General features: G+C 38.4%; 5 protein-coding genes across 6 annotated transcripts; 1 reads left to right on the top strand and 4 right to left on the bottom strand.

The window, feature by feature from the left end:
* Window positions 1-14,026: 14,026 nt before the first annotated feature.
* Window positions 14,027-18,966, bottom strand: LOC131289190 (vesicle-fusing ATPase 1-like). The gene is made up of 8 exons (XM_058318399.1): window positions 18,914-18,966; window positions 18,128-18,216; window positions 17,832-18,056; window positions 16,427-17,078; window positions 15,839-16,363; window positions 15,398-15,688; window positions 15,124-15,308; window positions 14,027-15,051 (listed from the first exon to the last, which is right to left on the bottom strand). Exons 1-8 carry the CDS (start codon window positions 18,920-18,922, stop codon window positions 14,754-14,756), a joined length of 2,274 nt encoding a protein of 757 aa, XP_058174382.1. The 5' UTR covers window positions 18,923-18,966; the 3' UTR covers window positions 14,027-14,753.
* Window positions 18,967-25,478: 6,512 nt separating this feature from the next.
* Window positions 25,479-28,812, bottom strand: LOC131285089 (aminopeptidase N-like). Its single transcript, XM_058313948.1, has 5 exons — window positions 28,223-28,812; window positions 27,860-28,154; window positions 27,437-27,788; window positions 26,116-27,364; window positions 25,479-26,049 (listed from the first exon to the last, which is right to left on the bottom strand). Exons 1-5 carry the CDS (start codon window positions 28,810-28,812, stop codon window positions 25,479-25,481), a joined length of 3,057 nt encoding a protein of 1,018 aa, XP_058169931.1.
* Window positions 28,813-42,332: 13,520 nt separating this feature from the next.
* Window positions 42,333-45,736, bottom strand: LOC131287570 (uncharacterized). 2 transcript variants are annotated; one of them, XM_058316630.1, is made up of 6 exons: window positions 45,503-45,736; window positions 45,231-45,431; window positions 44,515-44,733; window positions 43,550-43,741; window positions 43,159-43,353; window positions 42,333-43,072 (listed from the first exon to the last, which is right to left on the bottom strand). In XM_058316630.1, the coding sequence occupies exons 1-6, from the start codon at window positions 45,602-45,604 to the stop codon at window positions 42,707-42,709; spliced, it is 1,275 nt and encodes a 424-aa protein (XP_058172613.1). In that variant the 5' UTR covers window positions 45,605-45,736; the 3' UTR covers window positions 42,333-42,706. The 2 variants fall into 2 exon arrangements, with proteins under 2 accessions (XP_058172613.1, XP_058172614.1); XM_058316631.1 differs by lacking the exon at window positions 43,550-43,741 and having other exon boundaries at window positions 42,333-42,772; window positions 42,836-43,072.
* A 4,952-nt stretch (window positions 45,737-50,688) lies between these two features.
* Window positions 50,689-54,481, top strand: LOC131285088 (muscarinic acetylcholine receptor gar-2). Its single transcript, XM_058313947.1, has 4 exons — window positions 50,689-50,795; window positions 51,344-51,897; window positions 51,969-53,887; window positions 53,990-54,481. The coding sequence occupies exons 1-4, from the start codon at window positions 50,689-50,691 to the stop codon at window positions 54,479-54,481; spliced, it is 3,072 nt and encodes a 1,023-aa protein (XP_058169930.1).
* Window positions 54,482-58,404: 3,923 nt separating this feature from the next.
* Window positions 58,405-60,398, bottom strand: LOC131289547 (palmitoyl-protein thioesterase 1). The gene is made up of 5 exons (XM_058318829.1): window positions 60,250-60,398; window positions 60,033-60,178; window positions 59,201-59,289; window positions 58,646-59,081; window positions 58,405-58,581 (listed from the first exon to the last, which is right to left on the bottom strand). The coding sequence occupies exons 1-5, from the start codon at window positions 60,341-60,343 to the stop codon at window positions 58,459-58,461; spliced, it is 888 nt and encodes a 295-aa protein (XP_058174812.1). The 5' UTR covers window positions 60,344-60,398; the 3' UTR covers window positions 58,405-58,458.
* Between the last annotated feature and the right edge of the window lie 11,691 nt (window positions 60,399-72,089).

Here is a 72,089-nt window from a genome sequence, read left to right as displayed (position 1 = left end):
ATGTATGCATGTTTTTTGTGTTCGCGCGTACGCCGCACGTTTTTTTCATGCATTTGTTTTGTTTATGTTCCGTTCTACCATTCGATACAACGAGCAGTCGGAAAGAAATCTATAAGAAGTTTTAAAAATGCATAATAAATAAATTCCAAAACATACCGTTACGGTTTAGCGTAGCTAAACACAATCCGAAGACATAATGTTAACCAGAAAAGGATCTTTTCAACTCAGGTCATAACTCCTAAATCGCTTTACAACTGATGGAGTTATGAACGATCAAAGATCAATGATTTTGAAAGCATTTGCAACATTGCCATATGGTTTTTACAAAACAACAACTGGTAAAAAGATGTCTCTTTGGACAAAGATGGTACCTGCGAGCAGATACCACGTGTTTGACACGTTGTTTGAAAAAATCGGTCACAGTTCAACATCAATGAAAACAACAAGCGCATACGCCGTACTGTAAAACATAAGCATTTGTAACAAGAGCAAAGTTCAACAAAAACACGATCGAGTCATTTAAAATATCTATAAGTTAGCATGAAAGTAATGTTGATGAATTTAAAATCCCGACGACCGCGTTGAATTTTTAATCCAACCACGCACTTTCTCGTTTTCAATCAGCAAACAAACAAATCACAACTTTTCCATTGCACCAGGCTTAAGTAGTGTCAGGCTCAAAGCACCTTCTGTGAATGCGCAATCAAACTATGTGCATTTCCTGTGCTTAAAGGAAAGGTACGGTATAACGGTATTATTTTTCCGGCCTCGCGTAGATTCTACATCAGATACAGTCTGCTGCAAGTAAAATCGGACACTCGAAAAATGAGAAGGTCTGCTGTCTTTCCGCAAGCCTACAGCATTCCCGGAACCGAATATTGACCTTCAACGTATACAATTCTTTTCGTTAACTCTTTCACTACGTAAGAAAAATGAAAACGAAATCAAAATCGATTGTTTTACTGAGATTCGGCGCAAAATGTGCGCGAAGACCCGAAAAGCGGACACGCAAGTAAAATCGGACAGCTAGGTTTCTTTGCCGTTTGGCGCACTGCAAATGACTTTAGGTTGTTCTAGTACCACAAATATGAGTTGGCCACTATTGTTCTTTGTAGTTGCAAGGTAGACAACACAATGAAGAAACAAAAATACTCAAATTTTATACAGAAGCAACAAACTTAAACTTGTTAGTATCAGATGGGATTATGGCCCAGATTATGATCAGTAAGTTGATCCAAACATGAAGGGAAACTACTTACGAGGAAACCAGAATAGGATTGGATAATCTTGTGAAATGAAAGTTTGTTAATTTCATTACTGAAGCCCTGAGTTTAACGAGATCAATGAAGCATAACCCAGTAACCCACTTGGAAACGTGGGAAGAAGAGTTCTTAAAGTAAGAAAACAATGGTTAAATGAAGAAAATTCATCATATATATTAACACAGTCAAAGGTATTAACCATTAGCTTTCATATCAGTTAAAAAAATCTTGAAGTTTGGACATGATTGATCAATCATATGGTATCGTAGCTCCGTCGAAGTTCCTGGGAAGCTGCATGTCATACACGGCATCATGAACAAGGTGTATTACATCAATATTTTCAAAATTAAGTTAAAACCTAGCACCTAATAACTAACATTTGAAGTAATATTTTGTATTCTATCAAGATTATAATCCAAAACACACATTGCTGGATACTAGATTATGGGTATTATTCAACTGCCCAAACTGCTCACTACCGTCATCCAATAACAATACACTTGTGGGTAACAAAGCACTTGTAGGAACTTATGGTGGTGGTTGTACGACTACAAACCAATTTAAAACTTCTTGTGATAATTGAAAGACGTAAACTAAAGAGTTTATGTAAAGAAAATTACAAAAATAAGTTGGAAGCACGCCAAAACGGCTACAAGTTTTTTTAGCTACAAGTGAAAACTTGAGAAAATGCTGAATTTGAAACACCTGTTTTGATTATTTGCATTGCATAAAGTGATTTATGTTAGAAACTTATGATAAAAAATCATTTTTAGTTAAATTTTAACTAAAACATTACAAATAATCCACAGTGAAATAGTAACAATCTTTGTTTGCATTCTCGTCAGATTATCGTTATTTTTTATGGGTTTTTTGTATGATAATTTGGGTACCTATAAATCAAGTGCAAAGAACAATAGTGGCCAACTAATAAATGTGCAGGTACAACGACATGCGACCACTTGAAGTGCACCAAACGGCAAAGAAACCTAGCTGTCCGATTTTACTTGCGTGTCCGCTTTTCGGGTCTTCGCGGATATTTTGAGCCGTATCTCAGTAAAACAATCGATTTTGATTTCGTTTTCAATTTACTTACATAGTGAAAGAGTTAATGAATAGAACTGTATACGTTGAAGGTCAATATTCGGTTCCGGGAATGCTGTAGGCTTGCGGAAAGACAGCAGACCGTCTTATTTTTCAAGCGTCCGATTTTACTTGCAGCAGACTGTATTGCAATATGTTTTGCAACAGTGTCACCAACACTGAATAATTGAATGCATGCCAACGTTTTGTCCAAAGACTTCATGTTTTCAATAATCCACTCGATCGATTTTCATAATACAATCGCATCAATATTACAATAAGGCCATGTAATATCGAAACCCAAGCATTTGTGTTCCTAGGAAACTTACAAAGTAACGATAATTTGTCCGGTAGTGATCTTTTTTCTATCGGCGCGTGCTGTTGCTACAGCAATACAAGCGTATGTTTTGCAACAGCATTACCCACGCCGAGTAAACAAATGCAATTGAACAATAATATTTTCGAATATATTTTTATAAATGAAATTGCATTAGCTTGACGAAATCTTTTCTCTTTAAGATTGGCATCACCTGCTTGAAGCCATCATAATACAGGAAAAAATAATAATATAGATATGTTGCAAATTGCTAACGTTTGGCGAGGAAACCGTGTGAGTGAAAAGTCATGTTGGGATCAAAACTAGCGTAAACGCTCTGATTTCCTCAAATGACAAGCTAGGCTGAAAAATCCGATCCGAAGCCGATTTCTGCATTAAACACATGGCAACATGGGGGTGCTGGGTGGCAGGAAAAAAGGAAATACTGTGAAATATCTTGTAAATACCGTTATCATTGCCCGATCTATCCGGTCTGTTAAATTTTGGAAGCTAAGTATGAATAAAAGTTCCTTCTGGAAAAATCATAGCTTTGAAAATCGTTATCTTCCATTGCATCATATCCCCTGGTACATGGTATTCTCGTTTTCCTTTTTTTCATAATAAACAGAACTTGTTACATTATAACCACCTTTGCATCGTTTTGCATCAATTTTACTCCAACAACACTAGAAGATTCCGAGTGGATGATTTTAATTTTTATAGTGTGTGTTTGCCTTCACATCACAGTGGTGTGACCGACCGAGTGGTAAAACGAGTGTTGTATTTTGTTTTGAATGGTTTGTGACAATTTTTGCAAGGGCACCTATTTATACATTTGGGTTGTATTTACGGGCAGAAGGATGGTTTGAGGGGATCTTCGTGGAACTTTAAAAGTTGCGTTTTAAAAAGGACTTGAAGTTTGTCCAAGACCGCAAGCCGCTATCTACCACCGTTTGGGCGCAAGTGCCAAAAAACATGTTCCCATTGAATACTACAAAAGTCATTGACATCAGTACACAATGAGATGACGCGCATTCGATTTCTTGAACAAAAATTTTTTGGTCAAAAAATATTTATATTTTTCGAATAAAAAATGACGACCATCAATTCAATACGTCCCTGATTGCCCCTTGACTACATCACTGACCGAGCGTCTCCATAGCCAAGATAATTTATCTTGCTTGTTTTTTTAAATTTCGTCCGTTTGTTGTGCGAACCTCATGTCCCAAACTCGTGGATATATATTGGGTACACAACGTGTTGGATTTCAGGTTGGCGATAGCCAACCTTGTTTCCAGTATTTCTTTCAGATTCAATCATGCCATTTCAATGGTTCGAGACGTCAACAGCGCTACATACACGACGACGATGCAAGAGCGAACGAGACGGAACCACATGTGCGGCAAGAGCCAACACCCCGAATACACGTCCATTCCGCAGGAGCATCAACTGCCGACTGACCGACCCGACTCCGACCGCTGCGTGTGGGCGTACGCGCACACACCAGCGGAACGAAAGAGAAGAGTTAGGCAAGGCAATAACCGATATGGGGAATGCGTGGGAACTTTTTTTTGCCGTTTTGTGCGTGCCTTTTGCATACCGACCCAATTACCCGGGACAAAACCCGGGTTTCTCAGCTCCTATAAGTATGCAACACGGTGTAATCGGTATCGCGGATCGAATGAATTTAGTCGTTTTTACTGGAAGACCGTGCAGAGAACCAGGGACCCTGGTAACACAAAATGAACTTTTCTCCATACAAATTGGAAGCCGGTTGTCTGTACGGTTCTCTGCACGGTCTTCCAGTAAAAACGACTAAATTCATTCGATCCGCGATACCGATTACACCGTGTTGCATACTTATAGGTGCTGAGAAACCCGGGTTTTGTCCCGGGTAATTGGGTCGGTATGCAAAAGGCACGCACAAAACGGCAAAAAAAAGTTCCCACGCATTCCCCATATCGGTTATTGCCTTGCCTAACTCTTCTCTTTCGTTCCGCTGGTGTGTGCGCGTACGCCCACACGCAGCGGTCGGAGTCGGGTCGGTCAGTCGGCAGTTGATGCTCCTGCGGAATGGACGTGTACTCGCGGGGTGTTGGCTCTTGCCGCACATGTGGTTCCGTCTCGTTCGCTCTTGCATCGTCGTCGTGTATGTAGCGCTGTTGACGTCTCGAACCATTGAAATGGCATGATTGAATCTGAAAGAAATACTGGAAACAAGGTTGGCTATCGCCAACCTGAAATCCAACACGTTGTGTACCCAATATATATCCACGAGTTTGGGACATGAGGTTCGCACAACAAACGGACGAAATTTAAAAAAAACAAGCAAGATAAATTATCTTGGCTATGGAGACGCTCGGTCAGTGATGTAGTCAAGGGGCAATCAGGGACGTATTGAATTGATGGTCGTCATTTTTTATTCGAAAAATATAAATATTTTTTGACCTAAAAATTTTTGTTCAAGAAATCGAATGCGCGTCATCTCATTGTGTACTGATGTCAATGACTTTTGTAGTATTCAATGGGAACATGTTTTTTGGCACTTGCGCCCAAACGGTGGTAGATAGCGGCTTGCGGTCTTGGACAAACTTCAAGTCCTTTTTAAAACGCAACTTTTAAAGTTCCACGAAGATCCCCTCAAACCATCCTTCTGCCCGTAAATACAACCCAAATGTATAAATAGGTGCCCTTGCAAAAATTGTCACAAACCATTCAAAACAAAATACAACACTCGTTTTACCACTCGGTCGGTCACACCACTGTGATGTGAAGGCAAACACACACTATAAAAATTAAAATCATCCACTCGGAATCTTCTAGTGTTGTTGGAGTAAAATTGATGCAAAACGATGCAAAGGTGGTTATAATGTAACAAGTTCTGTTTATTATGAAAAAAAGGAAAACGAGAATACCATGTACCAGGGGATATGATGCAATGGAAGATAACGATTTTCAAAGCTATGATTTTTCCAGAAGGAACTTTTATTCATACTTAGCTTCCAAAATTTAACAGACCGGATAGATCGGGCAATGATAACGGTATTTACAAGATATTTCACAGTATTTCCTTTTTTCCTGCCACCCAGCACCCCCATGTTGCCATGTGTTTAATGCAGAAATCGGCTTCGGATCGGATTTTTCAGCCTAGCTTGTCATTTGAGGAAATCAGAGCGTTTACGCTAGTTTTGATCCCAACATGACTTTTCACTCACACGGTTTCCTCGCCAAACGTTAGCAATTTGCAACATATCTATATTATTATTTTTTCCTGTATTATGATGGCTTCAAGCAGGTGATGCCAATCTTAAAGAGAAAAGATTTCGTCAAGCTAATGCAATTTCATTTATAAAAATATATTCGAAAATATTATTGTTCAATTGCATTTGTTTACTCGGCGTGGGTAATGCTGTTGCAAAACATACGCTTGTATTGCTGTAGCAACAGCACGCGCCGATAGAAAAAAGATCACTACCGGACAAATTATCGTTACTTTGTAAGTTTCCTAGGAACACAAATGCTTGGGTTTCGATATTACATGGCCTTATTGTAATATTGATGCGATTGTATTATGAAAATCGATCGAGTGGGTTATTGAAAACATGAAGTCTTTGGACAAAACGTTGGCATGCATTCAATTATTCAGTGTTGGTGACACTGTTGCAAAACATATTGCAATATCTGATGTAGAATCTACGCGAGGCCGGAAAAATAATACCGTTATACCGTACCTTTCCTTTAAGCACAGGAAATGCACATAGTTTGATTGCGCATTCACATAAGGTGCTTTGAGCCTGACACTACTTAAGCCTGGTGCAATGGAAAAGTTGTGATTTGTTTGTTTGCTGATTGAAAACGAGAAAGTGCGTGGTTGGATTAAAAATTCAACGCGGTCGTCGGGATTTTAAATTCATCAACATTACTTTCATGCTAACTTATAGATATTTTAAATGACTCGATCGTGTTTTTGTTGAACTTTGCTCTTGTTACAAATGCTTATGTTTTACAGTACGGCGTATGCGCTTGTTGTTTTCATTGATGTTGAACTGTGACCGATTTTTTCAAACAACGTGTTAAACGCATAGTTTCTGCTCGCAGGTACCATCTTTGTCCAAAGAGACATCTTTTTACCAGTTGTTGTTTTGTAAAAACCATATGGCAATGTTGCAAATGCTTTCAAAATCATTGATCTTTGATCGTTCATAACTCCATCAGTTGTAAAGCGATTTAGGAGTTATGACCTGAGTTGAAAAGATCCTTTTCTGGTTAACATTATGTCTTCGGATTGTGTTTAGCTACGCTAAACCGTAACGGTATGTTTTGGAATTTATTTATTATGCATTTTTAAAACTTCTTATAGATTTCTTTCCGACTGCTCGTTGTATCGAATGGTAGAACGGAACATAAACAAAACAAATGCATGAAAAAAACGTGCGGCGTACGCGCGAACACAAAAAACATGCATACATGTTACGTTCTCCATTCTTCGCTCTCATATACAATTCGAATCGGTGATACCGTTTCCCATACGATTTCTATGCAGAGTCCCTACAGGTATGCAATTTTTAACGAGCGCTCGGTACAAAATCGAATCGGTTACTTCGTTTCCCAACCGGAAATTTCGAACGCCGGCGGTGCGAGTGCAACGGCAAATTTGACTGGTGTATGCGTCACTTTCTGACCCACGGCGGAGGCGTGACCGGTTCGCGATCGAAACGGTTCTTGCTGGTGGGGAATTCTTGCTGGTGGGGTACCGTTCACTAGCTATTCATTTATAATTAATTAATTAACTAGTTATAGTTAACTATCTTCACAGATTTGGAAACAACTTGGAATATTCAATATATTGCTACATGTATCTCTATTTTAATCTCGTTTTTGAGCTAACTGTCTTTCATACCTGATCTAAAACTGGTAATTACATTATTTGATCTAACAATGGAAAAAAGTAATATATATTTCATTTCTTTGCTTAAATTAAAAAAAAACCAATGAGTCGTTACCTTTTTTCAATGAATGTTTAACTTCAAAAAGATAAATTAAAATAACTAGAGAATTTGAAGCATGCGACGAGGTAATCGAACAAGCGGCTGGTAAAAAAAGACATGACCCCGGTAAACAGATCATTCTGTGTGCGGTGGGCGAGATAAAAGGAGATGGCTAAGGATGTTACTCTGGGGATCTTCCGACACTGCAAAGTACGGCACAGAGGAGGAAATTTACCATAGTGGAATAAAGTGGATGAACCTGTCTTTGGAATGTTCAACATTTGTGTCACATAATCTTCTCATCATCATTAGTAAAAAAAAACTGCCACCATACGAAAAGCATGGAATAAAAGGCACTGATTTTGCACACTATTGTGATTTTTAAAAAATGTGCGCGTAATTTTTTTTTTTGCGCGCAGAATAACAATTTTCATCACATCCTTGTTGAAGCGAACACTTTGCACGCACTATTTAATTGAAAAAGGTGTTGATGAATAAATAGAGATGTTGACACTTCACTGTGCTACCACAAATGCACAGCACAATAAATTGTGTGTGGTACCACAGTACGGCACACCAAAAAGTGTTACAGGAACAAAGGGCGCAAAAACATGCAACACAATTACCATGAATTTTTTTCAAAATTTATAAAATTTCAATTTAGATTAAATTAAACATTTTCAACAAGGAACCAAATTAAAATTGAACTTTAATTTTTCTTAATTATATTCCATTGGAAAGTTTTCATTTCCAGTTTTCAGCTTTATTTCATGACAAACCATCAATAACTTACCAACCGAATCATTTTTCTCGAATATAATTTTCTATTAACCAAATTGACAAGTAATTTAAATTTTGACTTTTTTATTAAATATTATTTTAGTACACTGAAATTGACAATCGTGCTGTTTGCTAATTCATTTCCAACGTCCTCAAACTGTTTTGAGAATTTTCCTCTTGTTTAACAAATAACAAACAAACATATCTTTACAATGATCTCTTAATTTACGTTAAGGGGTCAATCATACATTTTCTTCCAAAAACCACTGTACCTTTTATGCATTGAAGCACAATTAAGATAATTTGAATCATTCACGCATTTTCATATTTTTCATTTAATTTTATCCAAAAGTAAATTCACAAACTAATTCGGAAACAGCTGCTCAGTTAGCGTACCCTATGATCCGCCTTTGGGTGAGTCATAAAACCACTGTACCTTTTATGCATTGAAGCACAATTAAGATAATTTGAATCATTCACGCATTTTCATATTTTTCATTTAATTTTATCCAAAAGTAAATTCACAAACTAATTCGGAAACAGCTGCTCAGTTAGCGTACCCTATGATCCGCCTTTGGGTGAGTCATAAAACCATGTTGGTTCGGAGACATGTACGAGCAAACGTACAGAAGGGTGGAGGAGTGGAGAATGGATTTGGAGGTGGCACAAAGGAGGGAGTTGTCTCTATCATCAATGAAGAATTAAAAGTATCCCTTCGTTTCGATTGTTACAACCCTGGCCGATTTCCACATTTTCTTTGCAAAGACGGCGAGATAAGAGATGCGCCAGGTTAGCAACGAGAGAAGCCCCGCATCCACATATGAATAACGGAATATAAAGGAATCATACCAGGTCCAAAGGAACCATATTGCATGCATGCACACCAAAAATTGCATTATTTTTTATTTTAAGTTTTATAAAATAAATGATAAAAAATTACTAAAGTAGTTTATCCGATTTTTGAGTTTGGTCGACGACTAGATCATAAAAATTTTTACGACTTGTCGTAACGAGCGCGCAAAAAAAGAACTCAAGAGAAAATAGCTACGAACGTTAGGTAGAGCTCACAAAAATTCTAGTATTTTATGCGTTTTTTTTCCAAACTGCGTGATTTTGACCTTACACGCACTATTTATAAATTCAGTCCAGTGTGGGTGGACTACCTAAGCAATAATTGATCTTTACGATCCCAGTAAGCAGCCAGGTAATCACAGAAGATCCCTTTTTTGGTGTTTACATTATTGATCATGTCGATCGGTATTTTCTGGACCGAATTGGCAGGAGGTGTTAGGAACGAAAAGTGTTTCTAACAACATTAAAATATACCTGAATCCATAGCTCATTTTTCAATAACAATAATGGACACATAGTCCGAACCTTATTTGGCATAGCAGTAAGAAAGCACTTGCTTGCAGAAAATTCGCAAAACGTGCCGCACTTTTACATACCGAACTATTTGTAAATACAAACACTTGTACGGAATTATTTTCTTATTTAATCTATCCTGCTTTTGCATATTTTTCATTAGTTTTCCATTCAAAACATCATCAACGTTTTATCAACACAAAGTAGGAGGCGCATGGTTTAGTAAAACCGTTATGTTCAAACCAATTAGTTTTTTTAAACTGAACCGATCTGGCCGGTTGAAGCAGTATTCTTGCGGAAGGTGAAAACTGGCCGCCGTGCTTTAACTTTCATAAAAGTTGCTTGTGTTGTACACAATTTTCTGTCCTGCTCTAGCGCACGGGCTAGTTCGGAAGGTTCGTCTGGTTGCCTACTTTGCGGAGTTAACTTAAAACTGTTGCATACATCGCGGTATTAATTTGGCCGCTTACCTTTCTCGAGCAGCGGCTGCGTTTTAATAAGGCGGCTGCAAAATGACGTCACACATGCCATATGTTTACGTTTTGCAACCACCGACAGGGATCATTTTATTATGACCAACGCTTAAAGTAAGCATTTGAAACATTTTCTTTTGATTTTTAATTGGGTAAAAGAGTAAATGAGGCCCCGGGCTAGATTCTCCTCTTCCTACTGGTTCACATTAGGCGCCTGAAGCTATGCAAAGCGCGACGCATGCATACTTTTCAAATATTTGATCGCTAACCGTTCGCTTAAAAGAACATAACGGTTCAAACTAATCACGCAGTGGAGGTTGAAAACGGGTTAATATACTTTTACATGTTAAGTTACTGTAAGTTACTAGTAACTAAACTATACCACACATGATGGACAGCATGAAACAATGAGTTTAGCCGAAGAAATGATTTGGAAACGGCGGCGCGCCCGCAGCGAGCGCAGCGAGCGGACTGCGCTAGGTCTACTGAAAAAGAGAGTTTGTTATAGTTTTGAGAAATAAGCCCCTCATACCGCACCCGCTAGGTTGATTGCGTAGCCGAAATTAACGGTACACACTACGATTCAAATACTCGTAGGTTGTATTTAACGAATTAATGTACCACCAATTGCATACATTCAGTTTAAACGTCCACAAGAGGTGTACCCACGATCGAAAACATGGCGGCCGGGGCCTCATTTACTCTTTTGCCAAAAATTGAAATGATAACATGCACGAGAACGCTGCATAGCCGGTTTGGCTGGTGCGTATGTGGGCCAGAGGTGCGCGAAGAACAGGAGAGAAGGGGTGAGACGAGTAGACGGGAGAAAGCTCCACAGGAATTTAAATAGTCATGCAGTTCAAACCAGTCAAGCAGAACGCAGCCATCGGCTGAGTACTGAGCATGAGCGAGCCGACCCGGGCTCTCTCACGGCTGCCGATGCTCTCGACATCTGATAAGCTTCTCACCACGTGCCCAAGGGGCATAGACCCATGAGGTAGGTTCGGGTCGATCTGCTCATCACTAGTCTTTACCCATTTGTGTTTTTACGGTTCGAATGGAATATGAGTTGGTTATTCAGAAATACTATCAATACAGGTATTTGAGTTGATATAGTTTATTTTAAGTAAGTTAGAATACATTGCATATTACATTGACATTGACCATTGGAACCGGATGCTTTTAACCTGCTTCTAAATACTCTATTGCAATCGATACACCCGAAAATTCAATTATGTATGCAGAGGAAAACTCAACAAAATTTGTACAAAAGCGAATTCTTAACATTAGACGTGCTTAAGAAATATACGGCTGCAACAATTATCTAACATTATCGGCGCAATCAATTAATCTGATCTGATAATTTTCATCAATTAATCTGATCTTCTTACAACCTAGTGATAAGCACTTTATTGTTCTAGAATCAACGTGACTCGCGGAGCTGGAAATTTTATGACAAACCATGGTTTATCCATTTTGTTGCCTTACCACATTTGACTGAGCGTTGTTAATCAAATTTCTACATGGTTTAGAGAGACACCGGTGGGGCATCATTACTGTTGAAGTAAATGTTGTAACCACTGGACAAATACAACTACGGTTTTTTTATACCATACAATTCGAATATTTACTTCACTTATTAAGTAATCATATTCTCCAGCTATGGTAGAAGAATTAAACCCACAACCACTAGAGAATTGAAAAACTGGAATGTTCATTTGAGTCATTTGATGTGATTTATGTCATTTAGTTTAGCTCGTGGTAATAAATGCGTTCGTGATTATTCCGTATATACTACAAGAACAAGCTTTAGCTTCTTGTCCAAATGCATAACTGGAAAAGTCAGATAAATACTTCGAAATGGACACGTATATAATATGAGGATTGTTTAAGTTGTTGTAAATTTAACTTCATTCAGCACAAAACTTTGAGAGTTTATTAAAACTAAAAAATTTACGGTTTGCAACAATCTAGCACCACTTTTAAGAATCTCTCATAACATAAAAAATATAGTAACAAACTGACATCTGGTAAAACAGCATACATGTGCTATTTACAGTATACCAGCTATTACAATGACAAACTTCAAAATAAATTTTAAAAAATAAGCATTGTTCAATGACAAAAATTATGCCAGCCAGGATAAAAGTGGAAATATTACGTTGGATTGTTACGACGTAATCTTTTTACATTTACACCTAACAAATAAACAAAAATTATTGATCATTTGAAAACATGTAAGTGTACGCAAAGAATAAGTGCAAAAAAGTGATAGAGACGTAAAACATGGTCAAAAAAGTGACGAATGATTATTCTTGACGAGATAAATCCAAACTACGTTTGTTGATATACATGTAACAAAATGCCTCATTTAAAATAATGTGCCGAGACTATAATAGTAAAATTAAGTAAGAACAAGGATATTTCTGTCAAAGTTCTATTTTTAATCATATATAATAAACTGCATATCTGCAGTCATATATAATAAATTCCACTCAACCAATAAACTTTGAATTTAGATAACCTCCCAGGTTTTTTAAAATTACGGTCTTATTCTATATGCTGATATTGTAAAATGTTATTGTTCGACAACTATTTTGCAAAAGATGCCGAAACGTGATTACTGAAGATACTTGAGATAGAAGCAAAATGTCTAGGTATTCAACATCATAGAAACCAAACAACTAATACGGTGTGGTGTGCTTAAGAAGAGGCATCCTGCTTACTAAAATCAATCGTGCTGCTCAAACCACGTTTACCATGTGTGTTTGATATTCCGCCCACCATCACATTAATAATTGAATCTGATAAATTAATTAAATTTAGCGGTATGAAAACGACTAGAATTCGCTGAGGCAAGGCGAATACACACAGTAGACTTGTTTGATCTTTTAATGAGCAAATCTTGGGCGAAAAAATTTTTCAATCAAATGTGTCGACTATTAAAAATTACATCTCAGAAGGAAATGTCTCAAATAAAGCTGTTGAAATGTCTTCTTCTTCTTCGTCTTCTTCTTGGCGTAACGACCTCTTGGTCATGCCTGCCCGTTAAGGGCTTACGAGACTTGTTTCCCTGTTGTACGTGTATAGTCAGTCCTCTCGTACAGGGGAGGGTCCGGTCTCGGTAGTAATTTGAACCCACGCCGTCGAGGTGGTGAGCTCCGGCGCTCATGGGCCGATTTTCTAACCGGCGCTACCGCTCGGCTGTCGCGAACCCCTTTGTTGAAATGTCTATTCGACTCAATTTCGAGGGTCACTAATCTCATAACCCAACTTTCTTAGCTCGTATATCCTATTGCATTACGGTTCCGGTATTACGAACGGCTGACCACCGATCTATAATATGCCGTCTTTCGGTCACACAAACTCTCTTCGGAGAGAGGCCTTGTCCCACTAGGGGATGTCGTGCCACATAAAAAAAAAAATATCCTATTGCAACTAATTAAAATTTCCGATTGGTGTCATTAGAGAAAAGAATGTATCAAAAATTACGCAACGTACCGTTTAAAATAAACTGTTGTCCCAATTATTAAAAGATAAAGATTTGACGCTTTTTGAAAAGTTTGAATTTGCTCCGTGCCGTGTTTCAACCACCATAAATAACCAGGAGTCTACTGTATTAACATTTGCACTCAACATTATTTTGTAAAATGGTCATTTCTTTGATTTGGTAGAACTTAGATTTATTTAAACTAAAAGAGATATTTAGCCTCAGCACGGATTTCGATCGAATGAATCCGATCGAATCGAGCTAAATTAACAGGTCGCATACATATCGCGTCAAATAAACCGAACCTTTAGCTTGATATGCATGAACATTGACAGCTCGGTTCGGACGGAGTCATTCGAAAGCAGTCCGTGCTGAGTATGACTATCATTTTTGTAATCAGTAATTACACCTTTTCCAAACAAGAAAATTTTGAATGCCAATATTACATTTTCCATGTTTCACTGTAACTTAGAATCTAATAAAAAATCACGGAATCGTAAAAGTAATTGCTGATTTTTTCACCTCTGGGTTTTCATGAACATGTTCTTGCTATACTTTAATGATAAGCCATATTAGATCGGTTATGTATTAGCTCTTCAATTTTGCAGCACAGTAAATTGAATTAACTACCAGGATGTCAATTCGTATGCCTGATTTTGGTTCAAGCGTATATTGAAATCAGTTCCAGAAAGAGTTAATCCCATAGGGTATATAAAGCATTTTACTAGAATATTTACTTCATTTTGATACTTTTACATTTGCCATTCATATTAGTATGTGTCTTTATAGGCACTGGTAATAATATAACTTTGAATGATAACGAATACTTATTGATAGAATTAAGTACGTTGTCTTCCTGGTAATAAATTCAATTTACTGTCATGATATCATATGTTCTATTTAATATTGTTTTATCAATATTAGTAAGTTAAAATATGAGTATGTATTCATGGTTTACAATACTTTGCTGCAACAGGATCATCGAAACCTTAACTTGCTTTACTTTGCTACAGTAGCATCTTCCAAAGCTCCTTCTTCTTCTAATTTAGACAAAAATTTCATCATCCTTACTTGTGGATCCATCTGTCTAGCCAAATCAATCAGGTCCAAAAGTTTCTTTATTCCCACAAAAATGCGCCTTCCTTTGACTCTTTTGTAAATGGCAGCTAATTCGTTGCGTCCAAAAACGTCAGGTTCTTGTTCAAGCACAGCTAATAAATGCTCTGGCGAAGATAGATTAGGCACATGCAACACTGCTGTAAAAGCAGAGAGCATCTCCATATCTTCCAAAACTTGCCTGAAATAGAAATATTAAAATGTTATTGAACTGTTCAATATTCGAATTCGTATTGAATTGCTAGGTTCGTACCTTCGACTCGTGGTGCATAAAATGAGAAGTTTTTTGCCTTTCGGTGGAGGTTTTTTCAAAAGCACCAAAAGAGCTTGCAACGTGAGATTAGAATAGCGCGGACCGATAGGGCCGTAATCCAGCAAACGTTCGATATTATCAACAAGAATACAGCTGTACGTTGAACGGTAGGCATCATCGAAATACTATAACACGAAACCAAAAATGCAATAACAAAATGATACAATATTAAATATCAAACAAACATACATGTGTGTAATAGATTAAAAATTACCTTCCGAATTTGCAAGCATTTAGCATTTTCTGTAAATCCGACCATGTCGTCAGGGCTACATACTTTGACGAATGGAAAATCAGATAGCTTTGCAAGCTTTGCAGCCAGTGCTGTTTTACCGGCGTTTGGTGGACCTTCCAGCAATACTGACACTAATCCGGAGCCTTCAGCTCCACGTGCCTGTTCCGTGTATAAGGCTCCATCTTCAAGAATGTGAGCCACCGGTAATCCCCAATTGATAAACCCTCTGGTCAGGTAATGTTCCAGGGCCTCCGCCGCCGTACCAAAAGCCTGTTGTAAACAAAAAGATAAAAGATTCGAGTTAATCGGTCAGTTCACATTTGTAACAATATTTAGATAATTGTTATGCAATTTTAATTTATAGCTATTTAAGTTGATAGAATACAAATATTTATTTATGAATTTACGCTACCTACTTACCGGCTTTATGTCATTTTCAAAAGCATGATGAAAATCTTCCCTGGTCACCATCAGTTTTTCCATTGCAGCTGGATCAACTTCAACTTTAGATGCAGCTTTTATTAGACGATTCATAGCAGTAGATTGAGCGGCACGAACTAAACCTTCTAGTTCAGCGCCACTAAAGTTCTTAGTCATTACGCCCAACTCGCGTAAATCAACATCCGGAGCAAGTTTTTTAAATTCCTTCATTCGACGAGTATGAATTTGAAGAATCTGTACACGGCCTTCTTCGTTGGGTAGACTGATTTCCATTTGAACCTCTAGACGACCTGGTCGCATTAAGGCTTCATCAATCATATCTCGTCTGTTCGTCATACCAATCACCAGAATGTTATTCAATTGTTCGACACCATCAATTTTTGCTAACAATTGATTGACAACAGTATCATGCACACCAGAATTACCTCCAACTGTACCACGAGCTTTGCAAATAGCGTCTATTTCATCAAAAATAATAATATGCAAACCACTTGCCGGGCCAAGCTAAATAGAAACAATCAAACAAATTAGTTTTTATTAAAAATTATTATTAAAAGTTCTCCTCACCCTTTTTTCTTCCTCTTCAGCATCAGCAAACAGTCGACGAACATTCGCTTCTGATTCACCAACATATTTGTCCAAAATCTGAGGACCGTTGACAATCTTGGGTTCTCGTGCATTCAGCATTGTACCAATTTGACGAGCCATCAACGTTTTACCGGTACCGGGAGGACCATAAAGTAGAATACCTTTCACATGTTTGCAACCAAGTTGCTCAACTACTTCTGGCGGAAAGACACGTGAAGCAAAAGCACGTCGAAAGATGGCATTGAATTCACGATCTAATCCACCGATTCCCATTCGTCCGAAATCCCAGTCTGGGTTGATGATAGATTGCCGGACCGCAGTCGCACGACCCTTTGAACGACCAACCAAATTCAGTCCAGATCCTTCTGCTTTTTCGAATGTTACCACAGTGTTCGCCAACAGCCGACCAAAGTTTACCCGTTTTGGCTCTGTAGGGCCATTCGATCCTCCGCTATTTCCAGCAGTCATTGAAGCAGCATCAATTACTTCGAGTGTTTTCACCGCCAAGCACAGCAACTTCTTATCTTGGAAGTTAAATACTAATGGTTGTCCAACAGTAACCGCTAGCCCAGCAAACTGTAGCAAAAAATCCTTTGCCATTTGATCACTATCGTACGGCTCGTGCGTAACGCTGCATTTATTGCACATTTTTAAGTAAAAAAAAATGCGATACGATTATGAATACATGCTCATAATGCCCAAGGGACTGAAAAATGAAATTTTATAATGCTGAGAAACTGAGTGCTGAGATGTAAAAAGCAGATATGAACTTGAAATTGAAAATTCTAAAATCAAAAGGCACTAAGCGATACAATATGAAATAATGCATTCATTTCCTGATACACTCTTAATAGAATTATTTTGGCAGTTTTTCCATATATAAAAAAAATATACTACTTGTTGTTGTTGCTATGCTAATTGTTGTTCTAAAACCGAAGAAAAATGAATATTTTTCTAAAAATTTGAGGATTTCATTGGATAAATGACGGCCAGTAAGCAAACAACTAGCAAACAACATGCAAGCATTTTTATTCTGAAGTATGTGTTATGTGTGATTGTAGTCAGCAATAATTTGGCAATAATAAGCAAAAATTTGGTTCAGTTGCATCGATTAGTGCCAAATAAATGAATAAACTTTTGCAAACACCAAAGAACATGTTTTCCGAAGCAGATGCACTCATAATATTCGCCACGCAACGAAAGTATTTCGCCACGCACGAGCGACAAAAAAATTGCACGAGCTCTAGCAAAGCAGTACAAATGTCATCTGCTTGCCCGAGTCAGGCCAAGCAAACGTGTGAAGGAGTTAAAACAAAACGTACCAAATCAAGCTCATGCCCATATCGAATATACAGTATTATATAAAAGTGGTAACAATACGTACGTTTTTTTCTGGAGAAAATCAACTTCTAGTGCAATACTACAGAGCACTTCTGAGGACCGCTCAAACAAAAAGGGTTTAACGCTTATATCCTGATTTATAGACAGTGTTGCCCATTTTCGTTGAAGTAAAGAGAATCCAATAGTCCCTGGATTGATTTCTCCAGCCAATGTCCGTTCGGTTGAGAAAATAAAATGTTGTCCAGGAGCAGTTGAAACATCGATATATCTAATAGAAAAATTATAAAGATACAGATGGTGAGACAACGATATCTCTTAAGCAAAGTTAAGATAACTTACTTGATGTCTGGTGCAAAATCACCACCGCTTACGATGGCCCTATTTTTCAGCGAAAGCTCGTCGGTAGGACATTTTGCAGCTTTCATTATCTGTCAAAAACAAGTAAAATCATCGTTAAGTAGTATTCTTACACACTTTATTTTAAGTAACCGATGATAGTTTGATATAGCTGGCTTATCAGCTGGTAGTTTATTGAAATTAATTAGTTAATCTATTACCACTATCCTTTAAAAATGTTACCGGACTCCTAATAACTAGCCTTTATGAATACAATATAATTTTCTCTGGTGTAACGATTTCGACAAGCTAAACATCTCGGTTGCTTCACCACGTTTGTTGTGTATTCACTAGTGTCAAACATTGTGGTATAATATTAAAATTGGAATTTTGGCATAGTCTCCTTATTTCGTAATATTTTGAGAGTCGTTAGTCTATGTAGAGATGAAAATTATGAAAAAATGTTGAATTAAGTTTCAAAGAAATACAAACAGGATTTACAAAGAAAATTTATCGGAGTTTCTACGGTAGCATTGGCAGCGGCAGTGTTCACAGGAGACAGACATTTTCGATGTTTAAGCTAGTATGCGGTTCGATTGAACTTCTTCAAATATAAACAATGAGTTCACTACATTGTAACTGACACCACCAGTTGAAGAAAATAAAAGTTTTTGAATTACTTCACCGGTAATAGTGTCCATACATACCAAAATCATTGACTTTTCTTAAAACAAATGTTTATGATGTGACCAATAGCAAAAGATATATAATAAAAATGAAAGTACTTACCATTGCCATGATGATAATTGCTACTTTTCCGCTTTAATTCCTATATTCACTTGTTGTAAATGCCTCAAATGACTTCAAGATTATCAATCAAAATTCCTAAAAACGATCTGTAAAGATAAGGCCATATCCGGGGAACTGTATTATTATTAGTTATTGATTACATAAGATATAAATTCCGCCACACAGCCGAGCGGTAGCGCCGGTTAGAAAATCGACCCATGAGCGCCGCCGGGGCTCACCACCTCGACGGCGTGGGTTCGAATCCAAACCGAGACCGGACCCTCCCCTGTACGAGAGGACTGACTATCCACGTACAACAGGGAAACAAGACTCGTAAGCCCTTAACGGGCAGGCATGACCAAGAGGTCGTTACGCCAAGAAGAAGAAGAAATAAATTGAAAATCAAGTTGCATTACTAAAGACATTAATGACAAGACATTGATCAGCGGATTTAAATATATTGAGTCTTAGCACGGATTCCGATTGAATCGAGCTGTCGTCTGTATGCATTGGGGTTAATCGCAGGCCGTGCTTGCAGCGATTTCTTTAATCATTTTTAATGCTGGTGACTTTTCATCAGTTGGTGTGTCTTATAAGGCGTAGATTCATTCAGATTCATGAATCTGAATCAGATTTACACAACTCTGAAGTAACCCTTAATCAATATAAAAAACAGATTGTTTGGCATTGATGCTCTGATGTCATGTCATTGATGTATGTCAGAGAGAGAGATATAGATGATATACAATAATACAATTAGCCTTTTTAAATTTTTATGGGTGGTTTGAGGCAATTGTTTAAAATATCAAATCGAACATAAGACAACCTAAGGCTCTTTAAATTCAATCCGAAACGCCGACGGCACGACTTTTCGTTCTAACTTTCTATCCTTTATTGAGTCTCGAGTCCGAAAACTGAATAGGAAAAAAAAAAACAGGAAGTAAAGAATGAGCAAGGTCACCGACAACTCGTTCACAAAGGTTCAGGCGTTAAATTCGGACGCTTATTATTCCGACAAAGTTTTAACAATAATAAATCATCTTCTTCTCCGGACAATCTACGACAAGACTGCCTAGCGACAAGATAGCTACCTCTATCTTACGTCTCCAAATATATGTTAAAAACAGTTTCGAAACGCCCTCTTTTTGTTGAAATTACGAAAAGAAAGTGGAAGAAAAAATATCAAACAACTTACTGTGTTGTTTGCAAATTCGGAAAATGAACCGATCTCTTTTAGTTTTGTATCTTAACGTAATTTGACGACTCAGTACGTCAGCCGATTTCCGGTCAAGCGTTCGACTTTGAAGGTGTAATTTTATGTATTCCAGCTAGAAGCTTCTTTTCAATTCATCCGCACGCGCGACCAAGCACAATGGCGAAGTATGCATTTCTACTCGTGCGCAATACCTGTAAAATTGGCTTGCATTTATCAAATTTCATGAAACTTCACAGCTCAGTTTCCGGATTTAGATTAACAGAATTCTTATTATTCTGCAAAAAAACTAAAATACTATCTATGAATCAAAACAAACATATAGGAAATAACCACAATGACGCATAGCCAACATGTCATTTCACTTTGTAACGCGCACAATTCCCATTACACAAAACGTACATTTTTTCATTCGGCAAAATCAGCAAAGATAACAAGTTTCACTTTAATTTAACGTTTCACAATCTAGCTTTAACAATAGGATAGCAGAGATAGAGAAGCACGACACACGGGTCCAGAATACTTGCGACTACTTTCCACTTCTCGATATCTGGAATTCAGAACACTGTTAAATTCTATTCCATTCCCACGCATGCGTTTTGTTTTGCTTAACACATTTTTCGAATCGTTAAAGCCAGGTGTTTCAACCCCATGGGAGTCGAACAATAAGAAAAGATGACCAAGAAACGCGTGACGCGTCGAACGTGACCTGGACACAAACATCAGCTTGATATGCCACGGAAACACTACCTCAATCAATAGCGAAATGGAACAGAATGTTAGGTGGACGATGTGAAACTGAAATATGGTTGAATCACAGACTTGTGGGTGCACTGATTACATCAACCGTAACGTTGAAATGAATCGATTTAGAAATTAGTACAACCGCAGTTACTTTTTGTTTTCAGCTTCACCACTTTAACACGCAGGATGTGGCAGAATCGGGATTCAGAAGACCCGAAGATTCGATACCTAGACGGATTCGGAAGATTCGAACCCCATCTGACGGATTTAGAATCCGATTGGTCCTATTGAGATTAGAATCATATTTTAACATAACATTTCCACATCATCTCCTACTTGTTGAAGAGCAGTTTGTTAACGTTTCGGTACCCGAAAAAACTTTGGTAAAAATATGAATTAAAACGGAGTTTGATAACTGAATTACATTTGTGAAGCCTAAAAATAAGTAGTACACCGAAAAATCCGTTGTTTCGTGAAGAATATTGCTCGTTTTGTTCGTGTTTCTTCTTCTTCTTCTTCACTTCGTCGAGGATTTACTCCACTACGGCTATTGAATCCAGCTTCCTGGGCCTTCGCAAGCTAACCTGGAGACATAGACCTCTTTAGGTTAAGGACTGGCAACTAAAGGCCATATGTCCTGATTTTCTGTGGTTTTCGATTTTCTGTAGGCGTCGCCTTTTGACTGCCACCATGCGGCTAGGAGCACTGCTAGCCAACCACGCTAGTGCGCAGTCAAAATGCGGCTGTTCACCCGCCGTAACGAAAGGAATATTTCCTTCCGTTTGTCAGATCGCACGAAACTCGTGATCCGCTTGATTACTCAAACAGCACGAGATGTGCGTCGGCTAGGATTTCTCTGACTTGAGCTCCAGCTCGGCGACACCACGCGGCCGTGCCTCAGATAACCTTTTTTTTCAGCTAACCCTTTCAGGAACCTCGTGCACTGCTAACCATCCGCTCTGATGCGACGCCGAACTGGAACTCCAAGGTTACTTCCAAGGTTGGTTTATGTTTAACGATTTGACAGGTAAACATAGCGCCATCTTGGAATTTATGATACCTAAAACAAGCATTCGTAATGAAAGTTTGAACTCAATTCTGTAACAAAAAACAGATAAACCAGGATATAAAACACATTTATACTGATCGACTGCTACCAATCATATGATTTCTGTATCAGAAAAACTATTTTATTGGAACTTTAAGGCTAACACCTATCTGTGTATCTACAACACCCGGCAATTTTATCCTCAAAATTGGTTCTTTTTGGTCATCAGTACCAACAAGGTAGAGAGACATGAAAAGCTGTGTGACCCAACCTCTAGTTCTAGTAATCTTGGTTGGTTCACAATATTTTTTTAGGAATAGGGTCAGTGTGGGTATTTTGCCCATGTATGTAATTTTCACCCAATAGAAAGTAGATCAATTATTACAATGATTTCAAATAAAAATATGCTCTAATATTTTTTTTAGTGTTGATGTTTCGGGGAGAAAATTGCTCGTTTTTCTCGCGTTTGTGACTCGGTTTGTTTACGTTTTGTCCAGCTGTCGGTTTGTTTACGTTTCAAATTGACATTTGACAAGAGCTAGCGCGACGTCGCGTTTTTCGCTGTTTCTACACTAGCGCGATTTGTGCGACATTGTTTTTGTATGGAGTTCAGCCGGCTCTCAGGCGACGTCGCGTTTCGTGACGGTACGTCGCGCTGTAGTGTGGACCAAAGTGATTACTATCCAGGTGGGTTCATCCCGAACAAATCGCCTTGACTTTTTTAGAAAAATAAAGGAAACATTTGACAATCGTTCCGGGTTTTGTTTATGCTTACAATTTGCCAGTTGTTGTTTCCAAAGTTCTTTCCGATAGCGTAAGAATGCCGTATTTATCCTGTTCAGCTGTTTTTTGCAAAAATAACTCATAGAATGGGAAAAAATGCGATATAATGAAGATATTGTCGTTTTAACTAACACGTTTCGTGTAGCATTGTAGCAACAAAGTGTTAACATATGTGCCTTTGGACGACCTAACCGCATTACCCATCTCGTCCAACCTTATTTACTAGATGACTTTGCAATGCATCGTAGATGGAACTGTGTCCTCAGTAAAGTTGTGGCTAAAGCAACCCGTAGACGTTGCGAACTTGTACGTGCGAACAATTTGACAACCAGGCATTGCCTATGTTAAGGAAAGGAAAGGAAGATATAAGAGGAAATCTTCCTTTCCTTTCCTTAACATAGGCAATGCCAGGTTGTCAAATTGTTCGCGCGTACAAGTTCGCAACGTCTACGGGTTGCTTAATGAGGGCAGAGTCTTCCGGTAACCGTATCAACTGGAACCAGCAGCTCGCTAACGCGTCGTTATCCTTTTGTAGGTAAACAAAAGCAGGAACGATTGTCAAAAATTAATTTCAAAATGGCTGCCACGACCAGGCCTTTGAGCTCAAGGTGTATAAAATAGAAGGTGAAGTCGTCCAGTGTAAAATGACATTTCATGACTTGACATAACACTTCTGGTGTATTCACGTGGGTTTTGAGGGGGGGCATCGGAAAAGGATTGGGCTTTTGACACAACTCTTCTCAAATATGGCACCCCTTCCAAAGCGACATAAAGTCACCTTCTATATTTATACACCTTGCTTTGAGCTCACCTCCCTTAGGACCCACCTTGGTGTGGACCCCGAGTAAGGATTGACGGATTGACCATTCTACCCTTATTACCGCGTGACTACATTAGGCGTACCATACCAAAAAACTGGTACGCTCCTAGTGTCAAAAACCGATTTTTCTGTCAGAATCGAGCGATGCAAGTGTAGTCACGAAACCTCTCACTCCAACTCTATGCTTTGTCCTGCTCACCTTATGTATTCAAACTGAATCCAGCAGTTTACGGTTACAGATAGTAATTACAGGCAAATTAAAACAAAAAGATTCGTTTTACCACATTGTTTCACGATTTAGAAAACATAAATTTATCAACGTATTGAATGCTGCATAACTTCTTTCAAAACGAAATAGTTGTTGGATTAAGAACTATGACTAACTGAGCGGGTAGAAGTTTTAAGCAAATACATCGTGTCAATTATAATAAAAGAAAAAATCGATGAAAAGAGAACGAGTATTTTTGTTTGTTAACGCCTAGTTGGAACGACAGTTGCAGCGCATTATTTTCATCCATGCAGGAAAGTTGTCGTGTTTCAACAATATTATGGTATGGAAAAATAATAATAACAGTTTTAAACTCCATCATGCTTCTAAAATATGATATTTTTTTTATCAATTAACTTTTTGGAGATGCTCTTCACAAATTAACTGATAATTGCTCGACAAGTTCTTACCAATATGAAAAGTCGAGCACTTCATCGAGCTCTTTCGAGCACACCATCGTCAGCCAACCCAGAAGTGCTGGGTTGCATTTGGTATGGTACGCTGGAGCTCGACCGTACCAAGTTTTGGTACGCCGTGGTATGGTACGCCTAATGTGGTCACGCGGTAATGTGTTCACGCGGTAATACTCTGGTCAAATACTGTTGAGCATTTTGACAAATCGTCAAAAGAAAAATACAAGAAAGCTTTGCGTAATTTGAGCGCGTAAAATTTTGCGTAATTTGAGCACACACGAAGGCAGATTTGCAAGGATGCTGCTCACTGCCACGGTTGTCTGGCCGTCGGCGATCGGGAGTACTACGTCCGGAAGGTGCTGTCTCGGATTCTTGGGCTGCTGAAGATGACCAAAGATCCCGCGTTGCATATTGCTATTGGTCAGGTGTTTGCGTACACGTTGCAGAGTCTTCCAAAGTGCGAAACGGTCAACGGAACAGTAGGCAATGTGGACGACGAAACGCTGTCTTGCTTCTTGATCAAGCTAGTGAAGCAGGTGAATGAAGCACATGCCTATCTGAAGCAGGCTTGTGCTATCTGGTTGCCACCGAAAAGTGCAGAAAGTTGCTGCCTATACGCAGTTGTCCGAAAAAAGCGTTCTCATCAAGGTATCGGATGAGTAAGGCTGGGTCTTCCAGAAAAGGGAAAATTGTCGTCCGTGCTCATCGTTTTCCCTTTGTTTATACAGTCGACTCTCGATAATTCAAACGTTCGATAATTCGAAACTCTCGATAATTCGAAGTATATCAGTAGTCCCTTGGAAAACTCTCACTATTTCGAATCAAAACAATACGATTTGGTACACTCGATAATTCGAAGTAAAATTCAAAGCTAGGTTGCTCTCTTCACGCGGTAATTCGAAGCTGTATCCACTCAACTCGCCACAATTCGAAGTTCTGAGCAAGTTGAAACGTAATAGAACGCGTCACATTGCGGGTGCCCTATAACACTCTGTTGAACAGGGACGAAGATTTTCGTCCGAATTAGACTACATGGTGTAGACGGGCAGACGGACATATTTGGGGCATACATGCTTTGTGGGAAGGTTCACAGGTAAAAGTGAAGAAAAAACAGTTTAATTCAGTAAATAAATGTATTGGTGTATGGGTTGATAGGTCTTACAATACATCTTTTTTTAATCGCTAGTCATACATGTTTCTTGTAGAAATCTTGCCGATATGCTCTATGTAAAGTGCCGTTTTATCATTGAAGCCTGAGTGAGATGCAAAATAGTGATCAAAATCTCATATCCAATATGATCGAAACTATACCGAGTGCTATTGTAAGCATTTTTGAGAGCATGCACCACGAAGCTCTGGAGTTGCCTTGGTAATTTTCTGTAGATAAACTAAGAGGCATTGATGTGGTTGGTTCTTCTACTGGAAACAAAGAACTATGTACGCTTGTTCTTAGCGACGTAGAACTAACAATACTGGTGGATGTCTGTGTAGTAGGGTCAACACTATAGCTAATGGATGACCGCGTTGTGAGGTCAGCAATGGAGATTTCTGCACGCGAAGTATAAATGGAACTTGATACTGTGCTTGATGTAGTCTGAACCGTTGTAGTTTCATATTTTGTATGTAACCAAAGTTCAATCAGTTGCCCTTTGGTATTTATCCACACTAGATTCTCATTGGACTGCTCTAGAGCCCGTAGCATATCAGAATTTTGCAATAATCCGATTTCCAAAAGCTGTTCCATTAGTTCTCGCAGTTCGATATAAATTTCTTCACTAGCAGTTTGCTTTGCCATCCGTCGAATAGCGGTACTTATCGCTCTTCCTCCAAAATTGCCTTTGTTGTATCTGTAATGGAAGAATAAGTTTATATTGTAGTAACATCAAGCAAGGTCTAGAAGAGATTTTCCTTACAATTCGTTAATCTGGACCATATGTGATTTGAAGAAGTTAATGGCTACCCGCATTCCCATGTACCCGCTACTATATACAGCTTCAAGGACACGGTCACGCTCCTGCCCGTAATAGTTGAAACCATCTGTAGCGATTGTTGTGTTGAGAAACTGTTTAAGTAATGTCTCGTCTTGTACACAACCTAGTGATCGTATCAATTCTGAGCGATATCCTTGGTCTTGTGAATTTTGCATACGTTTGAAAAAGGTATCAAATGCATCGGATGTCGCGTATCGCAGCCCGTTACAGTAAATTGCCTCTCGTAAATCAGGATCTGTATGCAGCGACGTGTTGTGGACAATATTTTGTATGATATCTGCTGTATTGTTGCGACAATGTAAGGATCCCAATTTACAAGCCCACATTACGACAATCTCTCGTGCCATTCGTTGCTGCAAGGAGTCTTGAGGATGCGTTGCTAGGCCCATGCGATCATAAACGGGCTCGATAAATCCCAAGCAATATCGTTGCCAGAGATGATAATTGGCAGACTTTTCTAGATGCACATTTAGGAATTTAAGATTACGATTAACAGAAGCCCATGGAGCATAGTCATTTTCATTGTCTAAGTATTGTAACAATCGCAATGCCACTTCGTAGTCCAGTCTTCCTGTTCGAGCATTATTTAAGGCGTCATCGATGAGCTGGGCACGGTTAACTCGATGTATAATAGAATGATTAGTCGTGAGAGCATCGATAATCAATTGCCACAAATCATTATCATAGTTGACTCGATAGTATCCCGTCTGCTGTTTGTTGAACACAATCCAATCATGACAGGTCCAGTTATTTTCTATGGAAGGAGATATCACTTTATCGGCTGTTGTTAACCATCCATTGGGTGTAGTATTGTCGAATGTAGGCTGCTTTGCAGTTGCAAAATTGAAGGGCAAAATCCAAGATTCGGTGGACTTGCTACTGTTAGCTCTTAACAAATATTTTTCTTGATGGATTTGTATGGAACAATTCGAAGTGCGTAACACAAAAAGTGAGGGGTAGCCGGCTTGTTCGGTCCACGATTTTAGAAGTTCGATTGCGTCAAACTCATATAATATTGGCAAGGAAACTTCATTTATTGCTTTCTGGATAGCTTCAGCAAACTGCTCAGGTGTGGCAGCGCCTAGAGAATTATTATGTAAATAAAGCACCAACGCCCGACGAAAAGTGTTTTGGCCAAGAGCATGATAAAACATTCGTAAAATCGCTCCACCTAATGGTCAAATAAAAGAAAACTAAAGATAAAAATAAAAATTATATGAACAATAAATATTAGAACACATACCCTTATCATAAGCAATGTCGTCAAATATGCCAGCAATTTCATTTTGCGTGTTTACGTAAAATGTCATAGGCCGTACGTTTCCAGTAGAATCAATTTCAAAAACATTTTGAGTTTTTTCTACTGCGTAAGTTTCATCGATGTCCAACTCTGGGTAAACTAATTGTGGTGCAAGATACTCGAAAAATCTGGCAAATCCTTCTTTCATCCACAAAAAACTCCACCAGGCCGGTGAAACATAGTTGCCGAAGAAATGATGACCTACTTCATGGCCGACAATCGTTGCAATCGTTTTAAGTTGCTTCATAGGAGAGCTTACACGATCATAAAAAAAATTTTCTTCCTTATAAGTTATCTGAAATTTTGAAGATACACAAGAATGAACAACTGTTTTTTCCTTTTCATGCCTGCCTTTGTAACACTTACCAAACCGTAGTTTTCCATTGCTCCGGGTGCAAAATCAGGAACAGCTACATGGTACAATTTAGGTAGAATATATGGAGTTTCAAGAAATTCTTCTAATACTGCAAGTATTTTGAATCCTGCTTCAACAATAAAATCGGCTTTTCCGTCACTGATTGCGTTAGACCGTACAAATGCCGTTTGTCTAGAGTACAACGGCAATGATACTTCCGAGAAATCAGACACCACAATACCCAACAGATACGATTGCATACGTGGAGTGTCCGCAAATGTAGTGATTATCATTCCATCAAGCAAGCTGTAGATATCATAAGAAGAGCATGTGATCTATCCAGCAAGAGTTATTATGTGTTATTACAAAATTACCTTTCTCTCATATCAATTGGAATACCGTTAGAAAGCGCCATATACTGTTTGCCGTGGATAACTCGTAAACCGATGGGGGCCCTTATCCCAGGCTCGTCGTAACAAGGAAACGCATGGCGCGCGTCAGTAGAGGAAAACTGAGTTGTGGCAAGCCACCGCACAGAACCATCGTCCGTACGATACGAAGACCGATAGAATCCTGCATTGTCCTCCCGTAATGTTCCGTTATATTGTAACTCTAAATAATATGACCCGTTCAACGGCTGTGGTGAGTGCACCGTTACAAACTCTCGGACTTGGTCAAGCGTAAAACTGATACCATCATCAATCAGGATCTGCTCCCAACCGTTCTGAATATGCCATAATTTCACATGTTTAATGTTGATCTGACGGAAGTTTAACGTTATGTTGTTTTCTATCGGTTGACCAATAGCCATAAGCTGTATCGTTACTTTTCCATCAAAACGAAAACGATCATCTCCGATTGTATCGTTGTGTATGTTTGTAGTCAATTCAATATTGTACCTTAATGGAAAGGTGTTATTCGGTAGTCGATAATTCAATTCAGTAGCTTGAATGGAACGCACCATGAACACGAAGAAAATTAAAAGCAAGCAGAAAATCTGCAACTGGCCTGAAATACTACTACACTTGGAACACTGCCTCATCTTCTCCGATGAAGAGTTTTACAGATACTGATTGCTTTTCTTTAGATAGATTGTTTGCAGACCTTCTCCCATGGCAACAATCAGTTATCAGTGTGCTCTTAACTTACATTATCTAGCGTGACCAAGTATACTTGATCTTTTCTAAAGTTGATTGCATTGGAAGCGAACGACAGAATGAACTTGTATGTCCCCATAACATATACATAACCAGGTCGTTTATTCAGTATCAAAAGACTCATCACACAACATTTAGCCTTAAACTGATCATGTCAATTATAAAGGGGACCTCTTGAGTTGTTAATTACAGACGTTTAAAGTATCGAGGGATTATGATAGGGTTTATCGTAGCTATCACATCATGTACGAATGTTATCAATCCTATTGAACATGTTTTATTATTGTTGTTGTTATTGCATGAAGTTTATATTACATACATCATTTAAAAAAAACCTTCAGTTTAAATGAATGAATAAATACAACAAACAAATAAATTAACAAATATAATAACTTCAACTCTTAAACTTGTCGTTCATACACACTTTGTTGAGAACTCTATTTTTTTTTTAAATTACCGAGTAATCGAGTTTTTGTCGTGATTTTACATTTTGACATGCGTGATTTTACATTCTGACCTTCAAATCCTGAGCGCGGCAGATTTTATTTTCTATTTTGTTTTGCTAATAACATAAAACAAAACACTTCCAAAAAGATCGTGACTGTCAGTTTATCGTCCATATGGAATATATTTTTCAAATGAGCCCTAATTATTAATATCTTAATTTCAGTTTATGTCCTGGCTCGGTGTCGTATGAAAGCAACGTGGGCAATTATATTCTCGATATTTCGATCATTTTTATCACTTGCAACAGAGATCGAGATGCCTTTTCTGAGGCTTCAGGCGTATTTAGCGTGCGATTGTAAAGCACAGAAACAGCGGAATGTTGGAAATCTCGTAGCCCACAAATATTACTTAAGAATGGCCAATAACGGTAATGGCAAAGAATGTTGTTAGACAGTAAGTATGGAATGCAAGGATTAGGTGATTGTTTTCTTGTGATAATAGGTTCGCCATTGTTATGATAAACTTGCATTGGTATTATTACACCGGCCATGGTAATCAAATTTTTTTAACGGCTGAGACATGTCATTTTTGACACAATCAAATAGCATTAATCATGCTTGTTTCGTGTCGTTGTCAGAGTGCAAGTTCATCAATAAACGTTATCTGGCAATGATAGCAATTGGACAAGGTTTTGCTCTCAAGTAGACTACCATGTGATAGAATGATATTGCAATTAGTAATGTGGTGTGTAACAAGGAAGCAATGTTGAAAAGGCGGTGGTTTGTGGAAATATAACGGCCAGAATGTCATAGGGAATACGTCTAGTAAGCCCATTAGAGGGCAGGCGTGATCGAAGAGGGTCGTAACCGACAACAAAGACGGGTAAAAGAGTAAATGAGGCCCCGGCCGCCATGTTTTCGATCGTGACTACACCTCTTGTGGACGTTTAAACTGAATGTATGCAATTGGTGATACATTAATTCGTTAAATTCTACCTACAAGTATTTGAACCGTAGAGTGTACCGTTAATTTCGGCTACGCAATCAACCTAGGGGGTGCGGTATGAGGGGGGCCCACGGGCCCCCCTTATTTCTCAAAACTATAACAAACTCTCTTTTTCGGTAGACCTAGCGCAGTCCGCTCGCTGCGCTCGCTGCGGGCGCGCCGTCGTTTCCAAATCATTTCTTCGGCTAAACTCATTGTTTCATGCTGTCCATCATGTGTGGTATAGTTTACTTACTAGTAACTTACACCGTTTTCGAGCCCATCTAAATCTCTGCGACTGTCCTCTAAACAACCGCCAACCGTAAGTAAACATTTGACGTTCAACTGATTTCGTGAGGCCGAACTAAATAGTTGCCAAACGTTAACGGATAACAGCCGCCTGCCGGGTGACGTCGCGTTCCGTGACGGGACGTCGCGCTGTAGTGTGGACCCCGTGTTATATCTCAAGGTGGCCGAACTATCTATCTACAGCATGGTTTTTTGAAAAAGCGACAGCTTCGTAGTTTTAAATGATTCTCTCGAAAAATATTGATTCAATCGCCCCCAAATTTGGTATTTAATTTTTATTTGAAATCATTGTAATAATTGATCTACTTTCTAGTGGGTGAAAATTACATACATGGGCAAAATACCCTCAATGACCCTATTCCTAAAAAATTGTTGTGCCAACCAAGATTACTAGAACTAGAGGTTGGGTCACACAGCTTTTCATGTCTCTCTACCTTGTTGGTACTGATGACGAAAAAGAACCAATTTTGAGGATAAAATTGCCGGGTGTTGTAGATACACAGATAGGTGTTAGCCTTAAAGTTCCAATAAAATAGTTTTTCTGATACAGAAATCATTGGTAGCAGTCGATCAGTATAAATGTGTTTTATATCCTGGTTTATCTGTTTTTTGTTACAGAATTGAGTTCAAACTTTCATTACGAATGCTTGTTTTAGGTATCATAAATTCCAAGATGGCGCTATGTTTACCTGTCAAATCGTTAAACATAAACCAACCTTGGAAGTAACCTTGGAGTTCCAGTTCGGCGTCGCATCAGAGCGGATGGTTAGCAGTGCACGAGGTTCCTGAAAGGGTTAGCTGAAAAGTAAGGTTACACTGTTTTCAGGGCCAGTTTGTTCGCATCAAGCTGCTCTTTGCCAGTAGTAGGCAGTGAATTGCACGCGCAAGGTTTTTGTTTGGCATCGTTAGGAACCAGTTTGGGTTTGTTAAGTTTAACTTTGCCGTCATCGGTAGCAACATTGGCGCGACAACAACGCGACCTTTTCTCGTCCGTGTGGTGTCGCCGAGCTGGAGCTCAAGTCGGAGAAATCCTAGCCGACGCACATCTCATGCTGTTTGAGTAATCAAGCGGATCACGAGATTCGTGCGATCTGACAAACGGAAGGAAATATTCCTTTCGTTACGGCGGGTAAACAGCCGCATTTTGACTGCGCACTAGCGTGGTTGGCTAACCTGTGGTCACAGCTTTCCGCAACCGCATGCAGTTGCATTTTTGATCTGTCAAACGAGCACAGCTTTTTGCCAAAAATAATACTTTAATGTTTGAATATACCACTTATATGAGCATATATTCTCATTTAAGTCTACTTGGAAAAATGTTTACTAAAATAATAAATACATATAAAAACGCAAGAGTCTGCGGCAAGAATCAAACTCGTTTGATTTTTTAGTACAGAAACCGCAAGGTCTTGCATCTGCGGTGACAGCATATGGTATGGTACGCCTAATGTAGTCACGCGGTGATGAATAAGTGTTTCAAATAGTAGGTGGATAATTGCTTGATGGAGCCTTATTGGGTTGGTCATTGAGCCACTCATTCACCGGGTGCTTCAAGGGCTCTTTCCACACAGCGAGTATGGCCTAAGTTTGTCCTACCGAGGTTATGATAGCGGTCAAAAACTTGCACTGATTTTGGCCGAGTATGCCTCAGTGTGGACCAAGATGATTAAATACTGAATAGAGGACTTTTTACCGTCCGTCCACACGGCGCTGCGAAAATTCTGCGACCGGGGTTTCTGCGACCGATTTGTGCTCACCGGAAGTGTCAAAGTAATCAAAAGTAGCCCAAGTCGGCCATCTTGCATGTCAAAAGTGTCGCAGAAACTCCCGCCGGCACCGGGTCGCGGCGTTGGACGATCTGGCCAACGTTTGTGTCGCAACTTTCTGCGACATTACAAAAAGACCGTTATTCGTATGTAAAAATGGTCATTGTCGTGGTTTGCTCGACGAGAAGGAGTTTTGATATAGTAAATAAATATACTGGCGTGCTAATTCATGTTTTTAATGCGTTTTTCAATTTAACTATTGTGTTAAAATGAAAGAATGGGTAAAAGAGTAAATGAGGCCCCGGCCGCCATGTTTTCGATCGTGGCTACACCTCTTGTGGACGTTTAAACTGAATGTATGCAATTGGTGATACATTAATTCGTTAAATTCAACCTACGAGTATTTGAACCGTAGTGTGTACCGTTAATTTCGGCTACGCAATCAACCTAGGGGTGCGGTATGAGGGGGGCCCACGGGCCCCCCTTATTTCTCAAAACTATAACAAACTCTCTTTTTCAGTAGACCTAGCGCAGTCCGCTCGCTTCGCTCGCTGCGGGCGCGCCGCCGTTTCCAAATCATTTCTTCGGCTAAACTCATTGTTTCATGCTGTCCATCATGTGTGGTATAGTTTACTTACTAGTAACTTAACATGTAAAAGTATATTAATCTACATTCAACCTCCACTGCGTGATTAGTTTAAACCGTTATGGGCTTTTAAGCGAACCGTTAGCGTTCAAAAATTCGAAACGAATGCATGTGTCGCGCTTTGCATAGCTTCAGGCGCTAAATGTGAACCAGCAGGAAGAGGAGAATCTAGCCCGGGGCCTCATTTACTCTTTTACCAAAGAATGTAAATAATGATTATAATGTAAATGCACCCTATAGCATATTTTTATGATTCTACAAAGTCAAAAATTAATGCTTTTCAAAAACATTTATGTTAATACAAGTAACCGTTAAAAGCGTTATTTTGGAAGCGCTTAAGTATTAATACCTACTAAATAGTATATTTATATTTTTATAATTAATACTTATTTAAAGGTATTAATTCTTATACGCTTCCAAAATGACGCTTTTAACGTTTACTTGTTTTTACATTAATGCTTATGACTTGCTAGAATAATAAAAATATGCTATAAGGTGCATTTACATTATAATCATTATTTACATTCTTTCATTTTAACACAATAGTTAAATTGAAAAACACATTAAAAACATGAATTAGCACGCCAGTATATTTATTTACTATATCAAAACTCCTTCTCGTCGAGCAAACCACGACAATGACCATTTTTACATACGAATAACGGTCTTTTTGTAATGTCGCAGAAAGTTGCGACACAAACGTTGGCCAGATCGTCCAACGCCGCGACCCGGTGCCGGCGGGAGTTTCTGCGACACTTTTGACATGCAAGATGGCCGACTTGGGCTACTTTTGATTACTTTGACACTTCCGGTGAGCACAAATCGGTCGCAGAAACCCCGGTCGCAGAATTTTCGCAGCGCCGTGTGGACGGACGGTTAGAAGGTATGTTTTTAGAAAACGGCGACTGTGGCTTTGGACAACATAGAATGTAAGCAACTATGTAAGTAAACAAGTGGTCGACTCAAACCAGCGGCCACCTGTAGAAGGTACTTCAGGTGAAACTGCGATACATTTGGTCGAAAAATTGGTGACCCACTGCGGCCGAAGGCTTCTTAAACATTTGCCATGCGAACAAAATGAAAGCAATTGAAGAATCGCTTTGTTTGGTTCTCGAGCGTTGTTGTTTGTTTATCTTCTAACTCGGGGTCCACACTGCAGCGCGACGTCTCGTTTCAAAAGTAGCCCAGTTTCGGCAGAACAATCGCGCAAGCCAAGCGCGGCAGAGGTAGGGGAGTATGAAGAAATATGTATCAAATTGGGGTGCAAACTCGGCTAAATTTTTTTTTGTTGAATTTTGAGGTAGAAATGCATGATATTTGTTTAGCTACGTATTTCTACTAAGGATCGTAGCAGGCTCCTTCGATGTACGATGTGCAGCACCACTCCGTTATGCCCAGTGAAAACACGTAGAATGCATTCATGTTTATTTCAAGCCGCTTCTTCCTCCTTGTCGAGACACTGAAATGTGTGAAAAGTGCGGACAAATCATCATCAGTAAGAACTCTCTGCTGTGGGTTCTTACACACGTACTTACTGTCTGGTGCGAGTTAACCCGGCCCCGGTTAACCACCCCGAGTCGGTCGATCCAAGCGCTGCTATCGGACACGGGCCACCGATGCTATGTTACACCCGGTAACAACCGATGATCGTCGCGACGTCCAACCGACACCGACCAACTATTAACACTGAGTTGCAGTTTCGGCGCCTGTCGCTAAGGGTCATCGTCTCATCCTGTTTCTATTCCTGCCCTTTTCCTACCATGTTTCATGATGTTGTTTAACACATTGTTTAATAAACTTCACTCCGATTCCGACACCCAAACCCGCGAAAGCGTTATTCTTAACTCGCAGCTAGTTGGCCAGACTTGCACAGCCAACAGTAAACAAACAAAGGTTTGACAGCCAGTACCTCCTTCCACTGCGGTGCCTCCGAAAAAAAACTTATTGGTAGGTTATGAGGAGTCCATGCCTACCAAAAATACACTTGGCAAGGTTCTTTTAGGTAGGCATGGATACCTTTGGTAGGAACGAGCAGCAAGGTTCTCCTTGGGTAGTTACCGGCAAGTACTTGCCTGCAGTGCGAACGGCTACTTGCCACTTGCCTGCTTACTTGCCACTTGCACTTGCCGACGTGTGAATCAGCCTTAACGATAAGTGTTCAATCCTCACTAACCAAACAATAAAAATTTCTCTTCAACAGCTACCACCAATGTAATCACTACCACTGTTAACCACGACCGCGACATTAATAAAAAAAGACTATCGAATCAAGTGTGCATTACAGGTAGAGGCTAGGAGAGGGAAGAGGAAAGATAGCGAAATGAGGAGGGAAAACAGACCTAGAGAGGATATTATTTTTGAACCTAGATTGATAATTTTTTTCGAACCCACTATTTTGAATTTGAATCTGACAGCCCGTCAACATCGCTGTCAAATCGGGTCGAAATTTACTGCGCATCGTGCCCTGGACCGACCCGTTTTCGCGTCGGACCAGGTGCCGGAAATATTTCTAAAATCCCCTTGGGCTGTCTGTTGATTGTCTTTGCCTGTCACTCATCAAACTCACTACCATTCCCAGCACCATACTCGCTGTGTGGAAAGAACCCTTCATAGTTCCATATATGGACTATAGTTTGCTCGTTGGGATATATACCTTGGAAGCGCCAGCATGGAGTTTGCCGATTGACTTGTGTTCTACTATTTGGAACATCAAGAATACCGCTGATGCTGTTACTGATGACTATACATGACATCCTAGGCACGAAAACTACCAAGAACTAATGAAAATAACAACTTCCAAAGTAACAGACTAGTGTTGAGAAAGGAGCGAAAGAGCTGGCAACCTCGCTCCGCTCTTCGAAAGGAGCGAAAACATCGCTCCTCATTTGTGAGGAGCTCCTTTCGCTCCTTTCGCTCCTTTCGCTCCTGTCGCTCCATTCGCTCCTTTCGCTCCTTTCGCTCCTTTAGCTCCTTTGGCTCCTTTCACTACTTTCGCTCCTCTCGCTCCATGCGCTCTTTTAATCGCACTCCCTCTTACCATCATCCTCATATCGTCAAATTGCTTTGTCTGTGCTCTCCGGTGACGGTATTGCACACCGTAATCGAATGTCTTGTTCTATTCTTTTGTATGGCCGTGCGTGCCGCATCGTTGTGTTATCGTTATTATTTTTTGCGTTTGAGGGGTCGGAGCTTGCGTTTTGTTCAACACATTCTTGGCGACCAATCTAACCAGTGTCGGGTCAATCGTGGGCACTTGAATGGTTTGTTTTATTCTTTTACATTGTCATGAAGTACGGTACCACTGCTGCCACCGTGGATAACCGTTTTACAGTTATTGCTTTTCATAGATTTTGACTTTGCTCACCGAGTTAGAATGGCGTTTTTTCTACATGTTCATGGTGTAGACTCGATATGGACTCCACTGGTACCCGTTTCAATTGTTATCAGTTTTCACACATTTCGCCTGCGATCTGCAACCAAGTCATAACAGAGCGCATAGGAGCGAAAGGAGCGATAGGAGCAAAAAGGAGCGAAACGAGCGAAAAGGAGAGAAAGGAGCGGAAAGGAGCGATAATGTCGTGCAACACTTTTTGGAGCTACCCAGCTCGCTCCGCTCCTCTAGGTGAGCGAATTATGCCCGCTCCGCTCCTCAAAAAGAGCCGATTTTCACAACACTACAACAGACACAACACTACCCAGCTGCAAGCGCTCCGTAAACACAAACTGGACCTAGCTAAATAAGCTGTCAAAGGCTCGTTGGGCAATCTGCTTACAGCAGATTTGTTAAAAAAAGTGTCAGCTTCGTAGATTTTAACGATGTTCTCGACCGATTTTGGCGAGCTAGTTAATCACCAGCCTTAATAATTTACTTCCGTTCTGTAATGTGGACTTACAACGACATCACCAACTCTACTTTTTTTCATGAATACGATTCTAAAGGGTTTATGTATAGAACTGTTGCTTCTACAGGCATACAGGCCGATACGGCATGATATCGAATAAGAGTTTCAGTCTTTCCATACTATTCCGCCGAGTAAATGTTGGAAGTGTGTAGCTCCAGCATAATACAATTTATCAACCTGTTCTTTAGTTTCGATTATTCTATTCACTCGTCCCTGTAATGGGATAATTTTGAAGTCAATTTTTTTCAATAAAAATTGTTATTTAAAAATATTCAGTGATAAGAAAATTCTATGGTAACTACCAGTATAATGAATAGTGAGAGTGAAACCTGGGACTAATGGTTAATCTATAACTCAATGAAAGAGTTTCAGCATTTATTAACAAAACCTGCGTTTTGCTTAGATCATTCAACTGGGTTTATTTTGCTTTGATCCTTCTAGTTTAAATTGATTTGCTTAAAGGTGAGTAAACCAGATTATTATTTACTTACTACTTAATATAATTTAAACTAATTCCTCTTCCTATTTTTTTACTCACTGATAATCGAAATCTGATTTAGTTGCAAATTTTTTTTTATTATGCTATTCTACCAAATTTTGATATTCAATGATATTTTGTATGTACAGAAAAATGGTTGATTTCGTTACTTTTAAGCATATGAAACATTTTTTCATATGATGGGTTAGTTATGGTGGCTTCCCTACATTTACTTGCATATTACTAGCATTAGAGTGTGAAACAGGCGGCACAGAGTTTTTAAGGAAATCAATATCAATATTATCGACAGAAAATGAGATGAAAACATTCGAAGTATTTGTCCCACTCTGTTGTGAAATACATCAACTATGGTTTTAGGAAAGTTAGTACATCATTTCAGATGAATAACACTCTTCTCAAATCTAGCAAATCAATTCAGATGGATAAAACTAAGCAAGAAAAATATTTGAATCGATATTTGTTACAAATCAGGTCGTACATTGTAGCAAAAGATCATTCATGCTGGCTCTTGCGCACCAAGAGTACCACGGATAATCGAAAACAAGGATAATGCTGGCTGTAATGACAAATACATACATCAATATATAGGGGAACGAAAGGTACAATCATCTATTATGATAACCAGAACGATTTTTGGTGAAAGAGTCAGTTAAATATAGTTTTTTAAGTTAAATATTATTGATTAGTAAGTAACTGTTAAGTTTTTGTTTGTTTTTTGCTAAATTGACTATTTTTGAATCTTACTAAAGAATACCGAATACCGAAAGACACGGGTCTAAACGCGATTCTAATTTTTTCTAATTATGTTTTGGTCTCGGGATGCTGGAGATAAGTTGAGGTCTTTTGAATGAATCTAACAGGTCTGAAAAACAGTGTAACAACAAATGTTTGCCTAAAACTGGCAATTTAATCCCGTTTTACCAAAGACTCATTACATGACCCATATACAGTCAGCCACTATATTGAGGTTACAACCCAACGAGCACTGGATTTTCTTATATAACTCGCTCAAAAATTGGACCTAATTTAATTTTTTAAACGTAGTACGCTAGCATTTTTATCGGACAAGACAAATATGTACATAACATTGTTGATTTTTTTATAATAAAATAATAAAAGGGCTATTTTCATCAAGGCAAAATTGAGCGTACAGCTCTGTGTACGTCGCAATTTATGGGCCAAATTGGGATCAAATGGAAAAAAAACAAACACTTAGTTAGTAGTTTGTAGGACTGTCTTTGGACCCAATACTGTCTGCAACCGTTTTTGTATTGATTCCACTATTTTTTGGTCATCAAAGACTTTACCGCGGGACTACATTACAGCGTACCATACCAAAAAATTGGTACGGCCAGGTGTCAAAAACCGGTTTTGGTAGGGTGCGCTGCAACCCACAAGTGCTGGGTTGCATGTGGTATGGTACGGTGTCACTTCTCCAGTTGATGATAGCACTGACTTACGTGAGGATCAAGTAATTTCTTGACCTGTTTTGGAATTATATGTAAAGCTGGCTGTAGACGTCACATATTAATCTGTGCAGATCTTTGCCGTCTACAGATTTCCTTTGTTCTCTCGTACCCATCGTCTGTCAAACATCCCTCCAGATATCCCGAATATCTCGAGGGATGTTGGAAATAGCTAAGGAAAGGCTGTAGACGTCAAACATCTGTGCAGATTAATATGTAACGTCTACGGCTTGCTTAAGGATTCATCGTATAGCTAGTCCTCCTTCGTCAACTATTCTGCTTCTCCTTCTTCTTGGCGTAACGACCTCTTGGTCATGCCTGCCTCGTTAAGGGCTTACGAGACTTTTACCCTATGTGTACGTGGATAGTCAGTCCTCTCGTACAGGGGAGGGTCTGGTCTCGGTTGGGATTCGAACCCACGCCGTAGAGGTGGTGAGCCCCGGCGCTCATGGGCCGATTTTCTAACCGGCCCTACCGCTCGGCTGTCACGGACCCCCGTCGACTGTTATAAAAGTCAATTTCGTCGTCTGTTGCTCTATATTTCTGGCAAAACATTTCGATATTCTTGGTACAAGTTGCAATATCCATTTAGGTCCCATTTGGGCAAAAAAAAACATGCCAAAGTGCTTAATTTATAGATAGGCTCCTTGATGGACAAACTACTGAAAAAACATTGTTTGACACATTCTAAAGTCCCCGAAGTCAAGTAATGCTTAGTAAAGACGAAAGTGTATGCTCCACTTTGCGTAGGTAAAACCTGCCTGCTTTTACAAACGGTAAAACCTGCCTGTTTTTACAAATGATCGCTAATAGAAAAACAGGAACAATTAGTAAAAACTCAATTCGTACTTTTCATTTGTACAATAAATAAGCTACTAAAGTAAATAGCATTTTATCAGTGGCGTCTCGTGAGAAAATGAGATGGTTATGCACCTTCAAAAAAAGTAATACCTTCTTAGATAAACCATATCACGTGGTTTATTATAACCAGACCGACACGACACACGACGACAAAGTTGGTCAGGATGTTAAGTGAATGAATAGTTTGAGGAACCGTAAATGGTCTATTTAGTTCTGCAATCTTTAATTGCTACTAAATGAATCTACCTGAAAAACGAGTTTAACAGCTCATCTACGATGTCCTACTCAATATCGATGCACAAATTGACTGGTAATTTCAAGCTAAATAGAACAATTGCATGAATAATCTTTCGAATGAAAGTGTGTGCACCAGCAGTATTGCCCGTTCCAGCGTGCCTGCTTAGACATTTTTTAATAAGCTTTAAATTGTTGGCTATATTTGGGTGTTTGTTTCCTCGATTTTATTCCAAAGTTTTATTTTCTTCCAAATTTACTTCACGAACGTCAATATTTACTCGAAAAATACACCTTTTACCACTGTTTAGCGCGATGGCCAAGGCGTTTAGTGACACCGTCCAAAACATTAATACGATCGCCGGAGCTATTAAGACAGCGCGAGCGCCGTTTAGCAACTCCATCCAAAGCATTAAGAATATGACAGACCCTTCTAAGATAATGGGAGCACCCTTTGCGCGTTGCCCGCACCTATTAGACCGTTCGCCGCACCTTTTAGCGGCAGTCATTTTTCCGAGCCTTTTGTGAGCGCTTTTATTCAAAGAGTCGATTGTAGAGGTGGATGCTTCATTTCGTGGTTTGAATTTTCCGTTACGTATAAATATTTTCAAATTTTTTTTGTTTAGCTGGAAAGTTCTTTAAAATGTCTCGGGAAATTCTTTCTGCAAATTGTAAATGAAAATATTAGTTGCCATAAAGAGCTTTAATATTTACATTTTCATTTTATTTTCATACCATCGCGCTAAACAGTGGTAAAAGGTGTAAAGGTCGCCTTTTCAAAAACATTCTTATTTACATTTGTACATTGGGTTTGGTGCATATTTACTCCATAATTGCTTTCTTTCTGAGGCATTTTGTGATGTATGTCAATCAATCAATTTTCAGAAAGAATTTCCCGAGACATTTTAAAGAACTTTCCAGCTAAACAAAAAATATTCGAAAATATTTATACTTAACGGAAAATTCAAACCACGAAATGAAGCATCCACCTCTACAATCGACTCTTTGAACAAAAGCGCTCACAAAAGGCTCGGAAAAATGACTGCCGCTAAAAGGTGCGGCGAACGGTCTAATAGGTGCGGTCAACGCGCAAAGGGTGCTCCCATTGTCGTAGAAGGGTCTGTCATATTCTTAATGCTTTGGATGGAGTTGCTAAACGGCGCTCGCGCTGTCTTAATAGCTCCGGCGATCGTATTAATGTTTTGGACGGTGTCACTAAACGCCTTGGCCATCGCGCTAAACAGTGGTAAAAGGTGTATATCCGCGGTTAGTCAATGTCTGTGAACCAAATTCTTATTTGGCAAGTTAGACTCACTTCGGGCCCGGCCTGGGTACAATCTAATGTGCACAGGAAAGGCACCTATACATTGACAATTTCATATGGACGCATTCAACACATGCACAATAGAACTAATGTGTATATATACGATTGGCTGGTGCACTGGCAGAAGTGCCCACCCGTAAACAAAACTGATCGACTTTCCAGCTGGATTTTGACTCTTGCTAATAAGAAAACTAGCGCTTCTTCACCGTTCGTAATGAGAATGGTATTATGAGACTGTGGTTAAGAGAACTGTTCTTATTTGATTAAAGATGCTCGTTTGTGGCAGCGGTGCACCAGCAGAATTGCCCAGCGCAGCGTTGTAAAGCGTTAAGTAGATTTTGAACGCAACTGTTGGGACTGGAAATTACAATTCCATAACTAAACAAATAATTGTGTGATTCATTTTAAAAATTCATGACTGTGCAGTGGACAGGTTGCTCATGTGGACGAGACGCCACTGATATACACACCATCTTGTTACGTAGTAAACGAATGTCCCATTTGTCCGGATTCCGATTATCCGCGTAACACTGTAGTAGCAACGTAAAAATAATAACTCCATTTTTTACATTATTTTTTAATCAAGTTCAAAGCAATTGTATCCATCCGATACCAGCATCAGTTACATTTAGGGAAAAAATCTGTTCAAAAGAACCACGGTCAGTCAAACTGCTCTGTGATAAAAACTTAATTAATGTAATTATTATAATTATTTTTAACGTGCACTGCTTTTCTCATTTTGCGAAGCCCAGACTGGCGTACAAATATAAAGAAATAAATAAATACATCATCCTGTGATATTTAGACAATTTTGAGGTCCTGTTTTATGATACAGTCAATTTTTATTGTACTATGCCATGTAGTAGTATGCCATGCTCCAAAGAATGCATTTCAAAATAAAGTACGTATCGTAATAAAATAAGTTGATTAAGGTAAGGTGGCTTATCTATTCAATGTATTAATAGAATTCTCACTGAAATTCTTCGCAATGTGATACAAAACTCCTACACATGTGATTAAATTTGTCAAAACCTATGGCACACACTTGGCGATATACGTTTAAAATAGTACATAGTCTTTTTCATTGACATTTAGCTTAATTCATCAATATTGCGCTTCGTGTTTTCAGACATAAAATATGTTAAACTATCTTGCTGCTCTAGCATTCTTCCGCCTCGGAAATCGCTTTAGAATGATATTGTATTTGATTATTATCAATCACACAGCACATTTAACACACATTCAAGCAGAAGGGCAACATGTTTAGTTCACGCATTTACGGCGGTATGAATGACAATTGTTTGTGCAACAGTCTGCATGCAGAGTACACTGAAATAAAGAGAAAGATAGTAGTAGGTTGTGGCAAAAACAAACATGTAAATTATTCATTACAGTTTCTCCAACTGCTTTGCACTGTTTTGCTGAAAGTTGTCGTCCATTTGGTTGTTGGTTTGCAGATGTGTTTCCACCAAAGCGATTTATAAGATCATCCAAATTTTTCACCGGTACGTAAGGTCCATTACTAGGAGATGGGCGGGTTAGTTCAGATTCCGGAACACCAAGTTTAATTTCAGTAGAACAAATAGATTTATAGCATGCTCCAGAGCAGCACTCCTGATTGTGGGAACACTGTAAAATAAAATTAAAATTAAACACAAATTATTTCTGAACAAAGACACTTGATATGACTCCTAGATAATCTTAGGTCTACTAACGTATAATCCATTCGAAGCGCATTGACGATTTAGTGGTCCTCCGCTAGAGGATGGTGGACCGCCAAATCGATTTTCAACAGAAATTGAACTAGTATGCGAAGCCTGATCGATATTTGATGCAAGATCATATCTATTAACACATTTGTACGCAAAACTTAAACAGCTTTTAGAGCAACATTCAGATGACGTCAAACACTAAAAATAAGAAGAAAAAATACGATGTATATTTGTTAACCGTTACGTAACATTTATAGCTAAACGTCATGGATACTCATATCCAATTATCTAACTACATTATATACATATGGGTTTATATAAAGTTTGCACACCACTTGAGAAGAGATGGCCAAGACATAAGTTGATTTTTCTTCAGTTACTTGAAATTGCTTACATATTCCCCAACAGCAGCGCATTTAGCCGTACTAGTACTCGTATCACTGGAACCTCCAAATCGGTTAACAAAGCTATTACTAGGCAATGCAGCCGCACCTTGAGACGTCGGTCCTTTTAATTGATGATTGGTGACACATTTGTATGAAAAGCTTAAACAACTTCCAGAACAGCAGTCATTTGGAGTGAGACACTGAAAGGAAGAGTAACGGGTGTAAATAATTTGAAATGCGAATGAACGACTATTGACGAATCTACAAGTTTAAGTGCAAAATAATTAGGAATAAATCCCCTGGATACGAACAATAAAAGTAATTTTCAAGTCTTTTAAATTATGTTTGATGGTAAACATGCTCGATTCAAAAAGCTTGCGTTGCCTATATAAATTATAAAAACGAAAGAGTTTTGCTTTCAGGAGTAAGAATCAGGGAAAACTGTGAAAGCACCACCTGGCACATGGACAAAAGAAAGATAAATATTTTTGAATCTATTACATATTTTAGCTTTTTTATGTATCGAGTTTTGTGTACACTAAAAACTTGACCAATACTGAACCGTCGGTTCTGCAACTTTCAGTTTATGCACTGCAAATGTTGTTGAAGGTTTGTTTGATCACTATTTTTTGGTAAAATCATCCAAATTACAATTGAACCTTACTTTTACTTACACAAACAAAACAAGCATGTACACCTATGTTAAGGTGTATCCACCAAAGCTATACAACACGGGGAATTCGGTGAAATATCAACCATTTTGACTATGCTGTTATTGTAACTATCAAATTAAAACAAAACTCTCTGGTAAAGAGTTAAAACCATAACTATTTTCTCAATCCCTTTTTCACGGAGCATCGTCGGGGCGCCAATCTTATAATCTTATATAAAGAATAGCACCAAGTTTGCCCGAACCAGTCTCAATTACTGAAGCAACAAAAGAGAATGATTATCAGTTCTAGGTTTTTCTTACATATTCACCAATTCCTGCACACTGTTTGGGAGTTGTTACAGCTGACGTTGTTTTTGTGATGCCAATTGTGCTTGCAGTATCTTCACCAACACGATTTGAAAAATCCAAAGTAGTTTGCTTGTTAGGCTCCCGGGGGCTCGAATCAGTTTGGGTCACTGGCACACACTTGTAGGAGAAAGTGAGGCAATTACCGGAACAACATTCACCATGGGTTTGACACTAAAATAGTTAAAAAGAAAAGGTAAATGTAATGTAATAGATCTGGAACTAGAGCAATGAAGAATTTCAACGATGACGTGATCAGTTCTATGAAATAAAACGATCGACATCGAACAACGCGGTTTCTTTATTTATGAGGGAATAGCACGAAATAATGAATGCAACTTTACCGGCCCATTGGTACATTCACCGTTCGAATGATACATTAACCAATTACCCGGTTCGAAATCAATTCTTTAGCGATATGCCTACAATGTTCATAGGTCTGTCGTTCTGCGCTTGCACGTTTGTGTAAGTGTGTGAGAATGACTTGGTTGACCTCAATAATCTCGACTTCAAATGACCAATACTGATCACCCATTGCAATACTGATACACTCTTATGAATATATGCATGTTTGGAAAGTTACCCGGAGATTAACAACAAGATAATAGAAAAAAAGGGAAATAAAATAGAGAAAACAACATGGGAATTTAAAACCTATGGTTCAAACTTACATATTCTCCATTCAGGGCGCAAGTTTTTTGCGTGAGGCTGGCTCCACCATCATCGCCCCCACCAAACCGATTTTCAGTATCAATTGGAACTGGTTGAACCGGAACCAATATTGTACCAGTGGATGCACTCGGTGGTACCGGTACACACTTATAGGAGAAACTTAGACAACTTCCTGAACAGCAATCATTGTGCGTAAGACACTTTGAAAGAAAAAGTACAATTTTTTGATTATTTAAATCATATTAATGACCGGTTTCTACACTTTACTTACATACTCTCCATTTTGAGCACATTGTGGCTTCCTCCCCTGAGCATCTACAATTCCTGTTATAAGAACTATCAACAGCAGGCAAAGCCAAATCGTCTTTCCCATTACGACGCTATTTCAGTTATTCCTGAGTAAGATTAAACTCAATTGTTTTGTAATAGCACCCAAAATTTATTAAGTTTCGGCTAAGATCAACACTGAACAATGCAACAGTATCTGAACAACCGACGACCTCAACGCGCGATCACACACTGACTGCAAAATTGATCACACAGGAAAAGCATCACAAGCTATGACCGAGACTTAAGGCAATGTACAGTAGTTATCATGCTAAATTTGGTTTTAAAAGCTCTAATTTTTTTTTCAGAACATTGTTTTTTCAACGCTTAAAACACTTCTTGAAAAACAAGAAACATTGGTAAAAGAGTAAATGAGGCCCCGGCCGCCATGTTTTCGATCGTGGCTACACCTCTTGTGGACGTTTAAACTGAATGTATGCAATTGGTGATACATTAATTCGTTAAATTCTACCTACAAGTATTTGAACCGTAGAGTGTACCGTTAATTTCGGCTACGCAATCAACCTAGGGGGTGCGGTATGAGGAGGGCCCACGGGCCCCCCTTATTTCTCAAAACTATAACAAACTCTCTTTTTCGGTAGACCTAGCGCAGTCCGCTCGCTGCGCTCGCTGCGGGCGCGCCGCCGTTTCCAAATCATTTCTTCGGCTAAACTCATTGTTTCATGCTGTCCATCATGTGTGGTATAGTTTACTTACTAGTAACTTAACATGTAAAAGTATGTTAACCCGCATTCAACCTCCACTGCGTGATTAATTTAAACCGTTATGTTCTTTTAAGCGAACCGTTAGCGATCAAATATTCGAAAAGAATGCATGCGTCGCGCTTTGCATAGCTTCAGGCGCTTAATGTGAACCAGCAGGAAGAGGAGAATCTAGCCCGGGGCCTCTTTTACTCTTTTACCTGAATTTGATTTGTTTGAAGGAGGATTTGAAGTATGATTTGTTAATTGTTGTGAAATACCCTGTAAAGCCTCTTAAATGTTGAAATAAGCGGAGAAAAACGCAGTTAGGTCTACCAACTGTTAATGAGCGGTTTGTTTTATTTTGATGATCAGCCCTTGCGACCGCTGTCAAGGTGAACAACTTTATAAGCATCATTAGCTTGGTTTAACTTATTGTTAGGTTTGTTGTGTGAGTTTACAGGAAATATAGTCGAAGCAATATGGGTCACTAACACTAAAAATACTGTTGTACCAAATTAACAAAATGTTCTTTGCAACGGTTAAGCATAACGGTTTGATTTACAAAAGCATCCAATTTAACGCTAACTTTTTTTTATACCTAGAGAGGGCCTTGTAAGTCAATCATACCAAACATACATATAGTTTGAAGGAGTATAAATGTATTTTTGAAATGTGGTTTGGAATCAATTTGAATGAACATAGCAAGGTGTTCAATGAAGTTCAATATAAACGAAAGGTTGCTTGCTAATTGATAGCAAGAAACGGAAATATTAGGTATAAACTTTGGCCGGTATGTTCAGTGCTAATGAGCTGGTGTGTGTATCGTTCAGCTGAATACGGGTTTTTCTGATTGTTGATGCGATGGTTGGGATTCCCATCGTCGTAGTAGGAATCCGCATCCATAACTCACTAGTAACTCAAAATTTTGTATCGCCTCCAATTTTTTATGTTTAGAATAAACCTTTACCCTGAACATACCAATACTTAAAACTTAATCACAACTAACTTGTTTACGAGGAATGATGTACTAAGCCATCGGCTGTCGTGGAAGGTTTTTAACAAAATTCTTCGCTTCGATGTACACTTTTTATTCGTACAAAACTAGACTGACATGACCGGACTTGTATTTAATATACTAAATCAACCAATAATGAACATGTTAATCAAAAAATGAACATGTTGCGATATTACGTATCAAACTGATGGTATAGATAAAGAAATTGTGGGAAATGACGTAAAATTAGATCGAACTAAAATGTTTGAAAAATAAAAGGTATTCGGAATTTGCATGTTGAATCGCTAATGCGTTTCTCGAATGTTATCATTTTTGTTATTGTTTGATTTCGTTCCATCCCTCTGAAGCAACGCCCGCGGTAAAAGCGTAAAAACGGTAGTGAAACCTCCATTGATGAATTGTGCAAAATTTCTGTAAGATGCATCAAATTGGTTGTGAGAGAAACTAATGAATTTGTCTGGAATGGCGAGAGAATGAAGTAGACTTGTGTTAAGCCGATCTTTTATGTCTGCTTAGATCAATATTTTCCAAAAAAGCAACCATGAAATAGCCTAACCCAGCCGGCAACAAGCGATTCACGTTTCACATGAAGCTCATTATAAATACTGTTGAACTTAAATAGGTTGAGAAACTCCCCGATACGAGAGGACTGACTATCCACGTAGGGTATACATAGGGTAAAAAGGTCTCGTAAGCCCTTAACGGGGCAGGCATGACCAACAAGGTCGTTTGGCCAAGAAGAAGAAGACGAAGAATGCAAAAAAAATTAAATAGTCTAAAGTGTTTGAAATACAAGTGAATTATTTTAATCAAACAATCAGATAATAAAGTTCCAATCAAATAATAAAGATGAGGTTAAAAAAGATGGAACAATGTAGACATTGGAAATCGAAATGGATTGAAGCATCAGTCTTGTAATTGATTTTGACGAGAGTGGTAGGAGATTGTATAAAGAAAAGAACCCAAGAGAGGAAAAATAGTCGAATTTGTAATTTACTACATATTTTAGCTTTTTTTATGTATGGATTTCTATGTACACCTAAAACTCGACCAATATAGAACCGTCGCTTCTGAAACTTTTCACACATTAAGTTTAAGTACTGCAGATGTTGTTGAAGGTTTGTTTGATCACTATTTTTTGATAAAATCATCTAAATTTTACAATTTAAACTCAGTTTTACTAACACAAACAAAACAAGCATGTAAACAAATGTCAAGGTGTATCTACCATAGTTACACTAAGGTTTATACATCGCGGGGAAATTGATGAAATATCAAAAATTTTAAATATGTCGTTATTGTAACTATTAAATTCAAACATATCTTTCAAGTATTAGTTAAAACCATAATTCTTTTCTCAATTCCTTCTTCACCGCGCAACGCCGGGGCGTCAAGCTAGTTTCAAATATATATAAAGAGAATTTTTCGTGGAGATCACGACACCCGTCACCCCCTTTTTATCCTAGATATATCAGCTGAAACAGAACCTGGGACATACACGTAAACGACATATTGTAGATAAATTGATATTCTATCTTATGTATGAATACTTAATATTTCAAAAAGTAACATCTTCTTCTTCTTCGACGAGCATTTACTCCAGTACGGCTATTGAATCCGGCTTCCTGGGCCTTCAAGCTAACCTGGAGACATAGACCTCTATTGAGTTTCAGCCTACCTGCTTTACCCATACAAAAATGAGGAGTTTTTTTATCCCGCCGAGGAGTTTGAGTGAAACCGTTACGAAATGTCTAGCGAGCGCTCCACGTTGCAAACATATTGAATAAAAGATATAAAAACACTATGAGCGGGCCAGAGAAAAAGAAAAAGACAAGAAAAAAGATCTTTTTCAGATGTGTACCATCAGTGATGGTGCACAAAACTAAAATAGCTCATGAAAAGAATTTCATTAATATTAAAACAACATTGGTCTGTGGCACACCAACGTCCTGTGTCGGGTGATAAAACATACATGTTTAAAATCTGTGCTATGAAAGAAACACGAGATCACGATTTTGGCCACGATTTTTGGCTCGATATACGCGAATTCGCAATACGATTTTTTTTTACAAATGACAGCTCATAGCTGATATCGAAGCAGTCTAGGAAGCTGTATATAAAAGAAGCACACCTCGAACATATTAGTTTGTCTTTGAGCAACCAGTCAATCTGAAGGTTTTTAATAATTAACGCTATAGCGATTACGCTTCGTTTCCCGTACCCTTAATGAGATTAAAGAAGAAATGGAACACTTATTAGTGATTTGGATAGAAGATATGTTAAGCACTTTCCTCTCAGTGTCAATTTTTCAATATGAAGTATAAACGATATGGCAGAGGAAATCCACATTACGCTAAAACTCGATATACGCTTCAGCGTTCGGTCCCAAACATTAACGTATTGCGGGGATCTACTGTATTCTTGTGTTGTATAAACACATACACTTTTCTTTAACGCTATAATCCAAAGAGCGGTCATTACATGCCTTGTTTTTTTATTTCCAGCTCGAAAACGACTGAATATAAAAAAAAGCTTTTTTGAAAATCCAAAGAAGCTTTGCTTCAAATCCTAAGCCAAACATTTAAGATTTTTCGATACCAACAGTTCCGAGAGCAAAGTTGCACAACCCCTATAATGCTATTTTAGTAGACTTTGTGACCGCTCTAACTATTCAATTTTTTAAGATTTTCAAATCTGTAAACGGCTGTTAGTAGTATATTATGTTATTAGTATATTTTTATAGACTGTCTTTTGGCGTGTTTAGTATTTTGATGCTTCTCTCCATCCTTAAAAAAAAACGTCTCGGGAAATTTTAGTTTTCCAGCTAAAATAAGAGCAGGCCTTTATAAATTTGGCCTTACAAAATTTGTTGTGCATAATGTACTAAATTTGTAGGTACTTTCTGCGTTCGGAAGTACAAATATGATCTTGGATTATTTTTTTTACCATTTCTTTAGCTTCTTCTTTTTCTGTAACGATTAGTTCTCTCATACCAGGGTTGTGTCCCTGTGCAGTTGAGAATTGAACCTAAGCCGCCGAAGTAGTGCACCAATCTAAACGCACTACCGTTCCTGTCGCAATGTAATTAAATTATTTTCACTCTTTCTTCTCTTGCAGTTAAAGGTGATCATCAACGCTCACGACTTCTACGCATTACTGCACTAAACAGTTTTTGATATGCTTAGTTGAATAACACGTTCTAATTAAGTTTAATCAATCAGTATAATATTATAATCTAAACTATGCATTGAAGTATAAGAATGTGTAAGTGTTAAGAAGTGTTTTTAATTTTTTTCATATCAGTAAGCACAGCAAAAAGTGAATTCAACAAAATGTCAAATAACTGTAAACTTTTTTTCTACGGGTAGAATTTTACTCATGTTTACATCTAAGGATATCTATACTATAAAAATGGATACAGATTACTTTGTAACAAATTCGACTGCGTACGATAAAACTGACTATACCAATCGCACTTCATCAATATATTCAATTAGCCCTGACTTTATTACGCAATGGTAAGCAAATAATGAACGAATAATGTCTATTGAACATTTTTAAATAAAAAATATTTTATAATCCCTGTTTGCATGTGCTTAGTTTGCTCCACAAAAACCAAAAATTAGCCTTTAAATTTGTGTAACTTTGTTAACTTGAAGCTATTTAGTTTATTGAATACTTTAAATCGTGATGATTCGCTTATTTTAAAGTCACTGCAGGCTTCACCAATTTTCATCATCTAAGTATTTCATCAAAATTCTAAAATATCAACTTGGACTGTGCCCGAGTGTCTGTAGCATGTAAACATTTAATTAACCATTGGTTACCGTATTTTATTAAGAAATTTGGACCGTCTTCGGTCATGCCCAACTTCTTATGGGTTTACTAGTAGTAGTGACCGATTATTTAGCTAGTGCAATCGCTCGGCTGTCGCATATCCCAAAACCGCTGGTATATTGTACTGTTTAATAATTCTTGTCGATCACGATTCTTGTAATGACGGAATACAAGAACGGAACAACTATATGTTTTAATAAGTCACCTTTTATTGCTTTCTTTATTATAGGAAACAGAATCGAAAGCAAGAGAAACTTTGTAAGCTTCTTTACAAACGAGGAAAAATGTTTAACTACCCTGAATGTCACAACCTGCTTGGCTTACCAACTTATCACCCTCTGCATCAAAAGGTAACAAATGTTGGTAGCACCGAAGGAAACATCAAACATTTCATTGGCGGAAACAGACCTATTATTGAAAGTGATGCCACAAGCTTTTTCGTATTTGGGAATTGGATAACTTTTGGCAACTACAACTATTTAGAATGGTTAAACGGGTCAACTGCCGACATGGGTAATGGAAGCCAGGAACATTATCAGAGCCAATTCAACAACTGTACAACACTGGTGCTAGGATCTAATAATGAAATTGAACAGGACCTGCAAGTCTTACCACCATTTGAAATGTGGCAAACCGTAATAATTGCAATTTGTTTGGCAATCTGTATTATTTTAACGGTCGGAGGAAATATCCTTGTTTTGCTGGCATTTATTGTTGATCGAAGTATTAGGCAACCTAGCAACTATTTTATTGCCTCACTCGCCGCAACGGATATGCTTATTGGTAAGAGAGTTTTACTTATGCCGGTTTGGTGTTGTTTCACATACATTTTTCATATACACTATACTTTACAGGAACCGTCTCGATGCCGTTCTACACCGTATACGTGCTGATGGGATATTGGGATTTAGGCCCGCTGCTTTGCGATCTATGGTTGTCAGTGGACTACACTGTCTGTCTAGTGTCCCAATATACCGTACTACTAATCACGATTGATCGATTCTGTTCTGTGAAGATAGCGGCAAAGTATAGAAGTTGGCGGACAAAGACCAAAGTTATCTGGATGGTAACAATTACATGGATTATACCTGCATTGCTGTTTTTCATTTCGATCTTTGGTTGGGAACACTTTGTTGGATATCGTGATCTTTTGCCGGGTCAATGTGCGGTACAATTCCTCAAAGATCCCATCTTCAATACAGCTCTTATAATAGGCTATTATTGGACAACACTCATTGTGTTATTCGTCCTATACGGAGGTATTTATAAGACTGCCTACGAAATGCAGAAGAAAAGTGAAGCAAAACAACGCAAAATGCAATCGATGGTAGCGTTAAGTAGTGTGATGACTGGAATGGCTGGTCGTGCTGCAGGAATTGGAATCTCCAAAACTCAAAGTACGTTGTTGTGTGTAGATAAGCCAATGACATCTAATATACCTTCGATACCACAGGATCGGCATATCGAAATCACAACGCAAAGGAACGATACTGCAGAATTTAAACCTTCTACGAATAATTCATACGATTTGCCACAGACGAATGCACAGGATGTTAGGCTTAGATCCCTACCGAAAACTGATCAAAATTCAGCTACGCCCACATCTACAGCAGATACTATATATAACCATTATTTCACTGACATAATTAAAAGTAGAACCAATTTTAATGCAACAAACAACGCTGATAAGACAGACGGGGATAAAAGTGAGCGCTCTAGCAGTCCAGCTTTTGATTCGGATGACGATAGCTCTGCTAACGTCAAACGAGAGGAGGAAAAGCAAACTAAAGTAACAAAAAAAAGAAGTTCATTGGCAGGATTGTTAGTCGGTGCTGCGTCAGCCTCTGTACTCTCTGCTCGGTACCATAATGGTTCCATCCATCCAAATACATCCACAAGTGATAGTACAACCGAACATGTTAAACGGCCTTCTACGCTGCAGGCTGGTAGCAGTTATCAGACATTGCCAAAAATTTGTGAAACACACAATTTCAATAGTTCGAATGATCGTTCTACTGCAAATACAGACGATGACGTACAAGAAAAATTATCGTCGGCACTTATTTCAAAGTCTCCAGAACATGAATCACATCTCACACAACGGACAACGCAGGGCATGACAAACGTGATCAGGTCACCCAATAGCGATCAACAACCAAGTACTTCTCTAGTGAAATCTACATCGGATATTCAAAGCACACATAGCATTTTAAGTACAGTGGACCTAAACCCAACTTACGATGCGCTCGTTGGTATGGATGGGGCTGACTTGAGATTTATGGATGAGAGCTCCGTGATGATCTCCTCTCCCCTACACGAAACTCCGCCGTCTACTTTCTTAATCCCGCCACACCCATATGAGTCCGTGGTTCAGCAGCGGACAAATACAAAACAACCTCCCAATGAGAACATAGCCAATCCTTCGCTTTTGCAACAAGCGCTTATTCGCGCGACGGCACATTCTAAACAACCACCGCCAACTGTTCTTATTCGTCCATGCTACATTATCCCTGAGTCTCCCATGAAAGACACTTTGCCTCAGACGACACCCATAATAAAGAAATCCAGTATGACTACTGTCGACATTAGCTCAAAGGACTCAGAAAACACACCTCTCAAGGTCGTGACAACTGAAACATTATCTAATATAATCGATGAAACTACAATTATTATTGGACAACCTATAAAAGGAAGTGTGGCGTCACTTGGTACAGCAGTATTAAAGCAACAACAACCAAACCAACAAACCCTCATACATCACCACAACCAACAAGTGCAACAACAACCACAGCAGCAGCAGCAGCAACAACAACAACAACACCATGAAAAGCATGTGTCTACAACTCCGTTACCATTAACTACACCAACCGCAAAGGGCGCCGTCGAAACACAGGAGATGATGTCAAAAGACGTTTCAAGTTTTGGTTGCGGGTTGGGCGGCGGAAATATCTTAATAACAATCAACCCTACTGCTAACATTGATCACGGATCGTCTAGCAAATGTGACTTTATAAGATCAATTGGGATAAGGCTTAAAGGAGGTAAAAAAAGGTCTCCAGTAGACAGCGGCGTACTCGGTGCCATTGGTAGACAAAAATCAAAATCGGAAAATCGTGCCCGCAAAGCTTTTCGAACAATATCATTCATTTTAGGCGCTTTTGTCGCTTGCTGGACACCATATCATATACTGGCATTGGTTGTCGGATTTTGTTCGCAACCACCTTGCGTTAATGAGCATTTATTTATGTTTTCATATTTCCTATGCTATGCCAACAGTCCGATGAATCCGTTCTGTTATGCGCTTGCTAATCAACAATTCAAGAAAACGTTCACTCGTATATTAAGAGGAGATTTACACATGACATAAGCTGCCTATCTGGTACTATTCAGTGAACCTGAAAAGTATGAACGATAAACGTTGTTACAAAATGCGACGATAAAAAAGAGCTTTGTTTGAAATCTTTGTAAAAACTTGTAATGATAATCAATAGGACAATAATAGATGAATAGTAAAAATTTACAAACAACAGATGCTAAAGATAAGAGTTATATAACATTTGAGACAGTATCATACGAGCCTATTTATTTTGAACATACAATGAAATGAATTAAAATTAATATTATTCCGTTTACTAAAAAAGTATTATGACAGGGACAATAGTTTTGGCCGCTACCATTGAACTGACTATTTTATTTTCGTGATAGAGCAACTATGTCGCAAGTATTTTTTTAAATATCTAAGCAAAACAAATGATTGACTCATCGTGTAACGAATGATAAAACTAATGATCAGAATCTAGTCATGATGTTACACAAGCACATTTTTTATAATGTACTTTGCACAATGTCTCGTTATTACTACACAATTATGATTTTCAATTATGAAATCATAGCGATAGTTAACAAACAGGGAACATTGTTTATCGTTGGCCAGTAAACCCACACTGTTGGAATCCTCGAATTTGTCTCAAGCAATATTGAAGAAACATTTAAATGCTAAAGGAATAGTTTGATCAGTTTTAAGTTACAAACGAAATAAGAGAAGACCGGTCGGGAAAACTCTATCAACAATGGAACCAGAGAAAATCAATATTCCTAAATATTTATGTTGTCCAAACCTGTTATTACGATCTGAAAGGCTTTAAGAACTATTTCTTTGTCAATCGTTTGTTATAAAAGAAAGGTTAGGAGTTTTAAACATGATGTGCCTGTAAGCCTTAATTTTATGGATTTATTGAGCAAATGTCTTTCCTAGATGAACGTAGAATTTCTAGATTTCTACCATGTACTTTTCTACCATGCAAACTATTCACCAGGTATTAAACATATTTACAGATATGTTCAAGCATCTAAGTGATTGTTTTCAGTTAGATATAATACATCACTATCGTTTAATTTATAGTTTCTTCGAATACGATAAATAATGATGATGATGATGCTGATTGTTTCAACGGCAAGTAATGTGAAGGATTTAATGAAAATGTATGAATGCTCCGGAATCATATAGCGCAGGAACTCTGACTGATGTATTTACGTTCACTAAATGGTTCCCGATCATGCCTATACCAAGATTGTTAAATTCTACACACTATTGAAACTTGTGTCAAGACACGAAATTCTGACAAAAAGCTAGACCAATAAGTTGTCCAATTCTTAATGAAGCTTACAATCGTAACTGAATATAATATGCCTCAGGTGTATAAAAACTCATGCTTATTTCTTTTCAAACGAGCCCAGTAAAGAAAATTGCACGAGTTTTTCAGTACAATACCAAAAACGTATAAACGACACCAACGCTGTATGCGAAACATTCTTGGGTAGAATCACGGTAGGGTACTATTTTATATGATATTCGCCCACAAAATCTCAATATTCAGGATAAATAGTTATATGTTTCCTCAAGTCTATGAATGTATGAAAGGAATAAGGACTCTATGTAAACGAAAGGATTTCATCTGCCATGTGAGCAAGTTCTATAGCGTTGTCGCGACATGAAATTCAGTATTCAACTAAAATGAAACCAGAACATATCCGTTGAATGTTACGAGTTTGAATAGTTAAAGTATACATATTGGTATTGGTTTCATGTACTTTTTGATCAAGAAATTTAAATAAAGCATGGGAAAAAGCCTGATTGATTGTTCTGCATCACGTTACATTTGCTCTCTGATAAGCACTACAGCAGGACAAAGCTGAAATATTAAAGGGATGCATGACATTGATTTAAGATAGTTGTGCATAGCGGTAAGTATTTTCCAGTAAATAAATTTATTCATGTTGGGTGGACTGACGCTTTATTTCAAATCAAATCGAAAGAAACCCACCCGCTGGGCTTGCAAAGGCGAAAAAAAGACAATTAATTTAAAATAATATTTAAGTACTTACTTAGTACCAACTTCAAAGCCACATAGCAATCGTGATCTCACGAAGCGGGTCGTTGCACTGTTCTCATCATTTGCAAAACTCGACTGATTGTATACGAGGGTTGCCTTTTAAGTTTCGGGATTTGGAAAAATTGGTGATGCAATCAGTTAATTAATAATTTTATCGTAAAGTTTGACGTTTTTGAGGTTATCCGTTCTCAGAACGTTTTGACATACGAACGCTATTTGTGTTGTTAAAAAAATGTGTAAAGTTTCAATCGATAGGAGTCTTTTTTGTGAGATCTTCGCTTCTTCAGGTGTTGAAAAACGTTGACCTCTCAGTTTATGTTTTACGTACGGGAATTAAAAGAAGTCATTTGGTGCTAGATCCAGGACTATATGGAGGATGACTCATCAAATCGATGTTTTGAGTACTCAAAAATGCAGTTGTTTGAGCCGATGTGTGAGAGCTCGCATTGTCGTGGTGATGGGTGATCCGTCGACAGCGGTTGAATTTCATGATATCTTGGAAGACAACTGGCAGACAAATTGTTGTGTACCACTCAGAATAGACTGTTCTGCGTTGTTCTAGAGGTTTGGTTGCGCTATATCCAGTTTTTCCGAAAAAACATGCGACCATTTGCTTGGAAGTGCTTCGTGCGTGAACAACTTTGGTTGAATTCGGCTCATCTTGAAACACCCATACAGTCGATTGCAGTTTAGTTTCGGGCTCATTCGCGTAAATCCACGACTCATCAGCTGTCACGATATTAAAGACGTGTTTTGAAGCACCGCAATCGTATTTTTCGAGCATTTCTTCCGGCCAATCGACACGAGTCTTTTTTTGAGTGATTGACAAATTGCGTGAAATCCAACACGAGCAAATTTTTTTGACAGTTAAATGTTCATGCAATATTAATTATATGCTGGTCCCAGTAATACCTAAGGTTGTCTCTATCTCACAAAAAGTCACATGGCGATCTTGCAATATCGGTTCACGCACAGCATCAATTGTTTTCGGAACGACAACTGATTTTGGACGACCTTAACGAAATTCATCTTGGAGTGAACTCCGACCACGATTTAATTTTCCAAACCATCGATAAATACTGATCATTGATGGAGCTTCATCACCAAAAGTTGAATTAAGTTCATTCATGCACTACTGCTGTGTCAATTCACGTCGAAAGTTGCAAAAAATAATCGCACGAAAATGTCCACGACGCAATTCCACAATTTGGCTGACATTGACACTTTTAACATTTTTTTAACAACACAAATAGCGCTCGTATGTCAAAACGTTCTGAGTACGTATAACCTCAAAAACGTCAAACTTTACGATAAAATTGTTAGTTGGTAGATTGCATCACCAGTTTTTTCAAATCCCGAAACTTAAAAGGCAACCTACGTATCTTGCCGCTAGTAGTGGATTGAATATATTTTGGCGTGTATAACAAAACCCCTTTTCAACAAGAACTGCTTCAAAAATAAGGGTAGGTGTTATGCTCGGAAATTAGTTTTTATGTAAAAGAATATGTTTATATAAATTACAATTTAGCTCTCTTAAGCATTACCGTGGTTCGAAATGATTGCAACATGTTTTAAATTTTTTAAAGTTATTACCGATGTTCATATTACCAATTGAATCGAAGCGTACATGGTCGGAACGTCATAGGAATAGGACCTACACAAAAATATTGCTAGGTTTTGAATAACTAAAGCATCCGGTTGACAGAAATTTAAATTTTTGCTGGTACTATGTAGTTCCAGCAAGAGTCCCAGCAATCTGCCATGGAAAAACTTGCTGTAACTACATGAAAGCTGCAAAAAGTTTGAATTTTTGTCAACCGGGCAGATATACATATATTCAACCGAAAAGAAATATTTTGTTGGAGCTTACATCAATTGATATAAATGAAACTTATTTTGGAAATTATCAAACGATACTACCAATAAATAGCCTTACCATAAGACCGAACATCTATTGTAGATACATAAAAAGATGCCTTCGAAACCATTCTTTTGTAAACTGGAGATGATTTCCCTCACATTCAAGGAACACAATTTGATTTCTTTTGTCCATGGCCTGTAGACCCAGTCGATCCTATGGAAAAAAAAAAAGGATTATTACAAACTCTCAGTAGCACACAAATCAAATCTATGTATACCTCGTGATATATATGGCTATCGCGAAGACTTTCGGTTTCTTTATCTTGTCCGGGTTTATAAAAACCAAACCATTGAGTGTCCAGAGGTTGAACAATGCTATCTTTGTTGAAACGTACCATTACAAACTTATTTAACTTTTGCAAATTGTCAATATACGTTTTGTTCATTGAGCGCTCGTTGTTAATATCTGCCAAAAATGTACTGCTATTTTTGTATGTTTCTTCATTCAGCGGATCATGCCAGTAAGTCGCTTGAACAAGGAAATTTTGCATCATATCCGTATAGGCTGCATAATTAAGAAGTCGACGAAACCTCTCACACGTTCTGCTACTTAACGACGGACAGTTTGGTAATCCAAACACACCTTGGTGCTGTCCGCCTAAGGTAATCAGATTATTCATGCGCGGTGATGAGCATCTTTGGGCAAGAGCGCGCCTGAAATATATTATAGTTTTGAATGTTTGATTTTTTCTATCCATATTCACATTCCATTCAAAGAGCTGAAATGACCTGCACGGCATAGTTAAACAATGCAATTTGCAAAATATACTTACATAAATTGTCCTCCCTGGGAAAATCCTATTCCATTGTAGCCATTCATGAGGCGCGTATCATTTTGAAGATTCGCACAAACCATTTCTACCTGCGATAAGAAATACAGTAACTTAATTTTCTATCAAATCTACTCTAACGACGATAAACTAAAAAATACCAAATAAATTCAAAAATCTCATTTTAAGGGAAAAGTACATCTTAGTACTTAAATGTATATTAGTATTTTTGATAAGCCTATATTTGTTTTCATAATATTTCACAGCTACGAAATCAAAAGCCGATGATTATTTGAAAGGAATTATTTTGTACAATTAAGATTAAGAAAACGGCATTCAAGAACTTTCATTCCACAGAAAGAAATATATTTTAAGAACAGAAGTTCAACGTTTAACGTAAGAAATGCGTTTTAAGAACATTTCGTTCGTTTCGTGAGATTGATTGCAAATAATCTTGGATGTTCAAAGGAGTGGAGCCTGTGTTACATACATCTAATGAAACAGTTAACAGACTTCCCTTACACAACAATTTACGTTGCTAAGACATGCTTGCTACACTCATAAAACTCACTCACTCATGTTCATTAGTTTGTGTTATTAGGCAAAGCGGAACTTAATGCAACATCGTGAACTGAAGTTGAACTAACATGCAGAAAATCATGAATAAATCGATTCAGATTCAATGTTGTTTCTAAATATTTTTTAATATTCTATAAATTATGTACAACTTCACCTTTTAGCAGCGAACAAAGAAAGGGTTGCTTATATTACCGATCAACCACTATTTTCGATTCCGGATCGAAAGGGGAGGGAATCGCTGTTAACAAATTCTTACCTGCTGATTCGGATGTATTAAGTAGCCACTTTTGAAGTCCTCTACAATTGAATTTCCAATTTCGATGGATTTTACATAAACACCGAGTTCAGTTTCAAGAAATTTTTTCACTCCACCCAAGCTGAATGGAAAGCAACAAGTATCACCTAAAACATTAAAACGTATAACAAACGGAGGTGTAAATTGAGAACTTTCGCATTATTGCTGGTTTGCATACCCATGCCATGCCAAAGAACAACCGGTAAATCTCCACTTGCTTGGTCTAGCTTTACAAAGCATATCAAAGCTACCACAGCAATTGTTTGAAACATTTTAAAACACACACTAAGAGTTTGAAGTATACTTGAACAGAGAGGGTTAAACTTTGCACAGACTTTGTGACAGGTAACAGTGCATTGGTCGGAGTTTTGTGATTGACTAAACGGCCTGAAAGTGTAATTTGCTATTTTATAGAAGACCTGTTCCAATGGCACTGTTTACTTTATTCGATATATTTACACGGGCAGACACAAAGATCACATCTATAAGGTATATTGCAAGACGAAATTTTGACAATCAAGCGGAAGCTTCAATCCACGGCCCAAGGTAAATCGAAAAAGAGGTTGTAATGGGAGGTGAAACAAATGCAGGACGTTTTCGAGCAGCCGTGCTACTTCCCTCCCCTGTGAACGCCCTGTGAACGGTTTTGCTCGAATCAGTTCATTTTACAGGCGAGGGGTAGGGAGAATCCCATCTCTACGACCCTCCACTGTGGACAAGATCGAGATAGCTGCTATTGATGCTATGCCCTGACTCTTTCTTCCTCATTGGGTCATGCATTTGCTGTTAACGCGGAATAAAAACCGGTTGGTGGAGTGTGTGAAGCGGAAGGCTTATGCATTGTATTTGTGTTGAGGATTCTCTTTCAATGCTTTCTGCTGTGTGCAGAAAGAGGATGCCTCAAATGTGCTATTGGACCTCTGTTTGTCTATATGTATTATGATTTTGTTTCTATGTTATTGGCACAGCTTATTGCTGAGCAATGTAGCGGTCTCCAGATTTACAAGCGTTCGAAATTGGTAGCAATCGCTGTACGGTTGTGTTTGTTTCAATATTGTGAATGGCGAAAATTAACCAAAGGCTTTGGCTCACTTCTTTGAACCGAAATCTGATGAACCTCGCGCCAGACAGTGAGTACATGTGTAAGAACCCACAACAGAGAGTTTGCCAGTACGAACCAGAGGAGGGGTCGGACGATTTCTGGATGTTTCGCCTGATCGCCTTCCGAACCGGACGATATGTATCTATTATTAATATCGGTATAAAAATATATAAAAAAATAATCGGGGGTCCGCGACAGCCGAGCGGTAGCGCCGGTTAGAAAATCGACCCATGAGCGCCGCCGGGGCTCACCACCTCGACGGCGTGGGTTCGAATCCCAACCGAGACCGGACCCTCCCCTGTACGAGAGGGACTGACTATCCACGTACAACAGGGAAAACAAGTCTCGTAAGCCCTTAACGGGCAGGCATGACCAACAACAAAGTCGTTACGCCAAGAAGAAGAAGAAACCATAATAATAAAACAAACAAACATATTTTCCTGCATGAAAATAATTATTTTAGAAAGAAACCTGAACCCAGCTCATACAAACTGCTGCGAATGAGTATGCGTTTTTGCCACGTATCGTCAGAAATAGGTATTATAAACGCACAATCACGTTGTCAAAAGAGTTCTTTTTTTAGGCCTACCGCAAGTGTAAAAAGAATTGTTTTAAACTTCTTTTCGGAATTCTGTTTACAACTAGATTGCATAGGAAATCTGCTGCAAAAGAAGGGGTAAAAGAATTCTGAAAAGAAGAGCGGGCAGTGTTTCGGACAATATCTGCTAATCTACCCATTTCTATGAACTCACATTGAGTTAAAAGTGCATCGTTTGATTGATTTTTTATATTCAGATATCGTGTTTTGCTACTTTCAATACTTGTTACGCTTGTTTCTGTATTTCTTCAATTGTGTAACATTCGGTTTTAAGTGATGATATGTCTCACCACTTACCCCTAGATAGGTTAGAGGATGACGTTGAGAATTCAGTTATTAAATGTAAGTCCTCAAACGAGAGGGGGCATTGGTACATTACTCTCCAGTATATTTGCATCTAACTCTGCTCCATTCGTACAACGGTCTCCATCAATTGCACAAAGAGGTACATCTTAAATTGCGAACTAGCAAAAGGGGACCACTTTCCGAAGTAGGGCATGTAAAACAGGCAGGTTGTTACTCCATTAAAATTTTTTGGGGGCTTGTTGTTACATCTCTTTTAAACATAAAAGAATTTTCAACTATAGTAGGTGTATTTCAAATTGAAAATGACTCATGGCGGCCTCGTAGACTCGGCGTGAAACCGCCGACACGTTGGAGTGCTGGAGCGACACCTCTTGAAGTCCAGATATCGGTGACTTAGAACAGGAAAGATTTAACTTTACTGCTGTGTACTATACTGCCATTTCACTGTCCAAACGTCCAAACTATTCGAACACCAGTTACCGTTCATGCATTTTGAGAGTGAAATGAATTACAAACAAGTTCTACAATTAAGTACCTTCACGACGTACACTGCACCCATAAAGTCAGTACACTTACTTTGTAAGGAGCGAATGTTTTAAAAAAGTAAAAATGAGGGATTGTTTCTGTTCCCGAGATATGGTCAAAATTGTGCCGTCGCACCCTAAACACGCACCAAAAAGGTACACAGTTCAATGATTCATCATAAAGGAACTCCTATACAGAAGAGGTTTGATATCATCCGATTGTTCGAAAATGAAGCAACAAGTTAGTATGGAGATGCTATTTTACTCAAAATAAACCAAATAACAGTAGCTAGAGTGGTTTAGCAACGGAAAAACGAGGACGGTGTTGAAAATTGATCGAGAAACGATAGTTTTATCGTCATATCGAACCGGATGAGGCGCACGATTGAAACGATTGTGGGTGCTGAGCCCAACATAAGTGGCCAAAACTGTGTTGACAATAGTGTATGAGATCTATGCTGACATACTGATCAATTTGACTTTTATAATTTGCCGATTCCCTACCCCTTCTGCACCAATACAGCCCCACACTAAGACGCCTCCACCTCGCGTGGGTTTTCTCCACACTTTTATTCTACCATCCCTTCAAAAAATAATCAATTTACTCTTGCTCGGATGATATCTGTACTGTTCTGCAAAGGAGTTCCTTTTCTGGCCATTTTGGGCCAAAAAAGAAGTAAATTTGTTATCAACCATAGTTGAATTGATTAAAACGTTCTCATTTTATGTTGTACATTTTCAAACAACCACTAAAATACCAAGCAAAAGCAAAATACAATACAAAACATGATGAAACATTGTGTTGTGTACTCACTTTTTTTGTGAGTGTTTAGGGTGCGAAGGTACAACTTTGACCATATCTCGGAAACCCGAGATACGACGACTCGAGACTCGTAAACCCGACGAAGACGAGACTCATTCATATGATAGAAAAATTAATTCAGATGACATAAAACCTACGGTTCATAAATTCATAAATATAGATCATTGAATCTTTTGAAATTTGAATCAGAAAACATTAAACTTTACGTGTCGTGCATCAAGCGACCGAAAAAGGGAGTCCTATCTTGCGACAGTTCGCATATTTTTGGCTTTACTTTTCCGCTCTTTAAATATTAATGATTCTTGGGGATTCATGAACATCTCATGAAATGGAAGTGTCAAACTTTCAAACAAACTATTTCATTGCATTGAAAGATTGCATCCGTCTTCTAGCAGCTTTATGTATGAAATTATGCTCCCTACTTCTAATCCACTCTTTTAATACCCTACGAAACGTATGATTGAATACTTAATTACCACGATAACTAAAGATAAAATTTGAAATAGTTGACTAGGAAATTTTGATTTATTCGTTTGTACGGTGTTGCTGACAAAGGCCTCCTAACCATTTTAATTGTATCATGCTCCCAGGGCAGTGTATTTATATCATGGGTGTATTTAGTATGTCTGGAAACTGAATGTTATAAACAATGTCCATGATTAGAAATACTTCCCGAAAAAGAATATAAATGGAGAGAAGCTTGAACATTGATTAAACCAGAGTGAAATGATGACGCGAATTCTTCCACGGGGAATGTTGTACCTTCAATTCATTTTTAAATCTGCCTTTATGGCCTGTTTCCTTTCATTCCTATTCTATCTCTACCTTTATCTTTGACTGCTTATTTATTTTTTCTCTTTCTTTCTCGGAATCACTTTATCGTATTACTTTCTTCTTTCTGTTTGCTTTATATTAATCCACATTTCATTATTTGTTTCACCACTCTCCTCCTTCCCTGCAGATCTATTGTTTCATCCTTTCCTATTTATAGGAGTCTCCTTTGTTATGCATTCATATGAAGTTATTTTAATCATTTTGCAAAACAATAAACCCACCCGAGAGAGCGTGAGCACTCACGTCATTATTATGTTTTTACCCTCGTTCTATGTATGTTCTTTCGCATCATTCCCAGCTCTCATTCATCAACAACATTTTCATTTCCTCTGTCTACGGCTCGACGACTCCTGTAAATTGCAAGCGCTGCAATGATTACATTGTCATTATCATTGTTATTATGTTCCTCACTCATAGAACGTGTTCCCGAAACCATGTTTTGCCCGTTGTCTTTGTTTCGTCAATCTTTGATGGTGTTTTTTTTATTTAATACGTTAAAACCTTATTGTTATTTTGAAACTCCGACCATAACGTGTTCAGAATCTAAACAGACCTTGCCCATCACAGTGACAGATATTTAAGGTATTTAGTAAAAGAACTAATAACATATTATGTTTATTTTGTTGTATAATCAACCCAACGAGAAGTTTTGGTGTTATTTTGGGGTAAAAGAATTCTCTTCACAACTGCCCGCTCTTCTTTTCAGAATTCTTTCATCCCTTCTTTTGCAGCAGTTTTCCTATGCAATCTATTTGTAAACAGAATTCCGAAAAGAAGTGTAAAACAATTCTTTTTATACTTACGTTTATAAAACCTATTTCTGACGATACGTGGCAAAAAACGTATACACATTCGCAATAGTTTGTATAAGCTGGGTTCAGCTTTTCTTTCCAAAATAATTATTTGCATGGAGGAAAATATTTTTGTTTGTTTTATTATTATAATTTACCGATATAAATAATAGATACATACCGTCCGGTTCGAAAGGCGATCAGGTGAATCATCCAGAAATCGTCCGACCCCTTCTCTGGTTCGTGCTGACAAACAGCGACCGCGAATCGTAGCAGGCTCCTTCGATGTACGATGTGCAGCATCACTCCGTCATGGCCAGTAAAAACACCTAGAACGCGTTGATGTCCATTTTAAGCCACTTCTTCTACCTTGTCGAGACACTGAAATGTGTGAAAAGCGCGGACAAATCATCATCAGTAAGAACTCTCTGCTGTGGGTTCTTACACACGTACTTACTGTCTGGCGCGAGATAACCCGGCCCCGGTTAACCACCCCGAGTCGGTCGATCCAAGCGCTGCTATCAGACACTGGCCACTATGTTACACACGGTAACAACCGATTATCGCCGCAATGTCCAACTGTCGCTAAAGGTAGTCGTCTCTTCCTGTTTTCTTTCCTGCTCTTTTCCTACCATGTTCCATGATGTTGTTTAAAAACTTGTTCAATAAACTTCGCTCCGTTTCCGACACCCAAACCCGCGAAAGCGTTATTCTTAACTAGCGCTCCCGAACAAGTTTCTTCGAAATCATTAAAAACAAAACAAAATTTGACAATCGAAGGCACATGACGTTTTGTACGGCAATTGTGCCACATACGCGATTGAGGTGTACTTCTTCTTCTTGGCGTAACGACCTCTTGGTCATGCCTGCCCGTTAAGGGCTTACGAGACTTGTTTCCCTGTTGTAGTACGTGGATAGTCAGTCCTCTCGTACAGGGGAGGGTCCGGTCTCGGTTGGGATTCGAACCCACGCCGTCGAGGTGGTGAGCCCCGGCGCTCATGGGCCGATTTTCTAACCGGCGCTACCGCTCGGCTGTCGCGGACCCCCGCGATACACTTGGCAAGGTGTTTTTTTGGTAGACATGTACACCTTTGGTAGGAAAGTGCAGCCTGGTTCTCCTTGGGATAAGCATAGCAACATAAAGACTTGGATTGGTCTCGATAAAATGTGTGGAAGTATATTCAAGGCTAGACAAATAGTCAATACAAAATATCATTGTGCCATTTTACAATAACGAATCTAAACAAATATTTTGAAAGCGTAGCAAATACCGTTGAAAATAAACCTACGACGAAAAATGAAAAAAAGTATTCTAAAAGAAGCAGATTCGTCCAAGAATCTCGTCATCCTGTTCTCAAAACCCTGAATGTGATGCGACGAACAAATGTAGGATAATTGGAACCGACAATGCAGATAAACAATTTTGTCAGGGTACGAATAATAATTTGATTTCATTTTGTCACGAATCTTTTCTTGATCTATTTAACATCAACGGGTAGAAAAAGAATAATACAGAAACGATAAAATATTTTATAAACAAATCAGACATATACAAAGTTGTACAAATTGAACAGATTGAAAAACTGAACCTATAGTGATGGAATATTTTCATCCGGGCCTCAAGTCTTTGAGGGGAGTAAGTTACGTGGTTTCACAGATGCAAACGCACGCGCTGTTAATCCATAGATTAATTAATTATTATAAAATAGTTGTTCCATAACAGCTATAATAACCGTTTTCGAGCCCAGGCAAGCATGGTTCATCTGCTTCTGTATCACTATTCAACCGTAAGTAAACATTTGACGTCCAACTAAAATACTGTTGCAAAGAACATTAGGATAAAAATAAACATAATTTTCAGGCACACAATTTTCGCAATTCAGGCACACTCAAATTTAATGATAAACTGCATTCGGCGCGAACAAAATTCTTGATCTTCGTAAACGACTTCCGTTTTACAGTTGTTGTAAGTTTTCGTGGATTACAGGATGGCTTTTCTTCATTATTTTCGTCTGCCATGTTCGTAAAAAAGCTCTTTGTGCTCCGCAGCTAATCATTTACCATAAAATTTCCCACTCAATAATTGTTTACCAACGATTGTAAAAAGCGATAATAGGATAAGAAACGAATCTGGGCAATATAAACGTGCAATGAAGGTCCGCGACAGCCAAGCGGTAGCGCCGGTTAGAAAATCGGCCCATGAGCACCTCTACGGCGGGGGTTCGAATCCCAACCGAGACTGGACCCTCCCCTGTACGAGAGTGCTGACTACCCACGTACAACAGGGAAATAAGTCTCGTAAGCCCTTAACGGGGCAGGCATGACCAAGAGGTCGTTACGCCAAGAAGAATAAACGTGCATTGACATCGGGGGCATCAAATGTTTCGTTAAGTTTGAACTTTATTCATTTAAGTCAAGTGTTTACTTACGCCCGCTAGCCAGCTCGAAATATCGTGCTTAAAACGTCCTAAGCGCGGAACAAACGTTCTACTTTTTTATGGAGGTGAAACAAATGCAGAACGTTTTCGAGCAGTCGTGCTACTTCGTTCTACTTCAAATACCAAAGCTGCTCTATTTTTGTTTCATTTTAGGACGTTTTTAGCAGGATTGCTCGAAATCGCCTAGCGGGTGGTTGTACAGTGATACAGAAGCAGCTGAACAATGATCTAAAAACATGCCGGTGCATCTTACCGCACCGGGGCATCTAGCCCCACTTTCTCTTCTATGCGTACGTGCAGCAACACAAAGCCTGTAAAGATTCCCTACGAACTGAAATTCTACGAACACATCATTCCGATGGAACCTATGAAACGGCGTATGCAAAAAGAAGAGGAAGATCAAATCAGCTACTCAGTATCCTGTATTACCTTTAATAGTCATGAATATTGGACCCTTTAGCAAAAACTGGAATTCAATACTATTATCTTTTGCCGTTGTTTGTTTTAAAAGTGTAGTGTGTTTGTAAAGCAACATAAGTTACAGATATATATACAGTACCAGGCATTTAAAGTCGGACATTTGAAAATTGAACAATCTTTTCACTTTGAGTTAGTTAATGTTGGGTCAAGTAACACTTTTTGATGTGCCGTACTGTGGTGCCACACACAATTTGCTGTGCTGTGAATTGTGGTAGAACAGTAAAGTGTCATACAGTTATACAACTTGTCTATTTATTCAGCAACATATTCTCGATTCAAACTGGTCAGCTTGTGCAAAATGTTTGATTTAACAAAAGTGTGCCGAGTGCTGTAAATTTACGCGCAAAACAAATCACAAAATTATGCAAACGTATGCTGCAGATTGCTTGATATTATGATTGCTCGATAAGGTCTTTAGCTATTTACAATTCCATTCAACACTTTTATATAGAATCCATATGCAATTAGAGCCAATGTTTCAAATGTGTTCCTTATAAGAAATCATTACTAATCGATACAAAAAATGTGTTTTGTTAATGTTAGCTTCGTGGCGTTTTTGTTTCAAGTATATGTGTTATGTTTGAATTTCGAATTGAAATTGCTTTTTTTCTTCGATTTGCTCGTATTGCGGTTCAAACGTAGCTTTTTTTTTTGTATGATGGCAGTTTTTTTATACATATAATAAAGTAAAGATTATATGATAATAACGATAAAATTCCAAAGACTGGTTTATACACTTCATTCCTATACTATGGTAACTATGGAATTCGTATATCAAGGAACTAAAGAACGGTTCATACAATTTATTGCTTTAACGGTATGAAACTTTACTGTGGTACTACATTTTTTCTGTATCGTGTGTGGTGCCACACTTTATTGTGCTGTGTGTGTTGAGTAACACAGTAACACACGACCCAACACTAGTAACGGTTAAAGAGGGCAATCCAATCATCATAATTCTTTAAATACATGTGTATACACTGCGTCCCAAAATGATAGCCTCACCCAGTTTTTTCGCTCATATGCTATTTTAAATGATCGCAAGGTAAAATAAACGACAGAAACATATTCCTTAATCTAAAAGAAATGTGTTTCACTTTTAAATTATCAGAAAAAAAAATTAATTATAAAATTTTGGTCAAAAATTTAAAAAATGGAGTGTCCCATAATGATAGCCTCACTTCAAAAATCATTCAAATTAACAAAGCAACCCAGTTCCTAGCTACGTTACCAGTTGCCAAAAGTAATTTTTAAGTTCTTTTACTTTAATTGTAATTTAATTTGAACATTGGAAGCAGAAAACAACTCTAGGAACGAGAAAAAAGTCAAATTGATGCTTATCGCTTTAATGGCAAGTCAAATCATGAGATTGGTGTGCTAATAAATAGATTCACAAACGTCATTAACGATTATGTAAAAAATTCCAGTTGATATGGGCTTCAGAAGTCTCCTGGTCGTCTTCCAAATCTTTTCTCGCGTGATAATCGGAGGATTTTTTAAGTTGCTTTCAATGCAACCAAAGGTTGCCGTAGGACAAAAAACGATTTCTGGTTGAATGTGCACAAAAATGCTGTGTTGCGAGCTTTGAATTCATGTTCTGATATTGTAAGAGAGTCCATGAAGAAAGTTTCTGCCCTCAAACTTCACCAAAAAGTCGATAGATTGGAGTTTGCTACAGCACATATGACATGGAAGAATGAGTGAAGAAACGTAAGTTGTCACTTTGTAGTCTTGTTCAAATTTTAAATTGATAATTCATGTAAGGTGGATTATATTGATGAAAAAAAGTTACATATTGATGGATCGGATAGTTACATCCATTACTGGCTAGATTTGAGACGATAGCACGATTTTTCTACTGTCGCAATTTTGAAGGTGATTCCGTCATAATTTGGGCTGCGTTCAGCGGTCTTAGTAGAAGTGAATTGGCCATTATACCAACACGTATGAACAGCGATATGTTTATCGACATCCTGGACAATCATTTAAAGCCTTATCTGGAAAATCACAACACTCAACAGCTCATTTTTGAGCAAAAAAATGCTGCCGTGCACGCAAGCAAGACAACAAGAACTCACCATGCACGATCTAGTATCGAAACAATGTCTTAGCCAGCCGTTTCCCCAGACCTTAATCCAATAGAGAATGTTTGTGGAAGGCTAGTTCAAGAGATTTATGAAGATGGGAGACATTACGAGACCCTAAAGGACCTTAAACTTGCTATCCGAAATGCTTGGCGTTCCTTATCAGTAAATACGTTAGAAAAATTATCGGAGAGCATACCATCAAGCATTTTCCAAGCAATAAATCGTAATGGAGAACCAACTGATAGCTAAATCATGACTTTTTAATCCATTTATGCTATTTTTGTTGATAATTCGATCAAAATCCTAAGTGAGGCTATCATTTTGGGACACCACTGATTTTAGTTTTTTGGACCGAAAGGGATTGTTCATTCGTTTTTTTCAACAATATTTATGCAAAGTAGTCGTTTTATACTTACAAATATTTGTGATTTTTTTGGAAAAATTTATATGCTCGGTATTCGCCCTGCACAGAAAAAACTAGGTGAGGCTATCATTTTGGGACGCAGTGTATACATCAAAAGCCAAGGCCCCTCTTAGGTCAATATTATTGAGTTTACTAATCTCTGGCTATATTTGCCCTAACACAGGAACATTTCCATTACTGTCCATTTATCTAAAATATTGTTTCCTTAACATCTAAAATAATTTTCTTAAATTTCCTTCAAAGAATTGTCATATACCCTGTAATTATAATACTGTATCAGCAATCTTTCAAAGACAACAACGTGCAGCTGATATCGAGATGCGATGGCAAAAAATAAACTGGAGGGGGAAAGAACCTAACGTCGTAGAACTAATGGAGATATCCGCTCCTAACTACTTATTGATCCCTTGACTCAAGAAATGTTTTGTTCCAGGTGATTTACGAAACAAACCAAAACTTGCTTATGAATAGCGATATTTTCATTTCACAGTGACAAAACCGCAAATGTCAATTAGGTACTGAAAATGGTAAAAATAGCTTAGAAGTACTATACTGCAACCAAATTATAGATTGTCTGCTTAAGTGAGCAGAACGGCACCTGTAACATCTATATCAGCACGCGCCACGCTGTTAGTCAAGTTTGTTTTAATGGACCTTAAGGCAATCAATGTTTGGTTATGTTTCAAGCGCAAGAGAACCAAACTTTACAATATAAGCCACATTTAAATGTATAACCTCACCGAACAAAAGAAAGAACAGGAAACCGCTAGAATTTTTTGAGGCTACCTCATTATCATCCTGAGGAACCTCAATGTAGAAGATGTACTGACCAGTCCATGACCAGCACGGAGCAAGTGATCACCCGAAGTGCAGTAGACTCGCGGATATATCGGAATACATGCTTTGCAGGACTGATTGTGCCATGTTCATGTATCTTCAAGTAGACTGTATAAATTACAACTCGCGGTATCCCCCAACTGTGAGACAGTATATTCTCTCCTATGTCAAGTTCAGCATCAAATAAGAAAATTGATTAATGCTTCTTGTTCTTTGGCGTAACAACCGTACTCGATTATGCCTGACCCATGAAGGGCTAAGTGGACTTTTTTTCTTCCTTTGTGTATGTAGATAATCAGTCTTCTTACACAATACAGAGAAGAGTCCGTCGAACTCACGCCTAGTGGGCCGATTTAGTAAGCGGCGTAGCCGGTCGGCTGTCGCGGACCCTTGTACGCTGGGTACTATTTTATTGGCCCGTTATATACTTCCCAAGGGATCAAACACGGTTCTTGGTACCTATTTACCACGGATAATGAGAAGTATACTGTACTAAGTTTAATGATCATCAATGTTCCCAGGTGAAGCCAATTTCAAACAAATTGACCACGTGTTGATAGATCACTGCTACCGGTCGAGTCCATTGAACGACAGTTTTCTAATAAAAGTTCATTAATGCTGCCAAGTATATCCTAAACCTTTTACAAAAATGAAGCAATGTTACTGGGGACGTTTTCCAACACCTTGCTGAGCGGATGTTCCACTATGGAGCGCGTAATTGCATCGATTGGAAGCCAAACACACCATGTTGGAGTGATGACAGCTCTATTGGTA

Source organism: Anopheles ziemanni, chromosome 3, assembly GCF_943734765.1.
Source record: "Anopheles ziemanni chromosome 3, idAnoZiCoDA_A2_x.2, whole genome shotgun sequence".
Taxonomy (NCBI): domain Eukaryota; kingdom Metazoa; phylum Arthropoda; class Insecta; order Diptera; family Culicidae; genus Anopheles; species Anopheles ziemanni.
This window is presented reverse-complemented; position numbering and strand designations above follow the sequence as displayed.

Coding starts and splice junctions, on each gene's coding strand:
- LOC131285089 (XM_058313948.1), bottom strand. CDS start 28,812: ATGGTGCGTTCCATTCAAGCTACTGAATTGAATTATCGACTACCGAAT. Junction 27,789..27,859: donor CAATGGAAAACTACGGTTTG/GTAAGTGTTACA, acceptor TCAAAATTTCAG/ATAACTTATAAGGAAGAAAA. Junction 26,050..26,115: donor ATGGTCCAGATTAACGAATT/GTAAGGAAAATC, acceptor CTTCCATTACAG/ATACAACAAAGGCAATTTTG.
- LOC131285088 (XM_058313947.1), top strand. CDS start 50,689: ATGGATACAGATTACTTTGTAACAAATTCGACTGCGTACGATAAAACT. Junction 51,898..51,968: donor CGCAACGGATATGCTTATTG/GTAAGAGAGTTT, acceptor TATACTTTACAG/GAACCGTCTCGATGCCGTTC. Junction 53,888..53,989: donor TACATCACCACAACCAACAA/GTGCAACAACAA, acceptor CCAACCGCAAAG/GGCGCCGTCGAAACACAGGA.
- LOC131287570 (XM_058316630.1), bottom strand. CDS start 45,604: ATGGGAAAGACGATTTGGCTTTGCCTGCTGTTGATAGTTCTTATAACA. Junction 43,354..43,549: donor GCGCTGCTGTTGGGGAATAT/GTAAGCAATTTC, acceptor TCTTATTTTTAG/TGTTTGACGTCATCTGAATG. Junction 43,073..43,158: donor GCGCTTCGAATGGATTATAC/GTTAGTAGACCT, acceptor TTTATTTTACAG/TGTTCCCACAATCAGGAGTG.
- LOC131289547 (XM_058318829.1), bottom strand. CDS start 60,343: ATGTTTCAAACAATTGCTGTGGTAGCTTTGATATGCTTTGTAAAGCTA. Junction 60,179..60,249: donor TGTTCTTTGGCATGGCATGG/GTATGCAAACCA, acceptor TTAATGTTTTAG/GTGATACTTGTTGCTTTCCA. Junction 59,290..60,032: donor TAATACATCCGAATCAGCAG/GTAAGAATTTGT, acceptor TTCTTATCGCAG/GTAGAAATGGTTTGTGCGAA.
- LOC131289190 (XM_058318399.1), bottom strand. Junction 18,057..18,127: donor GATTTTGCACCAGACATCAA/GTAAGTTATCTT, acceptor TTTTTCTATTAG/ATATATCGATGTTTCAACTG. Junction 17,079..17,831: donor GATTTTCTCCAGAAAAAAAC/GTACGTATTGTT, acceptor CAATAAATGCAG/CGTTACGCACGAGCCGTACG.